The 72,089-nt window shown below is 41.2% G+C and overlaps 1 protein-coding gene across 1 annotated transcript; it reads left to right on the plus strand.

The window, feature by feature from the left end:
* Nucleotides 1–9,267: 9,267 nt before the first annotated feature.
* Nucleotides 9,268–40,342, plus strand: TNFSF11 (TNF superfamily member 11). The gene is made up of 5 exons (XM_032402485.1): nucleotides 9,268–9,498; nucleotides 15,797–15,964; nucleotides 34,611–34,656; nucleotides 34,737–34,835; nucleotides 38,782–40,342. Exons 1-5 carry the CDS (start codon nucleotides 9,268–9,270, stop codon nucleotides 39,201–39,203), a joined length of 966 nt encoding a protein of 321 aa, XP_032258376.1. The 3' UTR covers nucleotides 39,204–40,342.
* Nucleotides 40,343–72,089: the final 31,747 nt, after the last annotated feature.

The following is a 72,089-nucleotide window of genomic DNA, read 5'->3' on the forward strand; positions in this document are numbered from 1 at the left end:
TTATTTTTCTAGGCTCATCTTTACCCATCCCTTCCTCACACTCTGATCAAGCTATACTGAACTTCTTGCAGTTCCTTGAATGCATCCTGTTTTGCTTCTGGGCCTTTCTATGTGTGTTTTCACTAGTTTGGGATAACTATTACTTATCCCACAAGTCTCATCTTAAATATGGCTTCTCCAAAAAAAGTCTTTCCTGAACTCCCTAGTCTAAGTTAAGAACTTCTCTTCTGTGCTCCCAGAGCACATTTTACTAATTACACTATATGGTAAAGTGGCTATTTCCTTGAGTAACAGCATGTTAAAGTGGGGACCAAAATACTAGGTGGCAAAACCTCCCGTAGTTCAGAGAAGATACTTGTAGAGAAGGAGTCTGGAAACCAGATTAAGGATATAAATGATTGAGGATGAAGTAATCAAGGGATGGTTTGTTTAGAGAATTGATGAGAAAGGCTTTGAGAGGGACCAGTTGGAGAGCTTGATATTTGTTCTGAAGTTTGACATGACAGAGACTGGGATTTCTCTGATGTCTAAGAAGACTAAAAGTAAATGGTTGTGGCTGGAGCTGCCTGTCTGGTGGCAGAGTTAAGATGAAGCTGTCCTGGGAGCAAAATATGTTTTCATTGACAACAAGGCAGAAGTGTGTGCTGGGGACAAGATGTGGGCAGCCAAGGAGGAGACAGTCTGAGGATAATATTTAAAGAGATTTCATCCAAGAGGGCTTCCAGCCAGAGACAGGCTGTGGCCAGAAGAAAGAAAAGGGCATATACTATTAGCTGCAGAAACTGAGGGGATAGTTATCTAAGGGAGAGGGAACTTCAGTCAGATGTTTTTGGTGGGAATTTTTTCAAGGAAACATCAAAGTGCCCCGTGAAATAATTAGCTCTGAATATTCATTCACCAAGCCCAAAGAGCACCAGCCCTGGTTATAACAGTCAAATAAGACCTTTCCTATCCTTTGCTACTCCCCACTCCACCCCACCCACACAGCAGCCCCTTTAGCCTATGGTCATTTTTCCAGACTAGTTGTTCTAAACTGTGGTAGGGAAGAAGATTCAACTTTAAATGGAATCAAAAATTTTATTATTAAACTAATCCCTTCATGTAATTAGCAAACTGAGTGTGTTCTTAGGACTAAAGTGATCAGAGAACTTTTTATTACATGTTAACAAAGAAATTATGAGACTCACCTGAGACTTCCAGGGAAAAGGAAAAGAAAAATATAGATTACTGACTGGTTTTAAGGTTTCTTCTTTATCTTTTGGTTTCAGCAGTTTGATTGTGGTGTGCCTAAATGAGGATTTCTTTGTATATATCCTGTTCAGGATTTTCTGACTTTTTCAATCCATGAGTTGCTGTCTTTATTCAGTTTGGAAAATTCTCAACATAATCTCCTCATATGTTGCTTCTTCCCTATTCTTTCCTTGTCTTCCAGAACTCCAATTACACATATGTTAGACCATTTGATGATGTTCTGCATATTCCTAATGATATATTGTTTTATTTTCTAATTATTTTTCTTTTATGTGCCTCAGTTTGGAAATCTTCTATTGAAGAGCCTTTGAATTCATGGGCCCTTTTTTTCCCTTTTTGTATCTAGTCTGCTGTTAAGCTCATACAACAAATTTTTAATTTCAGATGTCTTATTTTTATTTTCTAGAATATTCATTTGATTATTTTTAAACCATTCCATTTCTCTGCTGAAATTCCCTATCTTTTTATGTATTTTCTTTACCCTTTCCTCCATTTTCTTTACCATAATTATTATAGTTATTTAAAAATCCTTGCCTACTATTTCCAATATTTGGGTCATCTCTTGGTCCGCTTCTGTTGGATGTTTTTCCCCCCTCTTGATTACGAACCACACATTCCAGCTTCCTATCATGTCATGTAATTTTTAAAATTGCATAATAGGTATTATGTATAAAAGAGCTAATGTAGATACTAACATGTTGCTAAAGTGAAGAGGACTTCCAACCAATCAAAAATCGACCTGGGTTGTAGCTTTAATTTCAGTGCTCAAATCTTGATGGCTATATTTGCTTTGTGCTTATTGTAAATCACTCTCTCCAGCAATATTTAAAAAAACTCCTAACTGCCACTGTGAACTTAATGGCTTCCCAATACTAAAAACTGTCCTGGTAACATCACTGGTGATATTAGTTGAATGTGAGTTTGGGGTATTATATGATGAAATATGTAAACATTGGGAAGATCTGTGGAATTCAGTGAATGAATATTTTCCAAATGACCATGCCTGATATTACAAAGTCATCCCTGGGGAAAAGATGCATTCAAAGAAAAAGATAGACCAATGGATATTATTGTAATGGAGGAGGAAAACTTCACTGAAGGTTTTAGATGCCACAGTGCAAATAATCGCTAAAAAATGACCACTTGTTGAGTTTTAGTATAGTAGAAAAGGAGAACTCTGCAATTATCAGGAAAGGCAATGAAAATACTCCTCCCTTTTCTAATTATATATTTGTGTGAGGCTATATTTTCTTCATACACTTCAAGAAAAACAATGTATCACATCAGAGTGAATACAAGAGCAGACAAAATAAGGTTGTCTTCCATTAAAGAAATTTGTAAACACAAAGAATGCAACTCTATTCGCCAATACTTTTATTTTTAAAATGATAGTTATTTTTCTTAAAATATGTTACATATTGTTACCACAAAGAGTAAAAAAGGTCTCTGTTTGAATATCTAATATGGTAAATATTAATAGCTATAACCCATATTAAAATATGCAGCTCTTGGGGGCACCTGGGTGGCTTTGTTGGTTAAGCATCTGACTCTTGATTTCAGCTCAGGTCATGATCTCAGGGTTGTGAGATTGAGCCCCCCGTGGGGCTCAGGGTTGAGCACTACGTGTGGAGCCTGCTTAAGATTTTCCCTTTCCTTCTCCCCTCTGCCCCTCCCACCCGCCCACCCCATCCCAACCCCATCATGCATGCATTCTCTCTCTAAAAAAAATAAATAAATTCAGCTTTTGGGGGTCTCTGCTTTTTAGGAGAGTAAAAAGTTTCTGAGACTAAAATGTTTGAGAACTGCTGCTATATAATTACATAAAATCTGAAAGTCACTCAAGGTAAAATTTGTTAAGTTCTAAAGCTTGATATTAAAATTTTACAAAATTAGCATAAAAAATATGGTATAGACATATTATGTCTGTAAGTTTGCTATATAAGTTTCCCTAATCTAATTAAGCTATCAAAGTATTAAAGAGATTTAGAGAGTGACATTATTTGGGTACTTCCCTCTTTAACACTCAATCTTCTCCCTAGTTCAGCCCTTTGTTATTAGAATGCCAGAATCATTTGCATATTCTTTCCTTCTTTTTAATTTATTTTATTTTTTTATTATGATTTTAAAATTTCAGTATAATTAACATACAGAGTTTTATTAGTTTCAGGTGTACAATATAGTGATTCAACAATTCTGTACATTACTCAGTACTCATCATCACCTTCACCTATTTCACCCATCCCCTACCCACCTCCCCTTAGGCAACCACCAGTTTGTTCTCTATAGTTAAGAGTCTGGTTTTTTTTTTGTTTGTCTCTTTGTTTTGTTCATTTGTTTTGTTTCTTAAATTCCACATACGAGTAAAATCATAAGGTATTTGTCTTGCATATTCTTTTCTTTATTTCTTCATTCATTTTACAAACATTCTTTAAGCACTGGGTTAAGGCAGTAGGAATACAAAGGTAACTTCCCTCAGGAGCTAACGGCCTAGTAGGTTAGACAGAGAAGTAAATTAAAGATTATAAAAAACATTTCAGAGATATGACAACATATAGACATAGTGTAACAAAGAATCCTAGAGAAGTGATGGCCAGCCTCTGGAAAAGTATCAAGAAAAGCTTCATAAAGACAGGGGGGCCTTAACTGTGTGTTTGAAGATAAGCTGGTAATCAGATGAAAAATCTGGGGAAGGTCAATCGTGGCAGACTGAACTACCCAAATATAGAAGTAAAAAATGGGAGGGCGCAAGCAATTCTGTGTTGCTGGGGCATAAAGCTGAAAAGCTAGAGGGTGAAAAGAGGCAATGAGGGAAGTAGGAACCAGAAGATGCTAGAAACATGGGAAGGAGTTTGAGAGTCATCTGATCAACCAGCGGAGTTTAAGAACGAAGCCACAAAGCCCTGGCAAGGACTAAAAGCCGCAAGTCTGTGGGAATGCTTTGTATGGCTAGCACACTGCCTTATAATGGATAGGAACGCTTTTCTCCAGTTTGCCAGTCTTCCGTGTTCTCCAGGGTCTGGTGTCTTGTCCCTCCTTATCCTGTTCCGTCAGTCTCTGTATGTTCCCCTGCCTGCTGACCTTTGTACTGACACTTAGGCCATTTGTGTTGTATGGACCATTTGTGTCCTACAGGTGTCTCTCATCAAATTTTTACCAAATCCTGTTCATTAAACCCTTGATATATGAGGCTCCCCACCCCACCCCATCCTCCTCCTCCCCACAAACTAGAAAATTTGAAAATCAATGAATATCAAATCCCTTTTCTGGAGATTTACAATATGCTTTTGTACATTACTGCCACTGATAAGATCTGCATTAAACAAACACCACCCAATTTTATTTCCAAGATAATCTGACCATGGGACCTCCTCCTTTATTTAAGTGAATGTCAAATATCATCTAAAGCAGCTATTTTCAGAGTGTAGTTGGGGAATGCCTAAGAGTCTCTGAGATTCTCTCAGGGGTTCTGTGAAGTCAGAAGTATTTCCTAGTGGGGTGCCTGGGTGGCTCAGTTGGTTAAGCGTCTGCTTTTGGCTCAGGTCATGATCCCAGGGTCCAGGATTGAGCCCCATGTTGGGCTCCCTGCTCAGCGGGGAGTCTGCTTCTCCCTCTCCCCCTTGCTCATGCTCTCTCTCCCAAATAAATAAATAAAATCTTAAAAAAAAAAAGAAGTATTTTCTAATAAAACTACAGCATTATGGTCCTTTTTCCTTCTCATTCTCCCAAGAGTATACAGTAGAATTTTCTAGAGGCTGTATGATGTTCAGTAATATAACAGATTAAATACAGAAATGGATATGAGGATATATTAAGCCAGATAGTAAGGTGATTTAAAAAAATGTAAAACAGTGTCACTTTTCTCCCTACTTAAAAAAATATAAATGGTTATTTTTTATAAAACTTTACAGTATTAACATGCTAATAGGTTAAAAAAATATCTCCGTTTAGGGGCACCTGGGTGGCTTGGTCAGTTAAGCCACTGCCTTCGGGTCCTGGAATCAAGCCCCGCATTGGGTTCCCTGCTCCGCTGGAGGTCTGCTTCTCCCTCTCCCACTCCCCCTGCTTGTGTTCCCTCTCTTGCTGTGTCTCTTTCTGTCAATTAAATAAATAAATAAAATCTTAAAAAAAAAATCTCTCAGCTCAGATTTCTACTATGCCAAATATTCACAAATATAACTCACATGAACAAAAGTCCTTTGGGGTCCTCATTAACTCTTAAGAATAGAAAGCGGTCCTGAAACCAAAGAGCGTGAACACCGCTGACCCAGCAGAGTCACTGGTCGTGAGTAACTGGTATTTTTGCCTGCCCAGCAACACAGCATCAATTCCTTGTCTTTGATCGCTGTACTTTAATTTTCCTTTGGGAGTTATCTCTCCTCTCCTCTCCTCTCAGTCCACAGGTTCCGATTGGGTTAACTCAATCCCCTGGCTCAAGGGAAAGGCATTTGATGAAGGCCTGTGTCCAACCATGCCTGAATCTAGACCTAGTGCTACATTTTTCAACTACATGCACCAAAAAATTGTCCCTTGACTCCAAAGGATTTTCATCTTAATACACTAGGGTACCAGGAAATGCAGCATGAGAAATGTTGATCTAATCATCATGTTGTTTGTAGCTGAGTATTGATATAAACTTGAATCTTCAACTGTGTTTTGGTCTTGACATCTCTTAATACCTTAGTTCACTAGGGCTCTGACTTAATTATTTTGCAATTTTAGTAACAAAGTAACTGGTTAATTGATATATTAAGGTATATTATATTAAGGTAATAATAGATCTATTTATGAATTCACAGTAAGTAAGACAGGCATGTTCAATTGGGAAGACGTATTAAACAAAGAATTATAATAACATAATGATTCTCTGCCTAAGATAGACCCCTGGTCACTCTCTCCCTTGGTAGCTATTATTCAAGTATTAGTTTTAATCATTATCTTTGCCTCTCGAGAATAGGTTAGTCCCCCTCCCCATTACTAAAATGTTCTCATCATTCTAGCACTTTGGTTTTGGAGCACTCATCACAGTTTTAGTTAATTATTTGATGATTTGTTTGATATGTTTCTTTCCCACCAGACTGTAAGCTGCATGTTTATCTTGATCACTCCGTCATTGGGATCCAGCCTGGTGCATGGTATATGGTAGGTTTCCAGTAATGTATCTGTGAGTGAGTGAGTGCATGAGTGTCATGATAGGAGGAGTTAGGGTGTTGTGGGGGCATAAAACAGAAGGAGCCCACCCAGGTCGGGGAAGAGAGGAGGACTACTGGAGAAATGATACTGGAGCAGAAAGAGGAAGGATGAGTAGGAGAGTCATCCCACTGTGGAGAGAAGGGAGAAAAGCACACTACAGTGAAGGATAATATTCAGAACTGATGTAGAACAGGAGTCTTGAGCCAGATTGTGAAGGACCATTGGAGGTTTTTATCTCAAGAGTTTAGACTTTATACCAATGACACTTGGAAGCCATTAGAGGGTTGGAAGTAGGGAAATGGATACATCTTTTTGCTTTAAAAGGAAATCCCAGTCAGTGTGTGCAGAACTGTTCAGGGGCAAGCAAGTCTGGAGGAAGTGGGACCAGTTAGGTGACATGATTAATTAGGTAAAAAAACAATGTGACTTGGACTGGGATTGTGGCAGTCTCCTTCAATCATATTTTTATTCAACACATATTTACTGTGCACCTACTATATACCAGGCAATATTCTAGGATATGGGGATACAGAGATGAATGGTACAGATAAAGTTCTTGAACATGTGGAGTTTATATATCAAGGGGTGGAATGCTGATGAATGAATAAGCAAATAAAGAGGCTGGAAAGGTTCATTACATTCAAAGAAGCAACAAATGGACTGACAGTGGTTTCCAATTCAGCCGATGCATGCCAGAATACAACGAGATGGAATCTTTAGGGTACTAAAGGAACACGAGTGCCAAGCAGTAGGAAAGTCACATGAAAAATTCTGTACGAATATAACATGTGGTCTAATATATGAAGCTACTGGGTCAAACATACCTGAACATGATTCAGAGATTTGAAGGACCCTCTTGTAATCTGAGGATCATGATGGCAAGGAACTAAAATGTGTGTAAAACACTGGAAAAAATGGAAGGGATTACAGAGAGGTCATTGTGGGTTTAGTTGTTGTTGTTATTATTTTAGAGAGAGAGAGTGCCCGAGGTGGAGGGAGGGGCAGAGAGAGTGGGAGAGAGAGAGAATCCCAAGCAGGCTCCTCTCTGAATGCAGAGCCTGACACAGGGCTCAATCGCAGGACCCTGAGATCATGACCTGAGCTGAAATCAAGGAGCCACCCATGCGCCCCAGGGTTTAGATGTTAAAATGCATTTTAAACTTCTTTGATCTTAATAAAGATCTACAAAAAAGATGAAATATGGAATTGTTTTCCAAAAGAAGACTAAAGAGGAAAATAACATCTTATCCTCAAAGTTAACAAACAAAAAGTAGGGAGAGGCCCAGGTCTGCATGGAGTAGAAAATTAATGTTAATTACTTCTATACTGGAGTCTGAATTTTTTTTTCCTCTCTTTTCCTATCAAACTTGTTATACATACACACATAAATGCTAAAAGGATTTTTTTTATTTGAACAGACCATTTCATTTGTACAGATGCTTTTTTAAATCCAACCTGGTTGCTCTTCCTCAACATGTGCTATGTTCTAAGTGCTCACCTGAGTGCACTAGCTTTACTAACTTAGAGATGTGTCATTTGTGAGAAATCTTGCCTAGAGAAGAACACATTAGAGAACTATGCAGAAAGAGAACACAAAGTTAAAAAGGATTCATGAAATGTAGAACACCACGAAGGTGGAATTTTCATAGGTGTCTCAATTGTCCAGCACCCACTTCCCTTACTTCCTGCTGAAGATGTATCAGAATTTGTGAGCCTAGTCCATATTTTCATTTTCTCACCGAGGGGCACAATTCCGAATAGGGGCTTTTTAAAAACCCTTCAAAGTTTTCTTTAGCAATGAAACTAACATTTAACTTACACCTTCAACCTTGTGTAACATTCATCTTTCTCCATTCACAGTCATGAGCTCTCCCGGGGCTCCCTATATCTTAGTGTATACCCCTCTTATCTTTAGGATACTGAAGGAAAATAACCGTCAAGCAGTCGGAATGCCTCGTGACGAACCCTGTCGGAATGTAACATATGGTCCTATATATGAAGCTACTGGAGCCTCCCCTTCTCTCTGTACTGTTTTCTTTTCCTAGCTCAGAGTTGATGCCTATAGGCTCTCTGCTCCCACATTCAAAACCTGCCCTACTCAAAGCCACTCTGGGGGTGCAGAAACAGGGATTTGGGACCTGGGCTCTGGTTTTCTAAGGCTGCCAAAATTATTCGGAACCTACATTTGGAACCATGATAGAGGCCGCGCCCTCAGGATCCCCAAGGATATTCCTTGTTGAATTTCTTTCGGGGTGATGGAAAGGAGGACAGGATCACCAAGAGATCACAGATCACCAAGTCCAACTTCCTAAATCCTATAGGAGAAACTGAAGCTCAGGGATGCTAACTGCCCGTCTGTGATGTCACCTTTATCCTTATCCTTAACCGGGGCACCATCTGCCTCTCCCCCGGCCCATCTCTTGGCGGCTGAGGATGAGCAAGTGGCGTCTGGCTCCGCTGGAACAACCCACGGCCCTTACCCTCTGAGAGCGCTGATGGGGAGGAGGCCGTTCAGAGAGAGTAAGAAAGCGAGGGAGGAGAAAGGAAGGAAGGGGAGCCAGAGGTGGGAGTGGAAGAGGCAGCCTCGCCCGGGGCTGATTGGCTCCGGAGGCCAGCCCTCGCCAGCGGTTTATAAGAGTTGGGGTAGCGGGGCGCCCTGCCCGCTCGCCCGCGCGCCCCCCGAGCAGCGCCCGGCTCTGAGCGCCCCACGTCGAGGCCCGCCTGGCCCCGCGCCGGCTCCGCGCCGTCTTTAGAGGTGGTCGCGGGCAGAGGCGAGGGAGGGAGCGAGCGAGGGAGGCGAGCGCCGCAGCCAGCCGGCCGAGCGCCATGCGCCGCGCCAGCCGAGACTACACCAAGTACCTGCGCGGCTCGGAGGAGATGGGCAGCGGCGGCTCGGGCGCCCCGCACGAGGGCCCCCTGCACGTCCCCCCGCCGCCCGCGCCGCCCGCGCCGCACCAGCCCGCCGCCGCCTCCCGCTCCATGTTCGTGGCCTTCCTGGGACTGGGGCTGGGCCAGGTGGTCTGCAGCGTCGCCCTGTTCCTCTACTTCAGAGCTCAGGTGAGTGCCCGCCTCCCCGGGGGTCCGCCCACCTCGTCCCTTCCGCACTCGTGGGAAACTGAGTCCGGCCGCCCGGCTCGGCTCCCCAGATCTTGCATATTCGGGAGGGGAGAGTGACTCTAAAGAGGGTGCGTCCGGCTCGGCCCGGGGACAGCCCGGCGCGGGGCCCGGCGCGCTCGCCTCTGCTCTCCGCTCCCGCCCCTGCCCCGCAGCGGGCCGAGGCTGGGCTCGCCGGGCCTGTTGCGTTTGAATTTCCCCCGCGACGCAGCATTGGCCGCTCACCTCTAATGGATGATTGCACACTCCCCCTACAACCCCTTCCATTTCTAATCTGGAGCTAAGAATGAACTTAACGTCTACTTAGGGGAAAAATTGAGCGCTTAGGCGGCAACCCTGTCCCTGCGCGCCCACCACCTGCAGAGGGTTTGGTTCGTGGGGCTGGCTGCTTTGCAGCTGGGCTCCGGGCCGCCGTGCTGGAGGGGAGCGCAGAGCCGAAGGTCGCGCGCGGTGCTTGCACTGCAGGCAGCCGCTGGAGCACCCAGTGGAGATGCCCAAGGCGCCTGATGGGCCAAGTGACAGTGCGAGACAGGTTGCGGGACAGGGGCTCCGCTCGCGCGGGGTGCAAGAGGAGGGAAGGACCCCGTGCCTTCCCACTGAGGTGGGCGGAAGAAGGAAGCAAGGTGTGTGATGGTGGTGAAGTTCTCACCCCTGACACAGCCTCGCTACAATCTAGCAAATAACTAAACTTCTAAACGATGAGAAAGAGGGCTGGGAACTGCAGGGAAAGATAGTAGAAAGGAAGGGGTAAATCTGTAATATTATGCTTTCTGGTGGTTTATGCTCTTGCGTTTTCTTGGAAATTGCAGTGCAGTTGGTTAGATTCATTCAAATGTTCTTGTCTGGTGCTGTGAACTCTTTCTCAGAGGAAGTGGAGGGCTGACTGTGCAATTTTTTTTTTTTTTTTATGGGAAAAGAGAGTTGGGTTTGGACTTCATTGGTTTTCAGATTCAAAGGTGATTACTAAACCAAATTGAATGCATCCAAACACGGCATTGCTTGGATTGTATGGGTTTTTGACATGGGCCAGAGTCTTGAACTCCGTTACTTGTAATCATAGGTTTTCTGTTAAATATTCATTATCCACTGTTTTGTGTTTTATAGAGCAAGTTTGATTATCTACTTAAAAAAAAAGGTAGAAATACTATAAGCAATACTTTAGGACACTTGTATTTGCATCTTAATAAAAATAATCTTTGCCTATTGATATATTTTTTCTTAACAAAGCAACTTTTGCAACAAAGATTACACACATCTATATCAAAGTGATGAAATGTTTTTTGTTCTTCAGAGTGTGATGCAGTCAAGAATGAGTGGTTCACCCATTTTCCCACCCAGTGTTCTCCTTCCATGTAAAGTCTGTATCTGTTGAGTGTCTACACTGCAGATGAGACTATTAAGTGCTATGGAATGGGAGTTAAGGATCATTAATTCAATTCATAAAATATCCACCTACTATGTGCATTGCATGGTGCCAGATTGGTACCTATAACAAAAGACTTAAAATTCTTAGTCAAACAAGAGAGCAGCATTCAGAAAAAGGAAAAAAGATGCAATCATTCTCTACTACTTTTTATCTTTTCTAACACCTTAGGAATATGGCATTTTCGTAGCAGTAATTGTGAAGTGAGTGTTCAGCATCGAAAGAGCAGTGGGGAATGAATGAGCTCTAGGGAAGATGAGCAGGTTAGATTGATGGGAACCATGGAAACGGGTGTGGCCATGTAGAAAAGAGTGGCATGTTGGGCTCTTAGGAGAGACGTTCTGCATCTCCACAGCAATATTAATGGTCTGGTAGGCTCGGGGGTCTGTCTGATGATCACTTATTGTAATTTAGCAGTCTCAACGTTACATGAGTAATAGTGAAGCTCTCAACACCCTTTTCCAAAGTAAAAGACCAATTAGTAAGCCTACCTAGAAAATTTTCATTTGTAGATTTAATGTCATCAGATTTTATAGGTAGAGTTTTCCTAAATGCCATGAAGAATGGGTTTCTCTAAAACTTATGCCAAATATATTAGCCATTACTCCCGAACCCCATTTTTGTACTGCACTTTTAAAGGGGCATCTTCTTTAGAAAGAAGTTATACCAGGAGCAATGTGTTCATAGGAAGACACCACTAGATTTGGTTGTGTTTTATTGAGTATATAGTATCTACCTTTGATACCTAAAGGAGTCCTAATCATTTGGAGATACTTTCTGAAGGAACGTACAAGTGAAATGCTGTGATGTCTGGCATTTGTTTCAAAATAATAGGTGGGGAGGGTTCGGGGTACGGAAGTGGTTGCTTATAGATGAAACAAGATTGGCCATGGGTTGATAATTGTTGAAGCTTGGTGATAGGTTTGTGGGAGTTCATTCTACAATTCTTTGCACTTTTACGTATGCCAGAGGCCCTCTTTCAAATTTCTACTAGCTAAGAGAGTAGACTCGATTTGACCCATCACTAATATAACATTTTTACTCATGTCAACTCCTTCAGATTAGAAGTTGGTAGCAAATAAGAGATACCTTTTTTAGTTCCACTAAAGTCGTAAGTGTCAACTACTTGGGGTTTCTGAATGCATCCGAATTAGAATGAAATCATTTAGGATCAAGTAACATGTTTGCAGTTTATAGTAAACAAAAGAGAAAAAGGAGCCAGTTCTATTGTTTCTGTTTGGGGGGGGGTTTGCTATGTAATTCTTCAAGAAAAAACCCCACTTAATTTAGTTTTATATGCATTTAGAAGAATGCCCAGAATAGTGTAAAAATTACAGTGACTTTAAAAAATGTTTCCCCTTCTCAACTCATGTTTGAATAGTTAAAAATGAATCAGGCTCCCAAATGTTTGCAGATTGCCTGTGCCCAGATTGAAAAGAAAAAAAAAAAGTACTAGATCTAAAGTAGATTGGCTTTTCCTCCACCAACCTTGCCAAAGAAAAAATAACATGTGGTTTGTGCTATATATTTACCACATAGTATTCATACTTTGGTTTGCAAAGAAGAACAAGAAAAAAAAACTTCCAAAAAGTTGCTTGAAAAATTGATGCGCGTGCTTTCTTTCTTTCTTCTTTCTTTCTTTCTTTCTTTCTTCTTTTTCTCTCTTTCTTTTTCTTTCTTTTAACATCCATATAACCATATTCAAAGTTTGGATTTTAGCTACAAGGTAAGCTTTTCAGAAAACTCAATCTCCATTGCCCTTTGAACTCCTTCCCCCAAACGCCCAGTATGCACACCAACCTCCCTGGGTGTTTGTTCCCCAAACTAGAGAGCAGTCACTACTGCGACTCTGATGTGGAGGTGTGACTCTCATGTGGAGGTGTGCGGGCTGCCTGTTTGAAAAAACAGATAACGAAGTAGCACAAATGTCAAGCATCCTGCCTCATTTAACCCTACACATGATCACATTTCAAGGAAGTGTGTTTTTTTTAAAGACTTTCATTTCAGATGAACTACATCATCTGATAAATGCATTTTAAAGTCTTTTAAATCAGATATTCAAGGTTTATAGAATACGTTCAGACATTTCTAGGTACAATGAAGTCATTTGTAACTCAGTTCACAGTAATTTTTTTTGATGAGCTTCTGCGTTCCTCTGTTGTGTACAGTATGTTCAAGAAGGGAAGGACTGCCTGTTCTGCTCACTACATCACTGGCAGCATCGAACCCAGTGCCTGGTATGTTCAATTGACTGAAGAAGCTTTTCAAATGATTCACAACACTAGAAACTTGCAGTATGGAAGTTATCTAATGAGTAGCTAAACTAGACTAAAAAGTAGCATTTTCTTCAGTCATGCAAATTCTCTCTCCAGACTAGAGAGAGAGGGTGTGGGATAGGAAAGTCCTCTGTTCAGTCACTGGACCAGCACCGTGGGGTGCCCCACACCTTGCCCTAGGGTCTTCCCCGCATGGAGACTACCAGAGCAGAGGCCCCCACTGGTGTGTGTGTTCTGCCAGCCCCCACTCCTCAACTCCTCTCTTTTCTCCTGGTCTCCATTTTGGACAAGGGAGAGCTACAAGACACTGGAACAAGAAAGACGTCTGGTTGCAGGTTAACAAGACATTTCTAAAGTATGGCCTTTAAATAAACAAAATAAATGACTATCGAAATTAACTATGCCACGCTTTCTTTTGGGAAAACAATTGATGACTTTTATATATGTTTTAGTTCTCGTGTTGCCTTCCTAAACAGTGGTTCTCCAGCGCACATTTGAAGCCCTTGGGGAGAGAGATTTAGTTGGCCCCTACCTTCAGGGATGTGGGTTCAGTTGGCTGGGGGTGGCATCTGGGCCACCAAAAAGTGGAGACTTTTTAAGAGACAGGGGACAAAATCTTTGTGTTACATTTCTTTGCATCAGATCACTAGCCATTATTATTGTCACAAGAGTTTTGTACTAACTGCTATTGCTTGTGAAAAAAAAAAATTAAAATTGGTGTCCAAGGAAATTTCGAGAGTTTTTAAGAGCAGAAAATCTATATTTGTACATTTCATATTTGAAAGCATTTCTTCTCCAACTTTCATGTACTTAGGGAGGACCTGGGATCTAGTTAGGATGCAGATTCTCAGGCGGCGCACCAGGGACCTGAGAGTCTGCATTTCTAAAGAGCTCCGGGTGAGCCCGTGAAGCTACAGGTGCTCGGACTCTACTTCCAGGAGTGACAACATGGCGGACAACACTGCTTCCAGTTGATGGCGCTTAGTCTGTAAGCAGGCCTGGAGCTCAACCAATTTTAGGGTCCCCAGGCATTTCCCCGCGAACACCACATTGTTCCTGTAGCTCAGCAGTTCCCTGGTGGTGAGCCAACTGAGGCCTTGTTATGATTCTTCCTTCTTGACGTCTGAACCCAATGACCCTTCATATCAGCTGCCCAGGCTTCTCTGATTTTGTGGGAAACTTAGTGGCATAAGTGAGCTTTTTAAAAAAAAGTGTGATTGAAAAGCTTTCCTTATATAAAAACTCAAATATTCTGATTTATACTGATTATTGTAAAGAAAATATGAAAAATAAATATGGATTACAAATAGTTTTGCTTTGTTAAGGACACCTCTCCCATATGCAAGACTGAAATAATAAAATCTGTATTAGTGGGTGCACGTGTGTTGAAAGGTTATCATTCATTTTGAGAACCTCAGATATGGATAGAGTACTTTCCAGTTTATTTCTGATGATTGGTTAATAAACCTACCCATCTTTTTTGATTACTTTTAAGAAGATAAATCAGGCACTGAGAGAGCTGGTATTAATTCACTGAGCTTATATTATAAACTTCTATAATTTTTCCTTTCTTCATCCAGTCTGTACCTACTAATGAGCAAATGCACGCAAGGTCCCTTGAATTTTTGAAAGAAGAGGACAATAAGTTAAACAATTATTATTAAAACAATTGATAGCTAATTATCTCTACCCTCTGCTTGGCAGTTGAAACTCCTACAAGGGCTTATCAGAACCTCAGGAGGAAGGGTTAGACAATTGCAAGAAAAGAGTACTACTTAAAGAGATGTGTATGCAGACAACCAGCTAACAACTCGATGGGGATATTTTGGGTGGGACAATCCCTTACGTTGTAGGAATTTTCGCATCTCCCCCTGCAAGTATCCATACAACCTGCTCACCCCATACAGCCTTCTTCATCCCATGTGACATTAACTTTTGCCCCCTGACAGACATACCACTCCAGGTTAAGAAACACTGATGAGAGTTTCAACACAAAGGGAAATTATGCTTCTGGCTTTACGTTTTTTGGGGGACCTAGGAACTGGATTTCTCCCTCCCTTCTTTGGCTGATTAAAATATACATTGATTAAGGGAGAAAGGCCAGACAAACATGGTGGCTAAAGATGGTGTTTATTTCACCTGATTTTTGTAGGCTTCATGCTTTGAATATCCAAGTGAGTTTCATCATCCTACCTAGCATGCTGGGTATGACTTAAAGAGAAAAAGCTTTCTCTACCTGCACTGACCACACATGATTTTCCTCGACGGTCCTCCCCCCATGAGGACTTTCACGTTGGCAGACAATTTTGATCATTTCCCCACGATTCACACATGTATACTTGTGTTGTGAATCATAGCTGCTCATAAAAATGAATTAGAAGTCAATGTTTCACCAATTTGAGGGGAACTGTACTCACTATTAATTGTTGGGGACATAAAGACTCTTGTAAGAATGAATTTTTTTGTCCTTAAGTCAGTCACACTTTATTAAATAGCAGAATGATCAATGATAATTACTCCACGTCCTTTTTTTTTTCCTCAGATGGATCCTAATAGAATATCAGAAGATGACACTCACTGCATTAATAGAATTTTCAAACTCCACGGAAACGCAGATTTGCAAGATACAACTCTGGAGAGTCAAGAAACAAAATTAATACCTGATTCGTGTAAGAGCATTAAACAGGCCTTCCGAGCAGCTGTACAAAAGGTGAGTCCACATGAGGATATAAGTCAAGGGTCCGCACTGACCCTGCTAATACCGAAAATTAATACTGGCTGAGTGCTTTTGACTTTGTTCTTTTTCATTTTTATAATTTGTAAAAGAGCTAAAGAGAATTTTTAGAAGAGATTAGTAGAATTCTTTTGAAGTTGGTAGTGGCTTCTTAGGATGACTAGAGACATTCATGCACATATTCTTTCCTTTCCTTTCTCTTTTTCTTTCTTTTTTTTTAAGAGGAGTCATTTAAATTCATACATTGAAGGAGGACAAAGATAGTTTGTGGTAGTTAATGGGTCAGTTTGCTGGTGTGAATTCCCTGCCCTAGAAACCATTCCCTCAATTTATAGGACACCCTGCTATTTCCTTTACATTTGGTTTTGTAAAGGTAGGATCTCCTATTCCACATCTGTTGGTCCAGGACTCTGTTAAAAATAACAGTTCTGTACCTCTGAAACAAATAATACATTATATGTTAAAAAAAAAAGAAGAAGAAGAAGATAGCAGGAGGGGAAGGATGAAGGGGGGAAATCAGAGGGGGAGATGAACCATGAGAGATGATGGACTCTGAAAAACTGAGGGTTCTAGTGGGAAGATGGGTTAGCCTGGTGATGGGTATTAAAGAGGGCACGTACTGCATGGAGCACTGGGTGTTATATGCAAACAATGAATCATGGAACACTACATCAAAAACTAATGATGTGATGTATGGTGATTAACCTAACATAATAATAAAAAAAAACCAAGCTCATGCAAAAAAAAAATAATAATTGTAAGTGGTCCGTTGTTGTCATCTGTGGTGAGGAGGTAAGCAGGCAGAGCAGGAAGTGACGTGGTGGGCAAGGTGGAAATTCTGTGTCCATCTTCTCATCTTCCAGGAGAGCTGAGTGAGAAGGGAGGAGATGGGGATGGGAGAGACCAGTGACTTCTCTTACACCGACAGCTCCAAGTGAGAAACATTGCAATTAATAACTGCGTGTTCTACTTTTCTGAATAAAGTCACTTGAGAATTTTGCGGCTGTGGAATTATTTTACTTACTGACTCCACCAAAAACTGGGTAGAACCCAGTGACTCCAGTGCATGCCTGCCTGCGCACATTGCATACTAACATGCGCATCTGTGTGGATTCTTGCATCGATCCATTTATCCCAGCCTCTAGTATGCAACTCCCTGGGCTATCTCTGATCATCTTAGGGTAAATCCTAAAGTTGTCAAACTCCTTATATCTAAATTGCATTTTAATTTAGTCTATTTTTAAAAGATTCACAGATAATAATAGCATTTTAAGAAAAGAGGATATGTACTGGAGGTAGGGAGATGAAGCTGTTTTGTATCTAAAGTTGATATTTGCTGTATTTTGTCAAATCTAAGATACCACCAATTTTTAACTTATGTCATTATTTCATGCATCACAAAGAAAGAAAGAAATGTCGACAAAAATATTAAACACAGTGGCACCGGGGTGGCTCAGTCGGTTAAGCATCTGCCTTCGGCTCAGGTCATGATCCCAGAGTCCTGGGATCGAGTCCAGCATCGGGCTCCCTGCTCCACGGGAAGCCTGCTTCTCCCTCTCCCTCTGCCTCTCTCTCTGTCTCTAATGAATAAATAAATAAAATCTCAAAAAATATGTTAAACATGATCATCATAGATTCTGTTTACATCTTAATTTCAGAGTTACTAAAATGTAAAACAAATGCATCAGAGAATCGATGAGATACATATTGCTTTAATATCTATAAGAGCATACCAGTTATACATATTACATTTTTGTTATAATTTAGTGTATAGGTGTTTAGCTTTATGCAGTAGATATATATTTTAAAGCGTGGGCTTAATTTGATCTTTTTGTCTTATATTGTAATTGTTGGGCTATAGAAACAGCAACTCTGCTAGTCTGTTCATTTTTATTGTTTGTTTTATGTTTCATTTTCATTGGTCTGCTTTTTTATCCCGTCTCCCAAATGTTGGGTAATCTATCTATAAACAATGATTTACATGTACTAGAGGTAATCTATTACTTAAAAACAGAACCCCTAATTAAGGTTATTCTGGTTAGGTAAATTACTATCTCCTAATTTACTGTGTGAATTGACCCATATTGTACCTCCTTACAATGAAGAGATAAGTTTTAATTTCATGGGTGTCCTGGTTCTTAAGAATTATCCTTCGGGGTTTTTTTCTGGAAGAATAGGATCAGCCAAGATAATTTTGAAAATAAAAAATATTAAAAACGGATACCATTAACATTTATTTAAGAGAATGCAAAAGTGGTTCATCTTAATGGGTCAAGAGAGAAAAACATTAGCATCTCGTAGATACTAAAAAAGTGATTGACAAAATTTCATATTTATTTCTGATGTTTAAAATCCATTAGAAAACAGAACCAGATGGATTCTTGATGTTTTCCTAAATACCTCAAACTAAAAGTTAGCTTAATGGGATGAAAAACAGAAACATTTTCTTAAAGTCAGGGACACCACAAAGATGCCTAGCGTCCCCCACATTATTTAACATTGTTCAGAATACACGAGCTAATGTAATCATATGAGAGAATAAAATAAGAAAATATATGAATATATACATATACATATATGAAAGCAAAATTTGCATGTGATATGATTGTATACTAGGGTAAATTCGAAAGAACTAAAAGGCTGCAAGCAAAGTCAATCAGTTTGTAAAAATTAGTAAGTAATAATCACTAGCTGTCCCCATTTCAAACAACAATTAGGAAACACAAATGAAAAATTCCATTCATATTGTTTAAACAGCCCTAAAAATGAACTTAACAAGGCACAGATAAAGCTTATGGAGATTAAGCTAGAAAACTCTACAGAGGCATTTACAAGGGAAAGATGTAACTATGCAAAGTCCTGATCCGTGGGAGACCAAACCCCTTAGAGTAGACTTTACTGGATGTGTGTGAGTGTGTGTGTGTGTATGTAATTTAGTACTATATAACATTATTTTAAATAAGTGGGCATAGTTTGAATGGTTCGAACATGGCACTGGGAGGATTTGTTTACAATCTTTAAAAAGTAATCGCCTTACCTCATGTCCTAAGTGGAGACAAATCCTGCTGGAGAGAGTGTTGGTGGCCCAATCACTTCTCCAATCTTACACCTTCTGTTGCCTCAGTTTCTGCCCCCACCTGCCCAATCAGAACTTAATACCTGTTTGTTGTCCCATTTCCTTTGAGCTTTCTAAGTGAACTCTCTAGATAGAACAACAAACCGGTTTGTACTTAAAATGAGCAATAATGGCAGAATTTTCAGTATTTTAAGAGTGCCCTGGGGCCTTGGTGCCTCGTTCCAAATAAGCAACACTCATTATAAGAGATTCAGTACCTGGCCAGCCAAAGGAGAAAGATTGGTGGGCAGACAAGAATAATCAACTCTTCTCATTAAAGGCACACGGTTTTAATTATATTTACAGATTAGTATGACTCACAGGATGAGGAGAACTTTATTTTGCTAATAGCACATTTTTTTATAAGATCTTACCCTTATTCATGGGTAATAACATTATACACAGGCAATCCTTTTTCAAGAGTAAGGAGCTGTCATAATATACCCATGGGTGTTTGGAGGTAGAACATGCCATTTCTTCCCCCAGACAAGAGGATCTTTAGGAAGGAGACGAGCGTTATCCATACCTTATCATTAGAATCAAGCCATGTTTATTAAGCGCACATACCGTGCTAGGCACGTTGCCATAATTTTTCCTATACCCAAGGACTTACTCTTCTCTTACCCTCGCCAAAGAGTGATTTGCCAGCTGTGTTATCCTTTGATGAGAATTATTGGTTAATATGACATTCTTTACATCTTGCCAAAATAATCCGATTTCTCATTTCTCTTGCCAATGCTGAAAATAGAATGGAAGTATCAGGCATTCATAAAGTAGGTTTGTATCTTAGTTTTAGTTCTAATATAGATATTGACTGAACCCATAAAACAAAATGACATGTGAGGTTGCAATCATTATTGAAAGATCAAACCCATCCAGTGGTAACAAATGCCAGACATAAGCACAATATTCCATTATATGTGTGCAAAAAGTGCTGTTTACCCAGCCCGTCTTTGGTCAGACAAGTAATGCTGTTTTTCCCCCTTTTTTGTTTGTGGCTGGGCTTTCTTGGCTTTTTTTCCCCTTTAGCACAGAACTCTGAAAGCCTCTTAGTGATCCAGATCTACCAACCACAATTTACAAAGTCTATCATAACAGTCTATGACAATAAAGAAAACACTAGTACAAATATGGTGTCCAATTTATAAAGCAATTCTTGTTTCCAGCTTTGGCAGCCTCTCTGGCCTCTGCTAGCCTGAGGAGTGGAGTGGAGAGCTCAGGCCCTGAGCAGGGGCACTTGGCCCTTAGCTCTCTCGGCCAGTCTCAGTGGAAAACCATGTGTTTAGGCACTAAATATACATCCTGAGCACTCTGGGCTGTGACTCGGCAGGATTTTAGTATGCCCAGTTGTTGATTTCACACGAAGTACCTCTTTGTGAAAAACTTCCTGAAACTTACTATGAAAAGTATTTGAAAGAATGATGTGGAGGAGAGAGATCAATGCGGGATGTTTAGTGCGTTCAAGATGACCCCCTCGCCCAGGATGTGGGAAGGCAGCATGAAGATTTACATGTACATGGATTTTTTAATATTAGCTTTTAAAACATCTTAGTGACTATTCTATAATGTACTTAGTATACAAGAATATTTTATTCAATACTTAAATTAATAAATATGTATGTTTGGGAGCATTAAAACTTTTTCCCTGAAAGAGCTGTACGATTAGAAGTGTTTAGAGGTCACAGAACAAACCTGCAAACTCCCATCAGGATGAGAACTACAGCTGTTTTGCTCACATTTGAATATGTCACACATAATGTAGTCTCAAGAATGAAGGAAAAGAACAAATAAATGATTGATGACTTATGGAACTCTGTGAACTAATATTTTTAAATAAACATGGGTCATTGACCAACTCATAAAGCCAGAGTGTTAGTACCCTGCTTCCCATTTATCTGGTGTCTTAACCAATGTTATGGTGGATAATTATTAATATTGTCACCTGAGGCAGTAAGACCTCAATACAGATACAAAAGTACCGATAATTTTTGTTGAAAGTTATCTCCATCCAGACTTTTTCCTTTAGGCATGTTTTCCTCTGGTCTCTGCAATTTCACTACAGAATACGAAAAGCCAAGGATGATAATGACTACCAATAACTATCTTTTGTTGGCATGTTCTTGACTAACCATTTCCTGGAGTCAGGAAACCTCTGAGCCTCCAAAGGCTTACTGGAAAATGGGGAGTAAAACCAGAGCCAACATTATTGAACAATTAATTCTTACCTGGAATTCTTGTTTTATTCCCTGGGGATCAGTACATATTTGGTCTCATCTCCTACAGGATTCACAGTGTAAATTAAAACTATCTCCTTATATTAAGAATGGTGTACCCAAAGATATTCAATGCTTTGATCCCTCAGGAAATAGTCACTGTTATTTGGCACAGTCCAGGCTGCTGTAACGAAGAGAACCGTCGTTCATGAACTAAGTAAGATGGAGTTTTTCCCTCTCCTGTGCAATAATCCGGGGGTGAGCAGTCCAGGGCTAGGAGGGAGGCTCCTCCATCTTCATCTGGTACCTTCTGTACTTTCCATCTCTTGGTCCAAGTTGGCTTTTCCATTTGTTGCCATTTCCAGACATAGGAAAGGGAGAGAAAAGGCCAAGAGTGGTACCTGGGAGCTGAGATACCATTGATTCTAGTAGCATCCTCTTGGCTGGAAGTTACTCATAAGACCACGCCTGGCTGTAAGGGAAGCAGCACAATATTATCTCTAGCTGAGCAGACATTTGCACCAAGGCTTGAGGAAGGGGGTTGCCCATAACTCACTGGGAAGAGAAGAGGCTGCATTCTAGGGGACAGTGACCAGTCTCCAATACTCACTAAACCCTGTCTAGGCAGGAAGATAGGCTCACTATATGAGCAGAGTTAACTCTGTGAATACAATACAGTAAGTCTATGAAAAATTGGAATGGCTAAGATTTTGTTTTCCTAAAATTGAAGTGCCTTAAGATTATTTGGATTCCAGGAGACAGAGAAATTTAAAAGTGGATTTAACAGCATGCATTTTTTGAAGGAACTTTCGAAGATTTGTTTAGACATACACATCTCCACATCTGTGATCTCTGAATGAACCTTGATTGTCACCTACACAGTTTTTAGTAGGTTTTATGGATTCAAGAACATTAATTTAAAGCCAAAAAGTTTATCAGATTAAGTGGTTGTGTTCTCCATAGAGGGAGCTGATCCTTTAGAATTCTGATGTCAGTTATTACAAGAAGACTATTCCCATTTTTAAAACTAAAGTACATAAGAAATCAACTAAAATTTGAGTAGATCTTAACTACTTATGAAATTGTAATCATTAGAATCATTTCTCTAGAGTTGTTATATACCATTATTTCTCACTTGCTTTTTAGTTAAATACACACATAACAAACACAAGGAGAAAAATTAAACCCCATTCATTATCACTTTGCTGTTGTATGTGCATATGTATCCCAAGAAAGCTGCTTGTAAACCCACAAAGAAACTTGGGGTTTGGGGGCACTGGTGTTCCCAAATGAAGATGTTAGTCATGTAGTGGTTTTCCAATGGGATTTCATCTGCGCCGTAACAGTTTTGGGAACTGCAATTCAATCAACCCCAATCATATTTAGCATTTATGAAAACTGTCTTTATGGGAAAGCTGAAGTAAGACCCACAGAATTTTCCTACAAAACCAAGGCCAGCTACTGCCCTTGACCCAACAATAGGCCACTGGCTGTGATGTGCTCAGTCTCAGGGAGACCCAGGGCAAAAGGTAGGAGGGTTTGCAAGAGGGAAATAACAGTGAGTGGCATCATCAGAGGTGGGCTTATCTGTGTGCTAGAAGTATCCCAGGGTGGAAGAAAAGATATTTTGGAACAACATTCTTAAAGAAACAAGAGATAAGGAAAGACATACCTGGAAGAGAGCATCTAACTATGTGGCTTGGGATCTTGACCTACAATTTTAGGAGTGAATAAAACTCGGGGTCCTTGGTTAGAAGGGAAGGTGGCAAAGGATAGATTGTATTGCTCCCCACAGAGTGGCTCATCTTAGGGGAAATAGAGCCTGTGGAACTGGAGAGTGATGTTCCCTAGAACGGTGTTTCCCAAGCCTGCTTAAGAATCCCTTGGGGACCTTACTTAAAAAATAAATAAATAAACCAGATTGGTCACAAAGATTTGGTAATTCAGTAGCAGACTTTGTGATTTCAGAAATCCTCTCCGAGAAAGACTGGCCTGTCTTTAAAGGAAGGCTTCAGGGTGGGAACAGAGATAGCACCTGGGACCAAGAAGGTGTACTAAGCATCCTAAGAAGATGTGAGAGCCAGCAGAGTCAGGGAAGCCTTTGGTGAATTTAAGTGGTGGATGTGAAGAGAAGGAGCCAGCCTATGGTATGGAAATGTGGGTTTTGAAAGTTGCAGAGAGCGGTCTGCAGCTAAGATGATGAGACAGATGTTTGCTTGAACCTTTTGAGATTCAGGGTCTGAGAGGGTTCTGTTCTCACATCACTTTCTCATCACTGGGTGCTGCCCTAGCCTCCAATCTTTGCCCTTCGAGAACACTAGGTGGTGTTGGTGGTGGTGGTGGTAAATATGATAATGATAACTATAAATCAGGTGGCTCATATTCATCAGAAAGTTTTGGTGAGCTCAGAACCTCTTCCTCCCAGTGCCTATGCCTGCTTCCTATCTTCTTGAACCCTTTCATGGTGAAGGACCATATTATCGTCTCCATCCCCCCAGCCAGAAGCCAGAAGATCGTCTCACACTCTCCATCACTAACTCTTTACTTGGCCCCCATCCTGTGAGTTCTACCTCTTCACAAAACCTTCAACTACTTCTCTCTACCTAGTTCCTACTGTTGTCACCTTAATGCAGGTGTCACCAACATCGTTTCTTGCCTGGATCACTGCAGGTGGCCACCCCATCTATAGTCCCACTGCCTCTAGTCCATCCTCTCCACAGCTGAGTGACTTCTAAAATGCAAATCTGAACATGTCCCTTACTTTCCTGCTTAAATAATCTTTCAGTGGACCCCCGTAACCAACAGGATAAAGTCTGAGCTGCTGAACATATAACACAGAATCTTTTGTGCTCTGGAAACCCTCATTCCAACCCCTGCCTCTCCAGGCTCATTACCTTGTGTGCCATTCCATCACCCACCAAGCTTGTGCTCAGTGGGGCCCTACCACAGTAAAATGCTAGAAGTTCCTTAACCTGGCTGTGCCCTTCCCCTTCTGCTTCCCTGCTGTGATCCAAAGCACAGTGAGGGCAAAGATGCTATCTCTCCCAGAAACACAGCACCTTCAACACACCATAGGATGCCTGCCCCCCCCTTCCCCTGCCCCAGCAGCCTTCATTAAACTTTGTGGAATGGATGGATGGGTGAATGAAAGATGGGCGTTTCTGTGTGGTCCTTTATATGTTATTCCAGGCCTTTCCTGTGTAGTCGGTTCTCTGTCTTTCAAAATTCAGCTCAGGCATTACTTCTCGAAGGAGGCCCCCACTGATGCCTGCCTGCCCACCGTTGGGTTAGAAGCTGTTCCTGTGTGTGTGCCCAGAGCTTCTTTGTTCACTCCTGTCATTCAGGGCATCCATTGTAGGAGCTTGGTGTGGGGCTGACTCACTCAAGTGTGAGCCTTCCAGGACAGGGACTGTGTGATGCTTAGTTTCTCTCTCCAGTGACAGGCACACAGCAGGTGCTCAGTGGAAGTTTGAAGAACTGGCTTAATGAGTGAGTGAGCTCTGCTCATCCCTGCTCTTGGTGTCATCAGATGGCTGTTGGTTTGCTCTTGCCAGCAGCTAGCCACATTATGTATGCTCAGAAAGATTCACAAAGGGCTGGAGGTCACTCCCAAGTGTGATGCTTGTCCTGTTTCTTGGAGGGGGCCGTTTCTGCCTTTGGGGCATGAACACATTAAAGGACCTTGAGGCTGGAGGACCCTGATTAGCCACCCTGCCCCTTCCTTCCTGGCCTCATTTGTCCTCAGTGGCTGGTCTGGTACCTCTGTTCCCCTTGGCATCATATTCCTAGTAGTCCGATACTTTGGTGAGGGTCTGTGAGGGTAAGCCTCCTTTGGAGGCCACAGGGTTCTGTGGATGTCAAAGCTCTGTCAGTGCAAGGGGGCATCAGTATTTCAAGTGGCAGAAGACAGCAGAGACAGGATAGATAGCACGCCTGGCCCAAGATGCCGCACTGCAGTCACTCCTCCAGGCCCTTAGATTAAACTTCTTAACCGAGGACTATAGTGCAAGACATTTTGAGATTGGGCTCTTTATGAAGACTAATATTGCTGTCATAAGGCTACTTTAGGAAAACTCTAGGGCACCCTTAACTGTGGCAGAAGGTTCCTCATTTAAACCATGAAGGTTAAACAATAAAAACTAATCTTCTCTTCCCAGCATAGTCAGCACACTGCCAGGAAAGCATCACTCTGTTCTAGGAAAACAAGGGCACGCTCTTCCTCAGCCTTTTGGTGGCGAGAGTACATTTTCTGTTTGCAAAGACGTATCTTTTCCAATCAGCAGACTTCTTTTGGGAGAAATGAGCCCCCGGTGACTATGCTTGGGTGGGAGGAGGAGACCAACGCACATCTTGGTAAAGTTCTTCACTGAGAAATTTCCAGAAGTGGTCATGGGGTGGTGGTGGCTGATTTAGTTAGGAGACAAACAAATTAGGAGGTTAAGAGGTAGGGTGCTGGGGTGTGGGCTGTGGATAGAATCTGTGTTGAGAAAACTTTGCTCTGGGTGAATTCTGTAAATCAGTAACTTATATTAAGAAATAAAGAATTTTAGGGATCAAAATGTAGAGTTGCAAATGAGTCAGAGATGGCTCTTCCTTTCGGGTTTAGTGGGCCCAGTGCCCCATCCGCCGGCTCCCCTTCCTGCTGCTAGCTGGGCCACTGGACCCACTGGACCCAGTCCTCCTCCCCTTGCGCCCCTCCCACCATGGGGATGGTCAGGAGCTGCCCTTCCCCCTCGCTAGTGCTCCTCTCTTGTCCTGGTGCCCTGGAAGACTACAATTCAGGGCACGTGGCCTGAGAAGCACAAACTCTGCTATACCCTTCATAACATGTATTTAAGTGACAGCACGCTCAATGGATCCTGCTCTTAAAGTTCTTTGCTTTGAGGTTATTTTGAACTGTTACCACAGACAGTTCATTAGGAACTATGGGGCCCCCCCTTCATCCAGGTGCCTATAAAGTGTTCCCCCATGTCCTGTGGATTAGAAGGTCAGTGTGAGCTTTAGGGGAGGGAGGAAAGCAAGAGGCTGAGACATCTATATTAATGCTGTCTCTTTAGTTGTTGCACGACACCTGGGTATTCTCTCTGGGGCTGGGCATGCTTTCTGTGCCTTGTAAGGCAAGAATACCAGGCAAATAAAATCTTTCCAAATAAAGACGAGCTACTGATAAGACAGTAAGACGTCTCTCTGAGAGAGCACTTGGAGACCATGTCGGTATGAACCGGAGGGCAAGATACTGACTATAAGTAGCTTGTGTGGCTGGTAGACCTGTGGTGTCCCACAGTGGCCTCAGTGGTGGGTTTGGGGGCTCAGGGCGGGGAATAGCAAGGGAGCCTGAAGCAGTAACCAGGACATCTCGCAGGGCCTTCTAAGCCCAGGTGAGGAATGTGGACTTCCTCCTGAAGCCTGTGGGTGACTCCTGGAGGATTTTCAGAGAAGGACCAAGCTCCTCTGTGTATTTTCGGATGCTCCAGCAGCAATGGGTCAGTTTGAGGACAGCAAGAGACTGGGAGAGGAGGTAGGAGGCGATTATCATAATCCTAACGAGAAATGATGAGAGCTTGAAGGAAGGCAGTTGTACTTGGCGGAGAGAGGAGGGGATGGCTCTTTGAGCTGTTTATGTGGTGGAAGTCTCCAGGACTTCTCTGCAGGAATGGGAAACTGGCTATTCATTTTCAGAAACAACCCATGTGTGGCATTCATGTGCTAACTCGGCTGATGAATACCCTATTCTTGTAACTTGGTTGGAGAAGAATTACGTGAAGGGTATCATTAAGATGTTAAAATGAATGCATTACATATGTTAACAAGTGTGTGAACCCTGTATTATATCTGGCAAACGGGGTGTTAAATCCTCCTTCAACCAGCCAGATGTCCCTGCAGCTGCTGTGGGTGCTGCAGAGGGAGGCAGCCACCTGAGACCCCAGCTATGAGCTGGTGCCAGTGGTTTCCAAAGCATCTGGCTGTACAAATTCCTTCTTCTATGCTCTGCCTGACAGGCACCGCATGGATCACACAATTCACGTCCCAATGCACAGGTGGCATTTTCAGTCTCAGAAGCTCAACCTCCAGTAACTTGACCTTTTCGGGGAATTTTTACAGCTAAGAATGTCCTCCGTGGGAGCTTCAATCAACTTCTGTCATTTCGTAAGATAATAAAACACTGCCATCGAGCAAATAAGACATTTTAATAACATGCTATCATGGAATAGCATGGAATAGCATGGAATGCTATCAAAGTCTTGTTTGGGGCAGTGGTCCAACTGAGTTTGCAAAAGCTTAACATTTGCTGTAAATGTTGAAATTACCTGGAGCAAAATTTTCATAACTCCACAAAGGAGCTGAAAATACTCCTAGGTGTTTGTATTTATTCTTATAGAGTACAATCTCTCCTAAGTGGCTTTGATTAATCAAGATTGAGCCAGTTCTGAGAGGTCTCCCACCTCCCTATGTTTGGCGAAAGACCCTAAAATATTTTAGAAGATGTTTGAAAGAGCCTGCGCCCACAGACTGAAGACCCGGTCTGCACTCTTCAAATTTACCCTACCACACTCTGGGTATTGTTCTTCTTGGATGTTGAGTTCGGGAGAAGTCGAAAAGAAGCAATCCTAGAGACCACAGTTACACAATCACAAAATCGATCTTTTGTGTGCTTTCTTTCCTGGTGGAGGAATTGTGAAATCACAACATTCTTCTATGAGTGAAATAAAAGTCGAAATTAAAAAAAAAAATTGTATCGGTTGTTTTCTTGACTGTTCAGATGTACTCTGACAGCAAAGATGAAACATTAGTGCAGTCTCAAAAGGAAAATACCACAATGAGAAGATTAAAAAATGTTGTGAAATTTCCTCAGCGGTATTGTTTTGAGACTTTGGAGTGGGGGCGATTGCACGATCAGGTCTGCAAAGCCTGGCTGTGGCGTCCCGGGCTTGTCAGTGTTGGACAGCGTTCACTAGGTGGCAGTATGTCAGAGGGTTTCTTTTTTTCTTGAATTGGCAGCAATTTCTTTGGCTGCCTACCAGTAGTTCGCTTTTTCTGTTTGTTTTGAAGGGTTAAATGAAGCTATCATAATCGAGGCCCAAATTACGCTTATCTAAAAATGCATAATTCTGCTGAAAAGCCTACTTGTTACAGTGTGACCATAAAATCAATTCATTCATTCATGTGAGTTTTCTTAGTCACTTATAGGTAATGATCCTAGTTGTCATGGGTAGTTTGTAGAAACCAGGGGGCAATTCTTTTTGTCCCCTGCAAGTAACAGATGCTAAGCATACTGTATTCTGAGAAGGCAGATCGCTGGTCTTCCTGAGGAGCAGACATCAGGTTCTCTTTTGTGGCTCTTAGTGAAGACCTTAGAGAAAATTGCAGGGAGGACTTTCTGCCCAGATTTTTCACCTTGGAAAATGTTTCTGGCTCCTGCTAAAGGCTGTTTGCTGGGAGGTGTGTCAAAGCTACCTATCCTTCTTTATGATCGTGTAGACCACATATGCACAGGATGTTTATCCAGAGACTCAACTTTTTTTTTTTTTTTTTTAACTTACAGCTGGATTTAAAATAAGATAAACACACATAATATTCTAAAAAAGATCTCTTTCATCTGAATAATTTGTTCATAGGAAAGGAGCTGGGATATTCTTTGTAGTGTTTCCCCAAATTAGATGATCAGAACTTTTTGAATTCAAAGAAACCAGAAGCAATGTCTGAATGATAAGATCTGAGAATAAAGAACTGTACATTTTAAGACACTCTAATTAGTGTGACAGAGGTAGAGGACTAGAGTGGATGAAAATAAATGTAAATGCGCTGCTTAGAAAATAAATGGAATTGTCAGTTGGGGTGAAGTTTCAGTACTCATTTAGAAGGGTTTCCTATAATCTTGAAAATTAAAAATATTAGGGGGGCATTCAAGAAAGATCCATGCTTAGCATATACATAGCCAAGTATCTGTTGTTTGAGAAAAATGACAAAACAGATTTGCTCCTGCAAATGGAGTGGACTCGGCAGAGTCACATTTGGAGATGTGATGCCCCTCATGCCCAGGGTCTGCAGGCCCTGGTTCGGGCACTTCACCAGCCAAGCCCTGAACATGACTCAGCCAGTTCTGAGCCTGTTTGCTGAAGACCCTGGAAATTCGGAGACCGTATTTCCTGATGTCAAACTCTTTTTTTGTCAGATTTTCCAAGCAACCTGCAGGGACTCAGCAGTCAGATCCCCAGTGAAGATAAGCCTCCTTTCAGACTTTCTACTTCAGGGAGGAAAAAAACCCCTAAGGATTTCTTGACAGGCATAGAGGAAGAAAAAAAAAAGATCTTTTTTTTTTTTTTAAGATTTTATTTCTTTATTTGAGAGAGAGAGAGCATGAGAGAGATCATGAGCAGGGGAGAGGGGCAGAGGGAGAAGCAGACTCCCCACTGAGCAGGGAGCCTGATGTGGGGCTCAGTCCCAGGACTCTGGGATCATGATCTGAGCCGAAGGCAGACGCTTAACTTACTGAACTACCCTGGCCCCAGGGAAAAAAGATCTTTTCCCCTCTCCCCACTTAGGTTCTCCGGTTGGGGCTTTGTAAATTAGACTGATAAAAGCAAGATTAATGAAAGAAAAACATATGCATGTATTGAATGTATGTTTCCTAAAGAAATGAAGACCTGAAGAAATGGTTAGCCTGACTGGTTTTTTTTTTTTTTGTTTTGTTTTTTTTTTTTTTTTAAAGATTTTATTTATTTATGACAGAGAGAGACACAGCGAGAGAGGGAACATAAGCAGGGGGAGAGGGAGAGGGAGAGGGAGAAGCAGGCTTCCCGCTGAGCAGGGAGCCCGATGCAGGGCTCGATCCCAGGACCCTGGGATCATGACCTGAGCCGAAGGTAGACGCTTAACGACTGAGCCACCCAGGCGCCCCCTGACTGGTTTTTATACTAGGTTTGATGGAGAGTGGAAAGGTGTGGGAAAATGTGACAGGACAAAAGGGCCTGTTGCTTCAGGTTCTTCTTAGCATCCTTACATCTTAGAGATAAGGATGCTCTTTTCTGCCAGTTAGGAGGAGAGCAACTCTCACATGAGGGTCTTATGACCGCTTCAGAGGAGAAGGACGAGGGTCCTTCCTGCACCTGCCACTTCTCAAATTCCTTCAGCTTAAATTATTCAATATGCTGAGGCCTTATATTTTGGAGTAGCATATTCTGAACCCCATGAAGGACCATTGAAACTTTTCTGCCAGCTTTCAGGCATGTATTTGATGGCCACCTCTTATAAAGGGAGAGTCAGAGACAGAAGTTCAAGTCCCAGCTTTAATTAGGAGAGTCCTTATTCTCTCAGCCTCCATTTACCAGTCCAAAAAATGAGGTTAGTGATAGTTACCCAGCCTCTGATTCTAATAAGAATCAAATACGATAGTCCAAGGGAAAATACTCTGTTAGCTACACATGTAAGGGATTATTTAATTTTCAGCATGAATATGTGGAATATATGTAAGTTATGAGAATATAATAAATCTATGGCCAAATACAGACCACCAAATAGCCATTCATGGGAGCACTCAATCAGTAATAACGTTTGTCAATGCCTGCCTTATGTTAGAATCACCTGGAGAGATTCCTTTAAAAAAAAAAACCAAATTAATATCAGACTAATTGCATTAGTTTGGGTGGAGTTGGGGCCTGGGCACCCAAGATGTAGTCTTAGAAGAATGTTCTGTTTATGGTTGGCATCTATGCACATCAACTAGAGTTCAAAAAATTGGGGGTGAGGTAGGGATACAAGAAGAGATAATAAGAATACATTTTTTGTGGCCTCAGGTCGTAGAGACATCATGCACTGCCTCTTCACATGGAAACTTCTCTATAGGATTTCTGAGAAGAATTGCAATTTTGGGTACCTAAGAACAGGTATAACATGAAAGCAGCATTACGTGAGGGGTCTCTAGCTAGAGTTCTAATTCATCCTGGGTCAGGACACATTAGGGTTTCTTTGTTTGTTGTTGTTGTTGTTGTTGTTTGGCGGTTTTTTTGTTTTGTTTTGTTTTGTTTTTTAGCAGTCATTGAAAGTGCTTCTGAATGGTGCTGGTTATTGAATTTTCTTGTAATGAAAAGTTTCCGTGACAGCTCTGACCTAGAAGCCCCAGGAGAATTTTATTCCCAGGTGGGAAAGAACAAACTTTCCCTGCCCATTTCATCAGTGACTTTAGTCTGCTGCTTCTTTTGCCCGAGTCTCAACCTTCAAACAAATGTCAGATTGGCCCATCTCTGAAATCTTTTGGGATTTCAGGGGGATTGCTGTTCTCGAATTGAGGCCCTAGGCCAGCAGTACTAGCTCACCTGCTAGAAATGCAAATTCTCAGGCCCTACCCAAGACCTACTAAGTCAGAAACTCTGTTTCAGTGCGCCCTCTGGGAGACTGTGATGCATGCTCAAGTCTGAGAACTGCTGAGCTAGCACATAAGCTCTTCCCTTGTTTTTCTCAATAAAAGGTGTGTTTTTCTCCATAGAAAAGCACGAAGCAGACATTTGTAGACATATGCCATACTTAGCTTTGCTTCATTCCCCCTCTTCCCTCTCCCCTCTGAGGATGAGGCAAATCAGGGCTCGAGGGAAAATGAAGGGTAGCTTTAAATTCCCGAATTACTCTGTCATCAAGGATCCTGCTCCAATCTTTTAAGAGATAGTAATCAGGTAAAGAAACATTGTACATATAAGTGTATAAAGATATTCACTATGTATAAAGATATTATATTGTAAATGTATAAATATATATACAATGTATATCTCTATTATAAATGTATATATAATGAATAAAGATACATTGTATATGTGTGTGTATATATATATATATATATATACACACATATATAACACTGTAAAGATATACACATGTAAAAGATATACTATATATACAAATGTGTAAAGATACACACAATGTATAAAGACACACTGTGCCTCTATAAATCTCTGTTATAAATACAGGGGAGACTAAACCAGGAAATTCCAGAAATCAGAGTACCATTGGGAATCCAGAAGTTATAAGAAGAGAGTTGGGATATTAGAGGTCAGCAAGGGAGAAAAATAAATCTTGGATGGAGAGGGAAGGATAAGGCCTGGGAAGGGCCATTGCCTTGCGCCACTTGCCACAATTTGCCTAGAATTTCCTACAAACAGTGCTCCAGAGTTCTGCAGGGCAGTGCCCTGGGTCAAGGCAAGGGCAGAAGTTAGCCCTGGATGAGCGCCCAAGGTTTCTTTGTAAAAGTCAGTCACACTGTGACTTCTTTAGGTAACAGAAAACAGTTGTGCTATCTCCTCCAAGGGTTTTTAAAAATAGAATAGATTCTTATCTCTCTTGAGAGTCCTGAAGACAGAGAGAAAAATCAATGTTATCGTCTCTAGAATCCTTCCAACTGTTAACAGTTGAAGTTGTGTTTGCCTCTATCTATCTCTATCTATCTATCTATCTATCTATCTATCTATCTATCTATCCATCATCTACCTATCCATCTATTATATATCTATCATCTATCATCTATCTATCTATCTATCTATCTATCTATCTATCTATCTATCATCTACCTATCCATCTATCATCTATCCATTATCTATCTATCCATCTATTATCTATCTATCCATTATCTATCTATCATCTATCTATCCATCTATTATCTATCTCTCTATCCATTATCTATCATCTATCTATTATCTATCTATCATCTCTCTATCCATCTATTATCTATCTCTCTATCCATTTTCTATCATCTATCTATTTATCTATTATCTATCTATCATCTCTTTATCTATCTATCCATTATCTATCATCTATCATCTATCTATCTATCTATCATCCATCTCAAAGCCCTTATCTCCAGACACTCAAAGAACTTAGGTTATGTGGCTAATTTTTTAAATATCACGGGATGGAGCTGGGGGTGGGTGGGAAACGGTTAGCATGGATGGTCATCCCAATAATAGAGAAATTAGGAATCTCTCCAAGAGTGTTTCTAGTATCTAGGTATTTGAATTACCAGACACTCTGCTAAGTGCCTACATGCATTACCTCATTTAATCTTAATCCCCACCTTATGATAGAGGTGCTATTAATATGGTTAGTACAGGTAGGTGGCTGATAAGGGATTTGAACTGAAGTTAAACCTGACATTTCACCCACTCTATCTTAATATTTAATGGTAGCTAAAGTCTTGATTCAGATGGGCATGCAGTTACTTACCTATTGGATCTTTCATTTCAGGGCTCAAGTCGAGATATGCAATTACCTGTGCTCTTTACATACTTGTGTTCTTTCTTTTTCTGGTTTGAGTTTCTTTTTTTTAAGCTTTTATTTATTTATTTGAGAGAGAGAGCAGGAGCGGGGGGTGGGGAGGGGCAGAGGGAGAGGGAGGAGCAGACTTCCCGCTGGGCAGGGTGCCCAGTGTGGGGCTTGATCTCAGGATCCTGGGATCATGACCTGAGCCAAAGGCAGATGCTTAACCGACTGAGCCACCCAGGTGCCCCATTCTGGTTTGAGTTTCTAAACCTCTATTTGTGGCTGTATTTTAACTTAATTATTGATACTCTAAAAGCTCTTAGACTTCCATATAGTACTTTAAATGCACTGTGATTTTTTTTAAATAAAAAATTAACCATTGGGAGCTAAGCATTATTCACTTTCCTGTGAGCTGAACTTCAGTGTGGTAACAGGAATTCACTAAAAAATAGACATAAAAAGAGCCTCCTTAAAGATTTAAGAGGGTCATATATTTTGTGGTAATTTTTATTTTCCTAGTTAACTTCATCTTCATTTGTGTATCTGCTACAAATTCTTAATTATGCTTAATTATTCCAGGTTTTATAATTTACATTGTCTTTTATTTCCTCTTATTGTCCAAAGTATTTTGTTAGATAGTATGTGTGTGATCTACTTTTTAAGCATATCAACATAATTCTTTGGGATGAGCTTCTCTTTTTTTTTTTTTTTTAAGATTTTTTTATTTTGGAGAAAGTGAGCATGCAAGTGGGGGGAGGGGCAGAGGGAGAGAATCTCAGTCAGGCTCCCCACTGAGCACAGAGCCTGATGCAGGGCTTCTCACAACCCTGAGACCATGACTTGAGCCAAGACCAAGAGTTGGACACCCAGGCACCCCAGGTTGAACTTCTCTTGATATCTACCTAGAACACCAAAGAATTTCACGCTTATGTACGTCTGGCATATTTTGAAGGAAAGAAGATTAATTTATCATACGTCCAACAATCCTAAATTCTTATGGCTTGACTGGAAGAGTGAATATATAAATAAGATTTTTGTCTTTTTATTTCAGGAATTGCAACATATTGTTAGATCACAACACATCAGAGCAGAAAAAGGTAAGCATGGATCTGCATAAATATTTGAAATCATATAGGGTCAGTACTCTTGGGGCTAACATTGTTTCTCTCATCTCCAGCTATGATGGAAGGTTCATGGTTAGACCTGGCCAGGAGGGGCAAGCCTCATACTCAGCCTTTTGCTCATCTCACTATTAATGCCACTGACATCCCATCAGGTAAGTTCCATTTGCATCCAGCCTGAAAAAGATTTCAAGAGTCCTTTATCAGTCCATTTGAATACTCCAAACTATTATTAGCCGGTTACTAAAATTTTGAGAGCCCTTAACTTCTAGACCAGAAGAAAGATCATTTGGTATTCAGTTGATAATCTATATTGTGGAAACAGTTATTCTCAACTCTGCCAGAATGGACGTCATCACTCTTCATTTTCAGATCATCAAAATGGGTGCTTATTTTTAATGACTGCCAGTTGAGGTTGCAGAACTGGGAAGGACAATCCCTTGTTCTGTTCATCTGTATTTCCCCAAACCAAAGTTGGTACATCCCCATTGCCAACCTATAAAGTGCATGGATTTATCTCTTGCAGAGTTCCAGGTAGGGCCTTAACAGAGTAATGTTTAAGAGGTGGTAGCCCTCTAGAATAGAAGACATACTCCTCCTTCTCCAAGGGCTTATCACTTTCTCTGGATCAGAATTTAGCTCAATGCCCTGGAGAGCTGATTATGTTTTAGAAATGAGGAAACCCAGAGCTCTGTGCCTACATCTAACCAGGGCCCCAGCTATTTCACCATGTAATCCCCACTGGGACTCTACCTTGGGATAGGTGAACATCCAAAGGTTAAAAGAACATTACAATAGAGTGTCAATTGACATTATTATTATTATCATGCCATTTGTTCAACATACAATGTACCAGGCATTTCACTGTATTCATTATCTCCACTCCTTACCACAACCTTGCAAGGTAAGTGATTATCATTCAGATTTGCAGACAAGGAAACTGAGGTCCACATAGTTTATCTGCTCAAGGTCATAGGGGTGGTAGGATTAGAAGTTGAGTTCCACTCCGGTTGATTTCCAAGTCCATGGTTTTTACACTATAGGCCATCATATTAGTACCCTGTGGCCAGTTGGCTTTGTCAGAGGGGAAAACAATTCGGGGCTCTTATGTTCTTATTTTCCCATAAGAAGTAGATTAATGTAGTTTTAATAGCAGGGGCTCATATTCTGACTGCCTGGGTATGAAGCCCCACTGTACTACGTACTGGCTGTGTGACCTCAGGCAAATTATTGGAATCATTAGTGTGTCAGTTTCTTTACGGGGATGGAGATCGTATTTACCTCATGGGGTGGCCATGGAGACTCAACGAGGCAATGTCAGAGCATGCTGACATGGAAGCTGGCATCTAGTAAGCACTCCGTAAACGCAACTTGTTACTACTATTTGAGTTTTATTAAATGATTATACATATTCCACTTTGTTCTAAAAATGATTGAAGGCTAGTTTTTCTTGGAGTTAAAAAAAAAAACAAAAAACCACAACAACAACCCAAGTTTTAGTAATGATTTTGCAGCCACTCTCATAGCATGGGTTCCCAGAGAGATATTTCCGACTGCAGACATGGGAACTGAGAAACCAGCGCTTTGGTCGCACGTTCTCCTAAACCATCTATCCTGCCCCAGATGTCTGCTTCATAAACAAATTTTCTCTCCACACATGTGTATGTGTGCCTTATATTGAAGCTACACTAATTTTCTGAGTGAAAACTATTTTGCATATTAGCAAATGCAATCAAATTAATACTGATATATCAGCTGTTTGTACTATGAATGTACTCTGCGTTTATCTTTTCAGTTCATTTTAAATGACATATGATAAATATTACATTACACCGTGTGCCAAAGTCTGTTTGGCAATAGCAAGTGTGTTTTAGTTATAAAGCTCTCTCTTCAGGCACCTAGCAGCAAATTGTTGCCAAAAAACAAGGCAAAACTCCTAGTTATTTTCCGACGGTTATTGAGTTTGTGACTGAGTGAAATGAAGTAGTGTATGCTTCTGTTTAAGAAAATAGCATTTGCGTCTCTGGCTGAGCCAACAACTCCTTGAGTCCATTTATCTCCCAGTTTTGGCCAGTACTGCGTTCTTCAGAGGAAGATGGCTTTAATTACCATGTTCATTTTTGGCCTCTGTTTTATATTGATTTACACATAAGAAAAAAATCAAAATCTGCCTTATATTGACTGTTCGCTTCCTGAATAAAATGCATCGAGAAGTATTTTGTGAGGCCAGACTACATGGCTTTCTTAAGGGGGTGGCTCAGGCTAAATATTTGGAGACGCCTCTTCCCTAGCGCTTAACGGCACCACAGGGGATGAGGGGCTGGGGTAAAAGGTCATCAGCGTGCCTTGTTAGTCATGGAAACCTAGGATTGCCATGTGAGGTCCCTCAACTTGATAGCAGTGTATTTTTCTCTCCCTGTCTCCCGCTCTTCTCTATTCTTGAGTCTTCACATTCATTCACACTCCCTTTCTCCTCTGCATGCTGTGTGCATTCCATTATTTGCTCCAACAGTTTCCCTCGCTGACACTATGCTCTCCCCTTTCTCAGCCCATCCACATTTGATTGAAGTCCTCCCTGTCCCCTGGCTCCTGTGTCCCCCTCATTGGGCTGAGTGCTCCTGATCGCCATTCACTTCTGCAGCATTCACTTGGCAGTTGCTTAACTGAACTTCAACCAAGTGCTGTGTGACATGCAGCAATGAAAATATTATGTTTTCCATTTTATATGCCTACTTCTTATTTTCTTCACTATTAATGCTAAGTGCCTCGAGAGGATACTGCTTCATAACATTCTTAATTATGGGCAGAGTGAATCTCCAAAGAAACCCCCGCACAGTTATTTATTGAATGATTGATCAACTAAATGAATTGATGAATGGATGAATGGATGAATAAAAATAGAGATATGTTTAGTAGGGAACATGGACACTCCTTCCAATTCACTAGCTAACGGTGGAAGTGGCATGTGGTCAAGGTTTCTGTCTTTTCTCCCCTCCCTGTTTCCTATTCCTTTCTCACCTCTCCAGGCTATACCTATGAGCCCTTGGTCTAATACTAACTGATCCATCCCACTGAGAGAGTAGACTTTACCTTAGTCATTCTGCTTCTCTCTATTAAGAGTCATCATAGGAGATAAACTCTAAGACAAGTTATTAATTGAGAGAAGGACTGAATACAGGAGAAGGGCAAGAAGAGAGAAACATGTGATAACTTTAGATGGGAAACATCTTGAATTTTGTTTGCTCTGTCAATGGATTAGGTGGCTGTTTACCAGCCTGGAGGAATTACTTTACTAGTGTTTGTGGGGCTCTGATGAATAATCTTGCAGTCTCATCTTGATTCACTTGGGACCCTGGGATGATATTTATATTTGGAATGATATTTACATTTGGGGTGATATTTACGCTCTGGATGCTTTAATCTGGTATGACCTGAGGTAGGACCTCCAATGAAAAAGAAAGAAGTGTGCAAAGAGGATGCAGTGCCTGAAATGGCTTCTCAGGCTCACTCTAGCGCCCTCCTTTGGAGTTCAGGAAATAAACTGTCCTTGGAAGGGATCGGAACCATTGGAATCAAGCAGTCTGGAAGTTCTCTTCTTATACTTGTCTCTTGCTTTTCTGTATCAACTGCCTTTGGCTTATTCTGTCTTCAACCTTAAGTGATCTTTCTGATTCTGTTGACTGAATCTTGTACCTATTTTAAGTTCTCAGGTTCAGTAAGAATTCAACAAAGTCATTCTTGATTCTTCTGGGAAGAATTAAACTCTCTTTCCTTTGAATTCCCATAGCAATTATCTGCACCTTGGCTCTCAGGGTTCATTTCTTGCTTCTTAACTGAACACATACCATACCTAACAGTCATGTACTGTATGCTCCTGAGGGAAGGAAAACTGAGTTTTTGTCTTTGTACTCTCTCAGGTACCTCGCAGAGAGTACTAAGCACATCTTAATGCATTTCTGCCCTTTTAGAAAATAAATTCTGAGGAAGTATTCTCCCTTTGGAACAATAACTGTTATGTTTTTCTCCAACCTCATGGAATTGTGAGGATGTCCTTCTCATTGAAGGGGTGGATTTTAAATCATGTGCCTTTCCTGTCCTCAGGTTCCCACAAAGTGAGTCTGTCCTCCTGGTACCATGACCGAGGTTGGGCCAAGATCTCCAACATGACTTTCAGCAATGGAAAACTAATAGTTAACCAAGATGGCTTTTATTTCCTGTATGCCAACATTTGCTTTCGGCATCATGAAACTTCGGGAGACCTCGCCACAGAGTATCTTCAGCTGATGGTGTATGTTACTAAAACCAGCATCAAAATCCCGAGTTCTCATACCCTGATGAAAGGAGGTAGCACCAAATACTGGTCAGGGAATTCCGAATTCCATTTTTATTCCATAAACGTTGGGGGATTTTTTAAGCTACGATCTGGTGAGGAAATAAGCATCGAGGTATCCAACCCGTCACTACTGGATCCAGATCAAGATGCAACATACTTTGGGGCTTTTAAAGTTCTAGATATAGATTGAGTCCCATTTTGTGGAGCATTATTCTGTACTTCCTAGGATGTATGGGAAAAAAATGTTAAACAAGCCAAGAAAGATGTATATAGATGTGAGACTACTAAGGGGCATGACCCACAATGGTACAAGAAGACTCTTTCCATGCTTTTGACTCTGTAGTGAGCATGTGTATTTATAGCCAATGGGAGATGTTGGAGTAAAGTGTGTTACAGTCTGAAGGCTTTCTTACATAACGGCTTTTAAATTTTGTAATGGATTCCTAAAATTATACCAGATTAGAGCAATTATGATTGCCTTTATATGAAACTGCATTTGGGCTATGGGAGGGGTTAATTCTCTGGATCTAGCCTGTAGTTATGTACCACTTTGCAGCTCACGTGGGGAGGGTGTCATCTAATTGACAGTGGATGATCATCAGAAGGGTTAAGTTCCTTTGAATTGTTACATCATGCTGGAACCTGCAAATAAATACTTTTTCTAATGAGGAGAGAAAATATATGTATTTTTATATAATATCTAAAGTTATATTTCAGATGTAATGTTTTCTGTGCAAAGTATTGTAAATTATATTTGTGCCATAGTATTTGATTCAAATATTTAAAAATGTCTTGCTGTTGACATATTTAATGTTTTAAATGTACAGACATATTTAACTGGTGCACTTTGTAAATCCCCTGGGGAAAACTTGCAGCTAAGGGAAAAAAAAAATGTTGTTTGCTAATATCAACTGTATTATACTTCTTTACTCTTTTTAACTTAATAGATTTTTCAGACTTGTCAAGTCTGTGCAAAAAATTAAAATGGCTGCCTTGAATAATAAGCAGGATGTTGGCCACCAGGTGCCTTTCAAATTTAGAAGCTAATTGACTTTAGAAAGCTGACATTGCCAAAAAGTATACGTAATGGGCTACTGGAATCTGTCAAGAGTATTTATATAATTATTGAACAGGTGTTTTTTTCTACAAGTGTTGCAAATTGTAAATTTTGTGTTTTGTTTTGTTTTTTTTTTTTATGGAAAAGTTATCAGTGGCTTACCAGCAAAAAAAAAAAATCCCATTTTTAATATAGTTGATGATATTTTCTACTGTACAGTAAAAACATTGCCTTTGAATGTTAATTTTTTTTGGTACAAAAATAAATTTATAAGAAGACCTGCCTTGTGATATTGTGCTTCTCTTTCATGTCTGTCTTACTCTGTGATCCCATTCTCTCCAACATGCTGTTGTGGCTTCCATCTTTCCGAAGGTTACCGGGAGAAATGCAGGTTTAATTAAAAATTAGGAACAGATTCAATTAAATTAATGAACCTCCGAATTTGAAAAATAATATACAAGGGATATGTATGCAAGAATGGAGCCAGATAGGAAAGAGAGGCTTCTTCACTCAAAAAAGAAAAGTTTGTGTTATGCATCTGTCGTAAGAAAAAAAATGGTGTTGTTCACTAGTTCCTAATGCCCTGAGGTACAACTGACCTGGAGGAGCCCCTGAACATTTTATAGCTTACCATGGTGAGGAAGCATCAGCAATGCACTAGATGCTCCACCTCATGGAAATTTCTGTCGGGGAACTGTCTCAACCCATCCTGGTTACTCACGTGAGGGAGACAGCAGAAAACAAGCAACTTGGGAAGGCACAGGAAGCCATAATTTAAGGCACTAGACATTCATGGATAAATGTTTCTTGATGGTTGTGAAGAATGGAAGAAGGAAAGAAATAGCAGATGTTAAAGAAGAAATTATACATTTTAAGCAGCAAAGCTATGATTGTAGGACTCAATCATTGTCCAAAATACACCTCTTGTTTTAAAACTATCAGTAAATCTGAGGTAGATTGGCACAAAATATGATTGCATATCCCAATTGCTGAGACTTGGCTTAAGGAAAAATGAATTTTGATATGCAATCAGAATTTCTCCACTCTCCGTTGACACAAAATCTTGTTATATAAAGAACCTTATTAGCTGCCCTGGCTCCTGCAATGTGATTCTGTCTTTCCATAGGTGAATGATATTCATTCATTTGTTCCACATTATTCCCTGCGCACCAACTATGTGCTAGGCACTGTATCAGGCACTGGGGATCCTACGGTGTTCTTGACCTTAAAGAGTTTCCATTCTAGTGGGGAGGAGCCTCCTAAGAGTGTGGTAGGTCAGCTCCAGGGTATGTAGAGCATGCTGTGGCATCAGAGAGGGCCACTGAACCCAACCTTGGGAATCACAGATGTTCTAGAAATTAAACTGGACTGAATACGAGGTGGGCTGAAAGGCTCCCATAGTGGATATAGAGTAGAATATCCATTACTATTTTTTAACTTAGAGGCAACTAACTTGCAATCTCTCAAAGATGAGCTAAAATCCAAAGTCTAGGGATGAAAAGAACCTAGGATCTTGTGAGACTACACATGGTGGCACCAGCCAGACTAGGGAACTAACATGGCGGATGGTCTGCCGGGCTAAGGGCGACCTCTATAGAAAAGCTTGAAAATTCAGCCTGACTGTAATGTGAATTTGCATATGTTAACAACCTGGTAGGTCAGGGATTTTTAGAGCTTTGTTGGAATGAATCTATGACTTAATGAAATGTTAGTGGGAACTGGCCTGTGCCTTGAAGGAGTCAACTATAACAAGTGGATGTACCAAGAGTATGGAGGTATGGGAAAGGCTTTTTCTTTTCTAGTGATGCTCAAGGCTTTCCAGGATTTGAGTAGAAGGATCTAAAATGCAGGATTCAATACCCAACTTTTCCATTCACCCACTACTTTTACTCCTGCTTTTTCTTCTCACTCACCCCTTTTCCCACTTCCACTCTTCTTGTTTTAATGTTTTTCTTTTTTCTTTTCCTTTTTCCCCCTCATCCCTGGCCCTTGCCTCAGAGGACCATTTGATTTCTCCAGTGCCCTGTGAGGAAGAAGGAGGCTGCTGTATCTGATTGAGATGGAACCAGATCATGTCAACACTCAGCAACAACTAAGTGAATGTCCTGACAAGGTCATGTCAGGAAACCAACACATACTGGATGCTCTGGCAAATGGAATTGTCTGCTCATTGTAAACATCCCCTTTCCATCTTCTTCCCACCGCATGCCAAATCCGAAGGAAGGAAAGCATGCAAAATTTGAAGTCCTCTGTCTTCATGAGTCAGCTTCTACAAATACACCAGATTCACGCACACTTGCATCTTTCCAAAACACGACATGTGCAGCAATTCCTGTTCAGTGGAGTCGCTTTCCTCCCTCTCTTTCTGCTTTCTTTTGTTTCATTTGTTTCCATCAGGCCATCTTAGAAAAGTTCCCAGGGAAGATGACCTGTTTCCCCAATGACTCCAGTGGAAACCTGAACACCTCGTGTCTCATCCTGTCTCTCTGTGTCTACTTGTTGATTTGGTTTGGGACAGCGGCATGGGGTTCCACTTATACATTTTGGGGACACACCTCTGACTCAGCGTGCAGTTGCACATTTAGCCCGTGGAGTCATTCGGGGCACGCCAAGCATGTGCTGGCTTCACTTTGGCTTTGTTAATCGATTCTCTAGCTTCCTCGCTGTGAAATTGAAATATGTTTCCCAGAAGCTGCATTTATAAATGCTAATTAGTTATTGATTCACATTATTATGATTTAGGCTTGTGTCGCTTTTTACAATAAAAAATTTGTACACAGTGAGTGTTAGATTTTAGCTATAAAACAGAAATCTATCCTTTTGATTAGTAACACTTTTATGATACCTCTACTCTTCTACTCTCATAATTGAAAAATTCTATTTCCTAATCATTTACCCTCACCTCCCCTCTCCTTTGTTGACTGATTATTTTCTTTTCAGAAGCTTGTTGTTACCACATCTTGACCAGTACTCCAGCTATTTGTAGTGACAATCTCTTTGATATTATCAGATGTGGACCAGTTATAACATTATTTATATTGCTACTGGCTTTCAATGTTTATAGAGAAATCTTGTAGAATCTTCTGTTTTGAAAATTTGGAGGTGTCTCTTCCTTTTGGCAAAGGAATGAGCTAGATGTTACTTACTCCATTAGTAGCACGCAGAACTAAGAACCTGGGGATCAGGGCTGGCTTCAGAGACAGTAATTTCTCCTAAAAAACAAAAGAAACAAACAAAAAAAACCTAATAGATATTTTAAGCTCTCTCTTTTTTTTTTTTTTTTTTAACATTTTGTTTATTTATTTGACAGAGAGAGACACAGCAAGAGAGGGAACACAAGCAGGGGGAGTGGGAGAGGGAGAAGCAGACTTCCCGTGGAGCAGGGAGCCCAATGCGGGGCTCGATCCCACGACCCTGGGATCATGACCTGAGCCAAAGGCAGACGCTCAACGACTGAGCCACCCAGGCACCACCTATTTTCAGCTCTCTTATGAGGGTCCTAAAATCATGGTATGTCACTGTCTTGGGCAAAACCCATTTTTTTCCTTCTGTATGGATTCTGCACAAGCTTCATTTTCTCAAAGGTCTGATCTTAATAATCTTATGTTGGTGGGGGGCGCCTGGGTGGCTCACTTGGTTAAGCAGCCAACTCTTGATCTCAGCTCAGGTCTTGACCTCATGGTTGTGAGTTCAAGCCCCACATTGGGCTCCACTTAAAAAAAAAAAATCTTATGTTGGTGGAATGAAAGCTCCTCATGAAATGTACATATCTTTTAGAAGACAGATTACAAACGTGGGTGTCAGCTAGACCCAGGATTGGAGTCTGAGCTCTGCTGCCTGGTAACCTCAGGCAGGTGGCCACCATTTGGATTTTGGTTTCCTGCCTTGTGAAGAAGGAGTCAACCTATGTGCATTGAGAGGTTGTAAGGATTGGCACATGGGAGGGGTTCAACAAATCGGGGCCACTATTATTATCTTCCCATCCCATTTGCTACACCCTTAGCCCCAGAGTCAAGCACATATTTTATCTTTTTTTCCATAGCTGCCACGCATGGCCATATTGAGCAAGGCACTGTGCTATGCATTATAAGAGACACTAAGATAGATATTAAAATTAATTTTCTAGGGCTGCATTATGTAACAATTACACAAACTGAGTGGCTTTAAACAACAGAAGTTTGTTCTCTCACAGTTCTGGAGGCCAGATATCTGAAATCAAGGTGTTGGTAAGGCCATGCTCTCCCTGAAGGTTTTAGGGAAGAATCCTTCCCTGGGATTCTTTTTTTTTTTTTTTTTTTTTTTAAGATTTCATTTATTTATTTGAGAGAGAGAGAGAGAGCAAGAGAGCACAAGCAGGGGGAGCAGCAGAGGGAGAGGGAGAAGCAGACTTCTTGCTGAGCAGGGAGCCCGACGTGGGGCTCAATCCCAGGACCCTGAGATCATGACCTGGGCCAAAGGCAGACGCTTAACTGACTGAGCCACCCAGGTGCCCCCTTCCTTGGGATTCTGATGGGTTCAGCAGTCTTGTTCCCTGACTTGTAGATGCATTCCTCCAATTTCTGCCTCTACTGTCATATGGACCTTCTTCCCCATGTGCCTGTGTGTCTCCAAATCATCCTCTCTTCATAAAAACACCAGTTATTGGATTTAGATCCTACCCTAATACAGTAGGACCTCATTTTACGTTGATGACATTTGCAAATACTTTATTTCCATATAAGGTCACATTCACAGGTTCTGGGTGGACATGAATTTTTAGGCAAAACTATTCAACCCAGTACCGTTAGTGGGGGACACAGAGTTCAAGAATGAAGTAATATCTGAAAACCAAGTCATAACTAAACTAGAACAAATTAATGCCATAATAGAAGCATGCGCAATGGTGCTGCTGAATGTATCTAACCCACTGAGGGTTTGTTTCATTGAAGTATGAAGGAAATCACATTTGGGTTTAAGTATGAAGTGTTTGTGTTGGCTCTTGATTTTCACGAGACTATGCCGGGATTAGAACAGGCTGCTATGTGCCCTCTTACACCTCCCCTCCCTGTGACGTCTCTCCCTCTCTGCTCCTGACCTGCACCAGGGCAGCCTGGCTCTGCCGATGGCCAGGACAGGATTTGCGTTTGCTTCTTCCTTCCGGTGGGAAATGTGGTTTTGCTCAAGGATTAGGAGTTAAAAGGAACATGGAACCAGATGGAGAAAATGTTACATTCCCAAAGCTTCAGAGCTCAGAGGGAGGCGCCCCAGCTTCACGGAGCTTTGCTCAGGGAGGCCTGCAGGGCTGGTGTTTAGCAAGGAGCTCTGCCTGCATGCTAGGGGGCTGTGGGCAGTCACATGGGTGATGGCAGGAAGGGCAGGGGGTGAGAGATCAGAACCATACCCGGGACCCTGAAATCTTTGCTAAAGTGACCAGCATCCTTAGGAATTTGTTTTTATTGCCTTTCTGGTGGGAGCCAGTGAGATGTAGAATGGAGCGGCCTGCCAAAGCAGGAGCAGAGGGAGGTATGGGGCTTCAGCCATGATCTCAGGGTGAAGGTGCTGCTACTTCGAGGTGGGGTCTTCAAACCTTCTCTGGGCAGGGAAGTCTGCACTGAGGACACAGAGGTCAGGTATAAAGTAGTATATTATTCAAAAAAAAAGCAGAATCAGACCTATAAAGACAGAGAACAAACTGATGGTTGCCAGAGGGGAGGGGGATGGGGGATAAGCAAAATGGATGAAGGGGGGTAGGAGACACAGGCTTCCAGCTATGGAATGAGTAAGTTACTAGAACAAAAGGCACAGTATAGGGAATATAGCCAATGATACTGTAATAGTGCTGTATGGGGACAGATGGTAGCTACACTTGTGAGCAGAGCAGAACTTTATAGACTATCTTGTACACCTGAAACTAATGTAACATTGTGACATTGTGTGTCAACTATATTTTTTAAAAAGGGGGAAAAAGATTTGTTTAAAAAAAAGATAAATAACTTGCGGAGCGCCTGGCTGGCTCAGTCGGTTAAGCGTGTGACTCCTGATTTCTGCTCAGGTCATGATCTCAGGGGTGTGAGATGGAGCCCTGCATTGGGCTTTGCGCTGGGCGGGGAGTCTGCTTGAGATTCTCTGCCTCTCTCTCTGTCTCTCCCTCTCTAAAAAAATAAAACATAACTTGGAATCTTCAAAAAAAAGTAGTGTGTTCAAATTTAGAAGGAAAACATCTTAGACCCTAATAGGTAAAAAAGACAAGTTTACACATAACTCTAGGGGAAACACAAATAATAAGTAAGACTTATCAAAAATGCCTAAATGAGGAAATAAGTCATGAAATAGGGGAGGGTTCTCTAGAGGAGTTTACCTAAATCCCGAAGTTCAGACAGACATTATCTATAACAGCAGGAGAAAAAAAAGATAACCACAGAGCATCAGCTACACACCAGGGAGAGAGGTAGCACCTCCCACCCCCTTCTCTCCTACAAAATCACCAACACAAGTGTCCCATGATCCAAAAGGCAAATTCCATCCAAGTTCAGGCACAGGTCAGTGATGCATGAGGGGTGAGGAGTATCTGGCCCATGGGAATGAAATGATACAAATACTGGATGATACAAATTCCCTCGATCTGCAACTTTCTTAAAATGTGAATGCATGAGACAGATCCCAGAGGGGATACACATGTATGAGAATGTTGCTGTGGTAGGGAAATCAAATCATAGATGTTTTTCTTCTTTTCAAAATGTCCCTATTGTTATACTGCCATTGAATTCAATGATAAACAGCATTAAAACTAATCTTTGCAAAAGAGAAACGATATTGCAGCTTTTGGTGCTAAATGAATCTAGAGCCCCATATGCAAAGTCTGTTTGCTTTTGAAATAGGAAGCCCTGGAGGCTTGCGGAAAGTGCATCAGCTGGAAAAGCTGGCTTTTTAGAATGGGAAGAAGTGACTTCTCCCCTGAGTGTTGCCTTTCACTGTTCACAGCCTTGAACTTAGACTGCGTTCAGAATTAGGGGCTATAACCCTGCAGGAAATTTTTTAAAAATCCAACATTCCCCCCTAACACTTGTCTTTTTACCATTCTCCCTGCTTTTAGAAGACAAGATGAGGAAGCAGGACAGTTTCAAAGAAGAGTGTTTTCCTGAACACCTTAAACCCAAGAGGTTCAGAGTTAATTTTTTAAAGATGACTTGACAACTTGTTCACCTTGTTTTCTGCCCTCAACAAGGGAGTTAGTAAGCTTGACAGACAGAGACAAGTTAATTGAAATGTTCCCTTAGCATGCAAGCTGCTTGGACAAAGATGGTATCCTTATGGCAGGGCTGTTTAATAAGGTTTTTTGTTGCTTTTTTTCCTCAAATGTCAAAAGGAACTCAAAGTTGAGTATTTTTGTTTGTGATATAAGGTTTGGTGATAAAGGCTTTCCTTTAGAATAGAAACTTTATTATTTCAAAACCTAGAAATTCTTTTTTTTAAGATTTATTTATTTAAGAAAGAGGATGAGCCGGGGGAGGGGCAGAGGGAGAGGGAAACAGGCAGACTCCTGGCTGAGCAGGGATGCGGGGCTCGGTTTCAGGACTCTGAGATCATGACCTGAGCTGAAATCAAGAGTCAGACACTTAACCAATTGAGCCACCCAGGCGCCCCTAGGAATTCTTATTTAAGCCTCAGATATTGGCCCGTAGAAATCCAACTATGCGAGTTATAATGTCAACATCATCTCCTGGACTGAAAAGAGGGGTAGGCTTCTGGCCCAACACCATGGCTAAAGGGAGAAAAACAAGCAAACATGGCTAGAAAATAGTTCTTGTTTGTGCCTTACAGTCAAATCCTCAGAATTTGTTGTGTACTGTTAATATTAATGTCTATAGCCTTTAACTTATTTTTTAAATTTTATTTTGTTATGTTAGTCACCATACAATACATCATTAGTTTTTGATGTAGTGATCCACGATTCATTGTTTTCATATAACACCCAGTGCTCCATGCAGTACGTGCCCTCCTTAATACCCATCACTGGGCTAACCCATCCCCCCACCCCCCTCCCCCTCTAAAACCCTCAGTTTGTTTCTCAGAGTCCACAGTCTCTCATGGTTCATCTCTCCCTCCGATTTCCCCCTCTTCATTTATCCCTTCCTTCTCCTAATAGCCTTTAAATTATTTTTTAAAAGTCCTATATGAGAGACGCCTGGGTGGCTTGATCAGTTAAGTGTCTACCTTTGGGTCTGCCCAGGGTCTTGGGATCAAGTCCCGCATCGGGCTCCTTGCTCAGCGGGGAGCCTGCTTCTCCCTCAGCCTGCCGTTCCCCCTGCTTGTGCTCTCTCTCTTTCTCTGACAAATAAATAAAATCTTAAAAAAAAAAATAAAAGTCCTATATGACATAATCTTGTTTATATGTGGGACTTAGATCTGTGGGGTCCTTGGTGCACCTGAAGGAACGAGTCGTCCTATACCTACTATACTGTAGGTCCCACACCGCAAGGGGTAGACCAATTTATCCCACTTTAAATGAATATTTAAAAATATCTGTTCAAGTTTTGTTTAAAAGAGGAGAGTGATTGATGTGAATGGGCAGAGGATGGGCTGCTGGTGGCAGCATTAAGCCTCCTCTGGGCCATCCTGAACAGTTCCGATCTGGCCCAAACTTGCATATCACACTCAGTAAAAGGATTCTTCAAGTTCATCACAATCCCCCCAAAAAGCTGATCATCTCCCTTTTGTTAGAAGAACCTGCCCCTCGGGGCCAAAAAGAGTTCCTTCCTGGCATACAGAGAAGTAAATATATTCTCTCCATCTCTATCTTCTTACATTTCAACTTTCCCAGGCATCTGCCCCTCCAGCCCACACAATATGGCTCTGTAAAACATAGCACTGTAGTCTTCAGTCTTTTCACGAAAAATAATGATAGACTGTATTACATCAAATTGTCAAAGATTATCAATAGTCAATAATGCATTTTCATGCATTTTTCTTTGCCTGGATTTATGGTTAAGAAATATCTAGATTTGTTTCTTCTCTTCTAGGAAATCAATGCCAGCATTCAACTCATGGTTAAAAATCACGTAGCAAGACAAGCTTCTTTTCAGGTTTAGCCAAAAGGTATTGAGAACTTCCTATATACTGAGCATTATGCTAGTGCTGTTCTCACACATAGTCTCTTTAACCCTCATTACAATTCTAGGTAGTGACAGCTATTATCCCATTTTATGGACTCATAAATAATAAGTGACATCTGGAGTGTGTGTGTGTGTGTGTGTACACGTGTATGTTTGGGATTTGAATGTAAGACCACCAGACTTTCTTCTGCACTCCTGATGCTGCAGACAATGTGACAATGTAGTTCTTTCTGCCTGAATATCCTCCCTATTTTTCATCTGGCCAGATTCTCACCATCTTCAAGTCCTTGTGAGCCCCACCTTCCCACTAATCCACCAGGCATATTTTCTTTGGGAGCTCCTATTGTTCTTTGTATTTTAACCACAGAACCTAAGATCCAATTTCTCTTATCTCCTATCACCTTTTGATTGCTTCCTAGGTCTTGGTCTTGCCTTCTAAGAGGAGTGTGTGCTGTTCAATATAGGGATAGTGTGTTCTGTGTGCTTCTCTTCTATTCCCAAAAGGGCCTAGCAGATGACAGGGGAAAAGAAGAACTCAATACAAGTTTATTGAACACGTGACTAATGAATTCACCTGTGTCTTCTGTCAGTTGTGAGCATCCACAGCCCAGTATTTGTCATATAGCTCTTAATTTTATTCCCCTAGAATTTTTGCCCCCATTTCTTGCTGGAGCTACATAGAATTGGGTGAGGGATGGAAGGGGAAATGGAGCCAAAGAGGCCACTTATCATGATGAGCTTTTTCAGGTGTAGCACCTTTTTACATAGAATCCCAAGGCAGGGAAGTTTGACAGAGTGGAAAGATGAGAAAATTTGATGTTGGGAGAATAAAGATCTAGACTTGCCTCTTCAACAATTGTTTCATAACTTAGCCTTTCTCCACCTCTTTATTCACAAAATTCAAATAATCATAGTACCTCACCTGTCTTGTGTTCTTGAGACCTCAAGTAAAAATAATGTGCAAACATGTCAGAAAGAATAAATTGTAATATGGATTGGATAGGGTCCTTGTTCTTGAAGTTACACAGAACAATTACACAATTTGACCTGATTGGCATCTAGTATCTTCCCCGAAGCTGCTTTCCTCCTCCAGCTCAAGCATACCCCTTCTGGTGCCATCCCCCATACCCACAAGCATTTCCGGGCAAGATTTTAGTGGTCATGGGCTCAATGCATGCCCTGCTCTCAATGGTGACACATTAGTCTTTAAATTAATTCTACTTGGACTTGACATTTCAAAATTTTTTCCTCCTGTTGAACTCTGGTTTCACATTCTAGAGATTGAGTTTATCTCTTCCAACCTTTCCCTTTTCTAAAGTGGAAGAGAAAGGGGAAAGGCAAAAGCAGTACAGCTTAATCACGGTGGTGATGGATCATTTTCTCTTTCCTGCAGGCAAGTAGCAATGAATTAGAGTCTCAGGGCCAAACCCACCTCGCTCTCCCTCTCCACTGGGCACTTCTCTGCTTTCTTCTCTCTGGCTGGTGGAGCCCATCAGCCTGTGGTGAGCCTAGTCATGAAAGTGAGGGGAGTCCAAGAAGACAGTGGCCTAGATAATTTTCCTTCATTTATTGTAAGCAAGTCTTTAAAGACCACCCCCATCTGTTAGCACCTTCCTTTAACCTCAAATCCTCACAACCCCAAGGGTCTAGCATTTGGTAAGGACTCAATAAAATAGTAAGCAACATTTAAACCAATTTTTAGAAAAACGAAAAGATTTAAAGAGGATCTTCCAGAGATATGTGGATATTGTAAAGAGAAAATTCCCCAGTGAAAAGAATGGCTCACTAAGGAGAAGGATTTCAGACAGCAAGGGTTGGTTAGGGAAGAGATATTTTGTGTGCGTGTGTGCCTGTGTGTATTTGGTGGGTGTGACTTCGGATGCTTGTAGCTCTAAATAACAAACAAGCCGAACTCAAAGTGGCTTGAACAATCAGGAGATTAGGAAATTTGTTTCCTTGCATAATAAGAAATCTAGCGGTGAATCAGGCTTCAGGTGTAGTACACCAGGGCTCTAAATTTGCTTTTTATGGTTCCCTTTGATCTGTCCTCCTTCGTGTGTTGACCTCTCGCTAGCAAAACAGTCACAGCAGGTCCAGGCGTCAAATTCCAATACAACAATGTTAAGGGAAGAAATAATAAGCATAACTGGCCCAGGCTCCGCCGGTGCCCTTGGGGGGCTCCCAGGGGCACAGAGAATAAGTTTTACAATTCCCACAAACCAGCTTCTAGACAGAAGTCAGACGAGAGCAGAGGGAGCTATATGCTTAGCTTATGGAAAACCATATTGTTAAGGATTTTTATGCCACATTTGTGTGCAGAACTCAAACTGGAAGATTTCTCTGCAGCAAACTCCACTGGGCACTCTCCACTCACAGCTTTGTGACCTTCACCTGAACCTTTGCTACTCTGCTTACTTGGCTTATAAGTACCACTTTGGGGCTGGATTTCTAACATGCACACGTTTCTGAAATCTGAAATCCTCCTTAAATTTTCTGCTCGAGCAAATACACTGAGGATCCAGTATAAAAGCTTTCTGTTCTTTTAACATCAGCCCTATTCAGGACTTGTTCTTCCAAACTTGTTTGGCTACTTATAACATGAGATCGATAGCCATGTTGCGTTCCTAGATGACTTAACAACCGCTTTGGATCAGCTGCACAACTGGCCTCAATGACTGCAAAAACTGGTCATTAAAATGGCTAAGAAACAAGTTTCAATGGTACAACAGTCAATTTCGGGTCAGCAGGTGGATGTGGCCAAGCCCTAGTCTGATCTTCCTACGCAATCTCCACCTCCGTGCTGCCTCCAATCCTCCTCCATGGTGCCGGGCAGGACAATTTAAAATAAATAAATAAATAAATAAATAAATAAAACACAGTTATGGTCATGTTGTTCACTCGTCCCAAAGCCTTCCTTACATCATTTCTCTGAGCCAACAGATTAAGTGCAAAATAGCTACTGGCATCAACCTCTTTTTCCTAGTTTTTCTCCTGGAATCTCTACCCTGGGCCTCTCCACACTATGCCTGAGGGGCACCTGAGTGGCTCAGTCAGTTAAGGGTCTGAGTCTTGGTTTCGGCTCGGGTCATGATCTCAGGGTCACGAGATTGAGCCCCTTGTAGGGCTCTGCACTCACTATGGAGTCTGCTTTAGGACTCTCTCTCTCCCTCTCCCTCTGCTCCTTCCCCTGCTCATGCTCTCTCTCAAATAAATAAATAAATAAACAAATAAATAAATAAAATCAATCTTGAAAAAAGAAGTCTAAAGGTAATGAGAGGACCCAAAACGTAGCATCTGGAGGGTGTCCAGCTGCCCCAGGCAGCTCTTCACTAGCCAGCCTCAAGACAAGCAACAACCTTCTCTTCTCTGTGGAACAGATGCTTCTCACTCAGTAAATGTTTTAGCGAGAATCTCTTCTCAGGTGCCAAGTGTCACTGATATTTTTAAAAAGATGAATTAGGCCCAGCCCTCGGTAGTTCCAGTCTACAATTTAGTTATCTCAGTCTTCTCCTCTGGATACCTCAGATGCCAGATTCTTTTCTCACATCATAAACTCCCCCTCCTTGTTAGTTCTTGGTTGTTTCTGAACTCTGGGCGTCACTGCTCAACACTAGAGAACGCCCCTGTTTTCACACCACACTGAACCTGAAAGCAGAAGTCAGATGATCAGCCTATTGTTAGTGTTCTTTTTTTTTTTTTTTTTTCCCCGAATCCGCTTCTTAACGTATTCTTTCTCTCCTCCCTTTCTCAGATGCCAGTTATAGACATATTAGACCTTTTTACTGGTCCCAAATGCACCCCCTATGCTCTTCTGTACTTTCCATCCTTTTTGGTCCCCACACGTCAGTCTGGGTATCTCCTACTCATCTGTCACCTAGCTCCCTAACCCTAGCTTCTACAGCATCTTACCTGCTGCTCACCCCATTTAACACACACATTTCAGTGATTTATTTTTTAGTTCCAGAATTCTTATGTGATTCTTTTTTAGAAGTTCTAGCTTTTCTGCTGAACTTCTCCCCCCCGCCATCTATTTTTTACACTGCTTAATCTGTGTTTGATGTGTTTGATAACTTCAGTATCTGCACCACTGTTCTGGTTATTACTGCTGCGTAACAAACCACCCAAAACGTAGTTGCATAAAGCACCCTCTTGGCTGGAATCATTTAGAAATACCTTCACTTGTGGCTGGCCACGGACGCTGGCTGTTGGCTAGAGCATCTTCAAATACCTTCTCAAAACGGCCTAGGCTTCTTGACAGTATGCCGTCCCAGGGTGGCTACACTTCTTACACGGTATCGCTTTAGAGGCTAAGTAAGTAGAGATACAGGGTGGGTGAGGGGGAAGAGTGTGGGGAGAGCAAGCAGAAGGTTATTGCGGCAAGGTCAGATTTCAGCATCTGAAATACCGATGTTCAAATGTGGTAAGGACGTATGGGAACTTACCCATCCCCGCCAAGCTATGAAATAGCAAAAGACTGTATTATAATGATAATTATTTATTATTATATAATGATAATTAACATCTTTGAGAGATTTGTTGAGTGTCATCAAGTCTAACGTTTCTGCAAAATGACTACTATCATTACCCTCACCTTATAGATGGGGAAACTGAGGCCAGAGAGGTTCAGCAATTTGGCCAAGGGCACCCAGTAAGTGGCAGAGCCTGAATTCAAACCCAGGCAGTTACACGCCAGAGGCCAACTACTAAACACTCTGTTATGTACAACACAATGGCCAGATACACACTTCTCCCATTTTCTGTGCATAGCCTGGCTAAATGCCAGCAGCAGAAGTTAATGAGAGCAAAATGCAGTCACTATGTTTAGACAGGAGAGGTCAGGCAGAAGCCAGGCTTCAACATCATTTATCAACATCAAGGGCCTCAGCAGATGTTGGAGTGGGAAGAGGGCTGGATTTGGAATTTGGATGACTCACGAGATCTAGTCTAGGTCTAGGCTCTGCCATCGCTCCTCTGTGACCCTGAACACGTCATTTAATCTCCAGGATAAATTCTAAAATGAAGATCCTAGGACTTTAACTGAATGACTTATCTTCAGGGCTGTGGGGTTGTAGGGATAGAGAGTGAGTGAAGAGACAGGCGCATCACTGCTGGGACAGACCGGGAGAGGTGGCAGTGACCCCGCAGAGGAAGACAATATTCAGACCAGACCCCTCTGACCACTGATGATACCAAATTAGGAAATTTAGTGACAGCGCGGTGAGGAGAGGATGCGAGAGCCACAGGAACCCCCCACACAGGGGCCAAGGACAAAATGACAATGGGGCAAGCTAACCTCCTCTTCCCCCTCCAGGTGCTCGCTCGGGGTGGAGGCCAAGGGCCAGAAGTGGGCTTCCCTTCCCTCCCAATCCACCCCCTCCACGACCTGGTCCTCAGGGTGGGGGCTGCAGCAGTCCCCCTTGGGGAGCGGGAGAGGATGAGGCAGGCAGAAGGGACAGGAGAGGCGAGACAGTGGCAGACGGGACCCTGGGTCAGCTGACACTCCGAGCCCCCAGCGCATGCTCCATTGATCCATCAACCGTCCCCTGTAAAGCAATGCAATTAAAAGATACAATTACTAAGAACCTAAAGTCTGCGCGGGCAGAGCCTTGATCCCCAAGCGCAGGCGGGCTGGATGCAGGGCCCGGTGAGAGAGACCTCGCTGCTCTCGTGCACCCTGCTCCCTGCCACGGCGGAGCTTGGCGCTCTACAGCAAAGCAAGGCCGGCTTGGCTGCTGGGGTGGGCTTGGTGCAGCCCCCGCCCTGTTCTTTTTTTTTTTTTTTTTTTAAGATTTTATTTATTTATTTGACAGAGAGGGGGGAATATAAGCAGGGGGAGTGGGAGAAGCAGGCTTCCTGCAGAGCGGGGAGTCCGATGCGGGGCTCGATGGGACCCTGGGATCATGACCTGAGCTGAAGGCAGACGCTTAACGACTGAGCCACCCAGGCGCCCCAGCCCCCGCCCTGTTCTAAAAGCAACATTCAAGCCCGAGTTTCAGAACGCCAAGTCCCAGGGTCAAAAGAACGTTGATTAGGTTCCCAGCCTCCGAGCTTCTGATTCAGCCTCCTCATCCCTCCCTTTGTAGGGAGACCTGGATAGTCTTTGCATTGCTTTTTGCTGACCACTACCCTTTGGGAGGAAGGGTTTGGCATTGATGTTCTAGGGTTGAAGTCGTTATGCTAAGTGAAAATAAACACTAATAAATCCTGCCTTCAGCACTGGGATCACACGCTGGCTTTAGGGAGCCATTTACAACTATCTATATTTTTTACCGAGGGTTGCAGTGGCAAAGTAACATTATTCAGGTGCCACTGTGTTTGACGTGTGTTTTATTAGACACATGATCGCTGAAAAACATCAGCCTCTAGTCAGCTTTAACTCCTGTGCTGGCATCCAGCTGCGCTAACTTCACCTTCAGGGAGTGCCTTGTTTGGACAGGTCCATTTGTAAAAAAAATTTTTAGTCCTGATTCATTGTTAAAAATAGTTCCTCTAAATAAATTTCCATAGAAGTGGGTTGCGTTTTTCCCAGTTATAAGAAGAAACTTAGGGGCACCTGGATGGCTCAGTCGGCTGAGCGTCTGCCTTCGGCTCAGGTACCGGGGTCCTGGGATCGAGTCCCACATCGGGCTCCCTGCACAGTGGGGAGCCTGCTTCTCCCTCTGCCTCTGCCTCTCTATCTCTCATGAATAAATAAATAAAATCTTTAAAAAAAAAGGAGAAGAAACTTATATTTGACTATAGGTGCAGCAAATGATGCATAATATAGTTTAGAAGCACAGATATATTGCATCTTGCATGAAACTGCATGGTTATCTTTAAGAGAACTGTAAGCTTCCAGTTTAAATTTTATAAATATTGCCTAAGAGTAATTTCTTATACATTGTATATTTTATCTAAAATTATAATGTTGGCTATGAGCTATATTATTTAAATTCTAAGTAATAGAACTGGGGGTTCATTTAATTTTTTCTAATCTTGTTGCAATATTATTGACATAGAACATATGTAAGCTTAAGGTGTACAATATGATGATTTCATACAGATATATATTGTGATTTGATTATTAAGATTTTTTTAAATTAATAAAATTATTTGGATGATTCAAATGTTTTAAAAATTACACAGTCAAGGGGCACCTGGATGGCTCAGTCAGTTGAGTGACCAACTCTTGGTTTCAGCTCAGGTCATGATCTCAGTGTCCTGGGATTGAGCCCCGCCTTGAGTTCTGTGCTCAGTGCAGAGTCTGCTGGAGATTATCTCCCTCTCTCTCTCTGCTCCTTCCTTGCTCTCTTTCTCTCTACTTTCTCTAAAATAAAAATAAATGAAATCATTTAAAAAATATTATAAAAAATTACGCAGTCAAAATGCATCAAGTTCCTCATCAAAGTCCATATCCTTTGACAGAGAAATTCTAGCCTGGAGAAATCAAAGGGAAGATAAACATACATGTAAAAAAATGGTTACCAAAGAATCGTTATTTACAACTGCAAAACACAGAAAATAACTTATTTATCCAACAGAAGAATGATTACATAAATGATGGTATTAGAAAAACAATATACTCTCAAGGTTTAAGACTAGGCTTTGGAGTCAACTAGATCTGAATTTGAAATGGGGCTGGCTTGCTAATTTTGTGACCTGAAGCAATTAGTTTTATCATCTAATGTATTATTTAGCTATTGCTAAATAAAAAACTGCCCCAAAACTCAGTGGCTTAAAACAGCACTCACTAATTATCATAGCTCCCATGAGCACAGGTTGGCTGGGGTTGGCCCTGTGTAGGCAGGGCTGGGCTGGGCGCCTCCACTCCTCCCTGCAGGTCCGTGTGCTTGGTGGTGGCCCTGCTCCATGAGTCTCTCATCCTTCTTGCTTATCCTAGTGGGATAGACAAGCATGTACTTCATGTGGTGATAGAAGAGCCACAAGAGGGAAATGTGAAAACTCATAAGACAAGGTTGCATTGAAATTTCCACCTCATTCTTTTGGCTAAAGCAAGTTGCATTGACCAAACCTCAAGTCAAGATGTAAAAAAATATCACACAATTAAGGTTAGGATTCCACAGCAGGGATTCTCAACCTTTGCACTATTGACCTTTTGGACCCGATAGTTCTTTCTTGTGAGGGGCTATCCTATGACTTGTTAGCGTCCCTGGCCTCTACAACCTAGATATTAGTAGCACCTCCATAATTGTGACAACCAAAAATGTCACCCGACTTTGCCAAATGTTCCCTAGGGGGCAAAATTGGTCCCTGCTTGAGAACCACTACTCTGTAGGGAGGGATGAAGAATTGGGTACAGTAATGAAGTCTGCCACTGGGAAGGTTATAATATTGTTGACCTTATATTGTTTTTCAAATGATGAGGTTCAATTGCCTCTATTTTAATAAGTACTTAATAAATACTAGTTTCTGTTAATTTATAGCCATATAATGTGGTCATTGAAAGATTTTTGAAGGATTTCTATTATCATGAAAAAAATGTATAAATGTTTTCAAGTGAACAAGAAAGCATCTAAAATGATATAGGCATCAATAAAATAAGTGTGTAAATAATATGAATATGAATGTAAGTATAAATACTCAGGAAGAAGAATAGTTGGGCAATAAACTATTAAAAGGTGATTTTCTATTGTGGTGTAATTAGGAGTGATTTCTCATTTTCTTTATATTTTTCTGGTTTTTTTCCCTAAATTTCTCACAGTGAGATTGTATTTATTTTTTAAATCAGAGAACAAGTTTCACACACGAACACACACAACATAAAATTTAAGATTCTCCAACCTGACTCTTCTCTCCTCCCAAAACATTTCCTTTGAAGACGAAGAGCCCTTCAAAAATCACCCTATTTGACTTGGTCCTTCAGAGAAAGTATTATAGGTGGTCAGTAAACATGTGTAGTTCAGGATTTCATTTCTTGCAGTAAAAATCTCTTCTAAAGGCAAGAATGTATTAAATTGGGGAAGATTTCTAAAATATAAAAATATTAGGTATTGGAGATTATGTGGGGAGGCAGATTTACATACTGCAGCTGCAATTACAAACTCCTGCAATCTTTCTAGAAGGCAATTAGTCAGTCCTTTAAAGTGTTCACACATAACATTTCCATTTCTAAGTATATCTCTCTTAAATAAATCATCCAGAGATGTATCTAAAAACTGTTCAATAAAGATGTTCTTGATCTGTTTTGCAATACTACATTTTGGGGTCTTTTGTAACAGTAGCTTAGTCTGAATCATAACAAAACATAAACTACTTCTGGTATCAGAAGTAGTATCCTGCAGGAGTAAAAAAATGTAAACTCTATCACTTTAATAAGTATGTGATCTTTTAACAATTGTGTTAAAATTGATTGTGTTTAAAACTAATCCTTTAACAATAGGCAGCAAGGAAACAGATATTGCTGGCTGAGAAGCTGGAGACCTTTATCAAATCACAGCACAGAGTTTGGCAAAACTGGTCCCTGTGAGGGACGCCTGGGTGGCTCAGTCGGTTAAGCATCTGCCTTCGGCTCAGATCATGATCTCAGGGTCCTGGGATAGAGCCCCACGCTGGGCTCTCTGCTCAGTGAGGAGACTGCTTCTCCCTCTCGAGACCTCTGCCCCTCTCCCTGCTCATTCTCAATCTCTCTCTAATAAATTAAAAAAAAAAAAGTCTTAAAAAAACCAAAACTGGTCCGTATGATAACTTTGAAGGCAGTTTACACACTTACCAGGCCTGGAGCTCTGGGGGAAACAGTGAGACAAAATCAGAATGTTGATTTCTGTTGGCCGTTCCTTGCAGCGTTTAGTAGGCAATGAGAAAGAGAGGTGAAGTTTGGCAAGAATTCATCAGCATCTCAGCGGAGACGAAAGGAAATAGAGCTCAGATGGGGATGTCCCCTGTGCGGGGGACCGCAGTCTGAACTGACTAGCAGTCCAGTACTTCAGACCTCGTGGAGCTGGGAAATTGAACAGCAGCTTCAGTACCATGAACAGAAAGTGATAATACTCGGTCTATGACCTTTCTCCGGGGCCTGCTGTTATCAGAACCCTAGGAGGCAGTCCACTGGCAAATACAGAATTAGGCATAGTGTCTACTCATCCAAGCCTGTTATTTCCAATGGCCTCAGAGTTGCTACTGAGTTAGAGAGGAAATAGTCCAAGTAGAGAGATGAGTAAACAAATGAGTGCTCATACACTTAAGATTTATGCAGAAAAGATCTTTGGTTATCCTGACATGTTTATGGAAATGACTGGTAGCAAGTAGTCCAGAAAACAGCTAAGAATTTTGCAAGTACTATGTGATCAAAGAAACCACAAACCTGGCCCGCAGAAGCTTGTAATTTTCTGATCCCTAAAGCAACCCCCAGGAAAGCTGTGCATCCCCAAGGAAGGCATGCTCTCCCACACTCACTGTAGCTGTGGCCACAGAGCTGAATGGACAAGCAGAGTCTCTGAGAGGTCAGTGGACAAAGGACCTTCTCCCAGAGAGGGGAGGGAACCAGTGTCTGTTGGCCAAGGAATTTTTGTTATTCGCTATGGCAGACTTGTCACAGTTCCTGCCCAGCGAGATGTCATCATTCTTAAGGACCGTAACGATTCTGCCTCATTCACCCTTTTTCCAAAAGAGGAGTTTTTATTGCAGCTATGCTGTTTGACTTCACTATCGAACAGTAAGTACGCAGAAGCTGCCAGAAAACATGCCTGTTAGTTTAAATGTCTCCAGATCAGGGCACCTTCAACTCTGATGGGAAAGACTTGATGTCGCCCAGAACTCTTAAACTTTAAGTTGGATTTAGTAACTGGATGGCTCTTTAGGCTGTCTCCTCGGGGCAGGAGTATGTTCTATGTATGGTTAGGAGGGCACAGATGAGTAACTGGGGGACTTGAGACAGAGGCTGGAACTGTTCTCAGTATTCAGTCCTCCTGGCATTTAGTAAAAGCTCTCCCATGCTGTGGTTTTGCAAGCTTGCGGCTGGGCAATGGGTGACCAGCTTTTCCCAGCCTCCCTTATAACTAAGTGTAGCCATGTGGTTGAATTTTGGCAAATGACAAGTGGGCAGAAAAGAAGTGAGCCATTCCTCGGTCACATCCTTAAAAGAGGAAGCTGTTTGCCTTCCATCCGCTCTGTTTCTCCTTCCCTTTGGCTGAAATGTGATGCGGGGCTGTCAGGCCTGCCTCACCCACCTGGACTACAGCAGTGTCCCCAAGGATGTGCACAGACTGGGTCCCCAGGCAGCCATAGGAGCAGAGCTACCTGGGGACCTGAGGAACTCCTGTCCACCTCTGCATTTACCCATGAGAGAGAAGAAAGCTTTTATCTTGATGGAACCACTATAGTTCGGGGTCTTTTTGTACAGTACTTTCAATCTACCCTAAAAACTCAGTTGTTCAGGTAAAAACAAAACAAAATAATAAGTGCATTACAAACTCAAAAAAATTTTTTAAAAGTCATGTGTGCATAGAAAAAACTTGAAATACTGAGTGTTGAAACATGTATTTCTGAATAGTGTTATTACAAATAGTTGTATTTTCTTCCTTGTGTTTTTCCATATTTTTTACTTTTTTACTTTGCATATATATTATTTTTATAATTAAGGCACCAATATGTGCTATTTTCTTTTGAAGATGAATAAGCATGGATCCCTCATTTCCCTTCCTCACATTTAACTATTAGTATTTTGTCCAATAGCCACAATTTTTTCAAAGCCAGGAGCATTAGACCAAATAAATGCCTGGAGGAAGCTCTAAGTGCTTTTTCTTATCTTTTAATGCCGTAAGACCTGTTCAACACTTGGTGGACGTCTATCAGAATACTTCACATTTCATGGAAAACTAGAAGAATAATTACCAGGGAAGGCCTTCAGACAGCTGCTGAAGCACACCAAGACCAACTGAGTGGGCAGTTACAGGGAAGAGAAATGGCCTCTTGAAGAACTTGCCTACATTTTCTCCCCCTCTAGAAGCCTCTTTGGCAAGCATGCTTTTTACACTTTATATGAGGTTGTTATGATTGATTTTAAAAACAGTTATCACAATCTGCTCAAAATCCTCTTCCTCCCTCCCTATATCCAACCATCCAGTGGATAAGTCTTGCTTTCTAGGTCAAGTCTAATGACTCACAGGCGCTTCGTGATCTGAAAAGTGCCTATATTCCCAATCTCCTCTCCTGACATGAGTCCCTACCCCCTCCACCCCAGCAAACACACCCTACCTGGCACTCAGTAATTCAGCTACACTGAATGTCTTTTTCATGAATAGACCTTAATTTTTTTATTAGTAACATATAATGTATTATTTGTTTCAGGGTACAGGCCTGTGATTCATCAGTCTTACACAATTCACAGTGCTCACCATGGCACATACCCTCCCCAATGTTTTTTTGGGGGGGGTATTACCCAGCCACCCCATCCCTCCCACCCCCCTCCACTCCAGCAACCCTCAGTTTGTTTCCTGAGATTAAGAGTCTTTTATGGTTTGTCTCCCTCTCTGGTTTCGTCTTGTTTCATTTTTCCCTCCCTTCCCCTATGATCCTCTCTCTTATTTCTCAAATTCCTCATATCAGTGAGATCATATGATAATTGTCTATGAATAGACTTTAATTTTTAGAGCAATTTTAGGTTTACAGAAAAATTGAGCCGAGTTCCCTTATGCCCTTAACTGCTACCTCCAACACACAGTTTCTCCTATTATTAACATTTTGCGTTAGTGTGGTTCATTTTTGTAACTGATGAACCAATTTTGATACGTTGTTATTAATTAAAGTCTACAGTTTACATTAGGGTTCGCTGTTTGTGTTGTATATTCTATGGGTTTTGGCAAATGTACAAAGACATGTATCCACAGTTAAATTTATTATACGAAATAGATTCACTGACCTAAGAATCCTCCCATTCATCCTTCCCTTCTCTTGAGCTCCTGGCAACAAATGCCCTTTTGCTATCTCCATATTTTGGCCTTTTTCAGAATGTCACATAGTTAGAACATATGCTATGTGGCTTCTTTGGCTTAGTATTATGAATTTAAGGTTCCTCCAGGTCTTTTCATGACTTGTTAGTGCATTTCTATTTATTTATTTATTTATTTATTTATTTATTTATTTACTTACTTACTTACTTACTTATATACCAGTGTATGGATGTACCAGAGTGTGTTTATCTATTCTCCTATTGAAAGACATTTGATTCCTTTTTAGTTTTGGTGATTATGAATAAAGCTATTATAAACATTCATGTGTAGGTTTACTGCAGCAATATTTTCACCTACTGAACATCTTTGATCTTCTCAAATGTCCTTTGGTTGGATCCCTTATCTCCGGTCCTCCAAATATGCTGTTCCGATATCCTAGAACACACTTCCATCTTTTGCAGCCTGGGTAACTCTTATTCACTCACTAGGTTGCAACCTAGAGATCACTTCAACCAAGAAGTCTGTCCTAACCCCTCCACCTTCCCACCTTCCAGTGGGTTACACATGTCTCCTCTGCGCTTCTGCAATATTCTACTCTACCCCTAGCCTAGCATCATGTATTGTCCTAGACAGAAAATCTCTGTTTATTTCTATCTTGTATTAGACTCTGGGCTCAGGGAGGTCAGTAACCAGATATGCCTTGCTCATCATCAAATCTCAGCCATGTAACACAGCCCTTGACACATAGTAGGTGCTCAGTAAATATTTGTCAAATAAATAGCCACTTGGCTTGCACTGCCTAATCTCATAGGAATATTATACATATGTAATATACAGTAATATAGTAATATATGTAGCAATATATATAATGTATATATTACAGTATTATAGTATGGTATATTTTTCGTATATATGAGAATTACATATATATATTATGCATAGGAGTAACATATATTATAAAATACATGAAATACATAATATATATATAAAATACTATGTATTATAAAATAAGGGTATTTTATGTTGTTTGATAACCGTTCTGAAGTCATCATGATCCTTATTTCTTTTATATTTCTTCCACCCTAAATCCAGAGGCTTGGTACACATAAGGGATTAAGTACTGTTACTAACTAACCAAGAGTCATTGGTACTTTCTAATTTTTTTATACAAAAATAATCCTGAATATTTGCTCCTCAGAATTATTTCAACCACTGAACATTTTTATTGTCTTTGATCACTACCCTAAACCCAGAGACGTTCTCAGCTAGCTTCAGTCTGTGATTATAATAGGATTACTATCACTTACCACACTAGTTACCTTCAAAGGAACTCAATATGTGTTACTAGTAATCCACTGTGTTCATAAAGATCCCTGAAGAGCCAGGGAAACAGGATGGTCCTTATTCCTACATGTAGAGAAGAAAAATCCTAAAATTTTAAAAATTCAAGTTAAACAAGAACAGTTCACCCTGTTGTCAGGGATTTGTCTGGACTCCCCTAGTTGGGAAGGGATGATCACAGAGAATGATGCAGGACATGAAAGCTTTGGCTGGTGGAACCCATCACACTTCATTCATTCTCTCACTTGCTCAGTAATGGATCCTTTTGGAGAACTACTCTACTGACAGACATCACACTTGACTCTAATTCCTATTACAATTCTACCAGGTAGACATTATTTCTTCTATTTTTTTCAGATAAAGAAATGGCAACTTAGAGACATGAAATAATTTTAATGTCACAAAACCGTCCAGGTCTCAAGAATTTCAAGGTTCTATAATTTAAAGGGCTATATTGTCTTTAAGTCTTCGCCATCCCACTATGCTGTGCTGCCTTAAAAGACATTATTCAAGGGGTGCCTGGGTGGCTCAGTCGCTTAAGCGACTCTTGATTTCGGCTCAAGTCTTGATCTCAGGATCGTGGGATCAGGCTCCGCACTCAGCAGGGAATCTGCTTGAGATTCTCTCTCTCTCTCCCTCTTCCTTTGCCCCTCTCCCTGCTCTCGCTCTCTCTCTCTACAATAAATAATAAATAAATCTTTTAAAAAAGACGTTCAATCTTCAATAACATCCTGAATCTCATACGGATTCCTGAATTGTAAATCATGGCTAGGATGAAGGGTGAAAGGGGGATGCCAAAGCAATGGAGGTACCTCTTACTCTCTTCATGAGTTGACAAAAGGGTTCTACAGCTAGAAGTCACATGTAAAGAACACACTACGATACATGGCAGCATGGCGTATAAACAACATGAACATAGCCATGCATACTCATGGTATAAACCCATATACATATATGGAGAGGCAAAGTTAGGCCTACATAGAAACGCCTCGCCTCTCCACTAAGCAAACTCAGCTATTAAACTTGGGGTTTTTGCATTTGGTTGGTAAGACCATTGCTTTGACAAGGGCCACTTTCACAGAGTTGTTTGCCCTACAACACAAGGAGCAGGGCTCACCTGGCTGACTTCCAGCTGAACCTCAGACCAGTGGTTTTTATCTGGTCTGCAGGAGCACACGCCTACATTCTTAGGTAGGCAGCCAAATGGCATCAACCTTTGTTATAATAAAAATGTTTTGTTACAACTAAGAACATATCCAGTCGCAATGATGACCATCAGTGGGAGCGTTGTGCTGTATTTGTGGTGTGGCTACACATCGGGCAGAGCGTAATTTACTCCGGGATATAAGGGACAGCAGAACAAGGCAACATCAGAGAGAGCCCGGTGCTTCTGGGAGTACGTGTGAATTTGTTCTCTTGGTCAGGGCAACAGCGGTTCTGTTTAAACGCTGACTGACCCAAGGCTGAGGGTCTGCCGGGGGAATGGTATGGTAACTGTGGGTACTCTCTTTGGAATCTGTGACACGTGGAAATAATCTAATATTGATATCTAAGTGACTTCTGACTTAATTTGTGCAGTTTTAAATCTTAAAATCCCTTAAAGGTACCTCCAAAAATTCTGTTATTTGAGAAAATATGTCACCAACCCAAGAGAAGTGGGAAGTTATTGTTTCAGCCTGACAAAACAGGCAGTGCCCTATGCTAGTTTGGAATATGGATTTTGGAGTCAAATAGCTCAAATCTGCCTCTCTTGCAACTACTTTCCACACTGAGCATTGGTGTCATCATCACCCTCCTTGTTGCTGTGCGGATTGAATGACACAATGCATGTAAAGCATGTCGCAACACAGCAGGCAAATAGGAAATGGCAGTTCTCAAACAGCATGGATTACTGAGCGAGTGCAGGAATGAGCGAAATGGGACGGGGTTATGCCAAAGCTCAAAAGCACTGGGAAGTTCTCTTTAGGCCTTGAAAACTCTGGTCTAGTTTGTGATCATCTCTTCCCAACAAAATGAGTTCAAGCAAATCACTGAACGCTTTAGGATTCTTCTTTTCGACATTTAGAGACAAGGACCATGCTGTTTCCCTGGCTCTTCCAGAATCTTTATGAGCAGAGTGGACCACTAGTACCACAGATCGAATTCCTGTGAAGGTATCTTATAAGAATGAAAATGTCTACAAGATTTCTCTTTAATGGCAGCAAAGAAAACTGGGAATTCTTTGTACTGCACTCCACACGCCAGCCCAAAGTGCTTGTGTCTTTGATGAGAGAAACCTGCAGGGTGTAAATGTTCTGTGTGAGCCACTTGCATGCACATCCAGAAATCACAGCAAAAGAATAAACTTCTCACGTGTGGTTCTTAGTCTTTCATCAATAATTTTAGCTTTGGCCCTGTCAGACTCAATGGCCTGGCAATAAGTATAGCTTTGCAGGCAAGCTAGTTCTGGTTCAAGTAGCAATAAATCACTGATAAGCATAAGGGAACTCAGTTTTCTTCCCAGAGCCTGGTCTCAAATCATGTCTTAGCACACACCCCCAAACTGGCATCTTTTAGCTGACTGCCAAAAAAAGGAATATACCAGAAAGTCAATTGGCCTCTGACCTAACCCAGTGATGAAATCCCTGCCTCTAATGACTTTCATTTGAAGCTTGAAGAAGAAAATAAATGTGAACAAAAAATACAATAACATAAAGATTGGCCATGCAAGAAGATTCCTTCTCGACTATCTTCAATAGTTCATTTATCTCTCGCCGCATGCCCACCATTCATAGCAAGAAAACTTCTTCAGCTTCAGTGCTTCCAGCTTCTTACCTCTTGTTTACAGGGGCCGAAGAGAACTTAAGAGGCTGAGCAACCGCCTCTGTTAGACAAATGTTTATATAGACTATAGAAAAATTATTCACATTATGAGTCTTTCACTGGTAGATTCCAGACCCCAAAAAGGTTTTTTCCCTGCTCTTGCCAGCTTCCTTTTCTTCCCATTAATAGTGATGAGCTTAAAAAAGAGAAAGACAACTTCTAATATAACTCCACTATATTAGAAAAAAGTCCTCAAGACAAATTTGCTCAAATGATAAGGCAATTCAACTGGTAGATAAGATTTGGGTGACAGTTCTCTCTCCTTTCCCTGGTCAGTTGTCACTGGAATTGAGAGCTGACAGTACGAAGCCTGTGCAAGCCTCCGAGCTGGGGAGAGGGTGAGGCCAGACACCTTCCGCGAGCTTGCCCAGTGTGGGAGGAGCCAAAGAACATACGTACCTTGGAGGGCAGTGTCTCCTGTTCCAAGAACTGTCCCCTGCAGGACATGACCATCTTCTACTTGTAGAACAGGGGCTGCTCGTCTGACAATCCTTGAGCCCATTCCTGCTTATCCCAGTCCCCTGCCAAACATATCATGTCCCTCTGGCTAAACACAAGTTCCCCCTGTCCAGTGACTTCTCACTGGCTGGGCAGTTGACTGCAGTAGAAAGAACTCTTAAGGTGGCATAAAACTCAGATTTGGTTCTGACTTCTGTTCCTCACTACCTGGATGACCTAAAGGAATCCAGTTGTTTGCAATTTATTTCTTAATCTGGGAGACAATCCTTGCTCTGCCCAGCTCACGAGGTTGTGAGAAATAAGTGGAACAATGGTTTTTATGTGCTTTGTGGATGCCAAGAGCTGTAGAATCGAAAGGATGGTGGGGATGCTGAGTTACTGAGAATATATGCTCTATCAATTTTCAGGGCAACTCAGACTATAGATGTGGAACACTTCTGTGCCTTTGCTTACTCATTTCTGCAGTAGAGAATGACTGGTTTTTCATCAGATTGTTTTCCTTTTTCTCCTGGGTACATGGCTAGACTACATTTTCCATTCTGGCCAGTGGAATACAGATGGAAGTGATGTATACTACTTCTAGCTTGACCTTTAAATATTTCTTAGCACAAGCCTCCACTCTCAGTTCATGGTGCTCTTAGAATCTTAGTAAATTTTTTATGCTACTTCTTGGTCGAAGAAATATTTAACAGTTCCAGTTATAAAGTGGCTAGGCCCAAGCAACTTAATAAGTATTTATATCTTAATAACTTCATGATGTTGAAAAAAATAGTACACATGAATTCAAAGCCAAATAATATTTTTGTTTAATTCTTAAATAACCATAATTACTTACTAATGGAATGTGCATGTCTGTTTGGTCACTGCATATCTTCTTAAACCTGAGCATCAGAGTAGACACAGCGACCCTCCTGTCCTGATGCATATTGATTTTCATATGGTATTTGGTTTTTTTAATAGCAATGGCTGAAAACCCAGATTCAAAAAGGAGTAACATTGTCAGTGACATCAGCATCATGGTGTCATAAGACGTTCCTCCTTTTTATCCCCCCCCCCCCCCCCCCGCTTTTAACAACAGAACAGACATCCATCTACAGACAAAAGTGCCTTTGTGGGTGTTGTGGGACCTAGCACCATATGCCCAGGAATGTGGGAGGAGTCTCACCCACCTGTGCATTCAAGCACAAGCAGACAGACCTTGGGATAGGCTGCAGAATCAGGGGAGCCACCAAAACTACCCAGATCCCTCTTGCTGCAGTCAGGAAAAAACCAGAAGGGTACTGACCTGGGCAGATACACAAGCAGGAGAGAGAATTAGCAGAAATCCAGCCATCCAAAGGAACAGCAAGACATTCAAGCAAAACAATATATGAATTTCGTCACAGCAAACGTTTTGGTAAAAGAGAGTTTACCAGCCCCCATCACCCCAAGGCAACACTGCACACGGTCGATTTATCTGGTAATGGTGACTTCTCCTCCAAGGGAGAAGGTTAGTTGTAAGTGGCTAGTTACCCCAGCTGTGCTGGTCATGGCTGGAGAAACCCATTTCTCTCCAGCAGCACTCAGAGTCCTGAGACAGGAACTCTGGGGATGGGTGGGGTGGTGACTGGGAATGAGGCAGGTAAGGACCTGGTTCCAGCTGACTGTGTTGGGCAGAAAGTCCACCCATGAGCCCCTGCTAGTACCATGCTGGTGGATCTCCCAGTGGGGTCTGCAGGCACTCCAATACCTCAAATGCTAAACCCACACCTCCCCCCACTCTGTGGTTGACTCCTTGTGCCTGCTCCCATGCGGGATGGTAAGAGTTCGGTGGGGAGAGCGTGCTTAGAAAACAGACAATGGAGAAACCACAAATTTGAGTTATAGTGCCACCTTCTGGAAAGCAAAGGGAGGATTCCAGTAACCAGCCTGGTGACTTGTGAGAACCAGAGACCTAAATGCTTAAGAATCCTGCTACAAGAGGAAGAAGCAAGAGAAGTGGGGCAGGAATACCCATACAAAGATAAAACCCCAGATAATAACAACATCATGGAATAGAATACTTGGTCTGAAGGTAACTAGCAAAGATTTAAGGAGGTGTCTGCTACTTCAAATGCAAAAGCAACAAGGCAAAACTGTAAGGAACATGAAAAACCAAGGAAATATGCCATCACAAAAAGAAAATAACAATTCTCCAATAGCTGAGCTCAAAGCCACAGAATTTTATGATCGAGCTCATAAAGAATTCAAAATATTTATTTTGAAGGAATTCAACAAGCTACAAGAAAACTCAGAATGATAATTCAATGAAATCTTGAAACAAATACATGATCAAAATGGGATTTTTTCCAAAGAGATAGAAATCATAAAAAAGAACCAAACAGAGATTCTGGAGCTGAAGAACTCAATGAATGAAATAAAAATATGCAATACAGAGTATCTGCAGAGAGTAGAGCAAATGGAAGAGAGAATTAATCAATTAGAAGATAAGAATTTTGAAATAACCCAGTTAGACGAGAAAAAAGAAAAAAGAATGAAAAGGAGCAAAGAAAGCCTACATGATCTACGAGATTCCATCAAAAGAACAAATATTTGAATAATTGGTATTATAAAGGGAGAAGGGAGGAGACCATTTATTTAAAGAAATAATAGCTGAGAACTTCCCAAACCTGGGGAAAGAATTGGATATCAGGGTTTACAAAGCTAATAGATCGTCCTATTATCTCAATGCAAAAAGACCTTCTCCAAGACATATGACAATGAAACTGTCAAAAATCAAAAATAAAGAATTTTAGAAGCAGCCAGGCATCACACTTCCTAATTTCAAACAATGCTACAAAATTATAGTAATTAAAATTATAGTAATTAAAATAGTACGGCATAAAAATAGACACATAGACCAATGAAACAGACTTGAGAGCCCAGAAATCAATCCCTGCATATACGACCAACTAATATTTGACAAGGGAACAAAAAACAATGAGGAAAGGATAGTCTCTTCAATAAATTGTGTTGAAAAAACTGGACAGCCACATGCAGGAAAATGAAATTGGACCCCTATGTTACACCACTCATGAAAATTAACTAGGGATGGATTAAAGACTTAAACATAAGACCTGATATTGTAAAACTCCTAGAAGAAATCATAGGGAAGAAACTCCTTAACATTGGACTGGGCAATGACTTTTTGGATATGATGCCAAAAGTCCAAGCAACCAATGCAAAAATCAACAAATAAAACTACATCAAACTAAAAAGCTTCTGCACAGCAAAAGAAACAGTTTTTATTTATTTATTTATTTTTTTGTTATTATGTTATGTTAATCACCATACATTACATCATTAGTTTTTGATGTAGTGTTCCATGATTCATTGTTTGCGTATAACACCCAGTGCTCCATGCAGAACATGCCCTCTTTAATACCCAACACCAGGCTAATCCATACCCCCACCCCCCTCCCCTCTAGAACCCTCAGTTTGTTTTTCTGAGTCCATAGTCTCTCATGGTTCGTCTCCCCCTCCGATATCCCCCCCTTCATTCTTCCCCTCCTGCTATCTTCTTCTTCTTCTTCTTTTTTTTTTAACATATAATGTATTATTTGTTTCAGAGGTACAGGTCTATGATTCAACAGTCTTACACAATTCACAGCGCTCACCATAGCACATACCCTCCCCAATGTTTATTACCCAGCCACCCCCTCCCTCCCCCCCCCCACCACTCCAGCAACCCTCAGTTTGTTTCCTGAGATTAAGAATTCCTCATATCAGTGAGGTCATATGATACATGTCTTTCTCTGATTGACTTATTTCGTTCAGCATAATACCCTCCAGTTCCATCCATGTCGTTGCAAATGGCAAGATCTCATTCCTTTTGATGGCTGCATAATATTCCATTGTATATATACACCACATCTTCTTTATCCATTCATCTGTCGATGGACATCTTGGCTCTTTCCACAGTTTGGCTATTGTGGACATTGCTGCTATAAACATCGGGGTGCACATACCCCTTCAGATCCCTACATTTGTATCTTTGGGGTAAATACCCAGTAGTGCAATTGCTGGATCGTACGGTAGCTCTATTTTCAACTTTTTGAGGAACCTCCATACTGTTTTCCAGAGTGGCTGCACCAGCTTGCATTCCCACCAACAGTGTAGGAGGGTTCCCCTTTCTCTGCATCCCCGCCAACATCTGTCAAGAAACAATTTTTAAAATATAAAACCCAATCTATAGAATAGAGAAAGTATTTGCAAACCATATATCAGATAAGGGGATAATATCCAAAACCATTAAGAACTCATACAGCTCAATAACAACAATAACAACAAACAAAAAAATCCAATAAAAAAATGGGCAGAGGAACTAAATAGATATTTTTTCCAAAGATGACATCCAAACGACCAACAGGTAGATGAAAACATGCTAACCTTCACTAATCAGGGAAATGCAAGTCAAGACCACAATGAAATGTCATCTCACACTTGTTAAAATGGCTATCATCAAGAAGAAAAGAGATAAGTGTTGGCGAGGATGTGGGGAAAAGAGAACCCTTGTACGCTGTTGATGGGAATGTAAATTGGTTCAGCAACTATGAAAAACAACATGAAAGTTGCTTTAAAAAATTAAAAATAGAACTACCATATGGTCCAACAATTCCAGTTCTGAATATATAACCAAGAAATGAAAACAGAAGTCTAAAAGAGATATATGCACTCCCTTGTTTATCACAGCATTATTCACAATAGCCAAATTATGGAAAGAACCTAAGTGACTGCCAATAGATGAATGGATAAAGAAGTTGTAATATATATAGAGATACCAATATAGATATCAATATCTATACACACACACATGAACATGCGCGTGCACGCACGCGCACACACACACACACTGGAATATTAATCAGCCGCAAGAAAGAAGGAAATCTCGTCATTTGCAGCAACATGGATGGACTTTGGGGGCATTATGCTAAGTGAGATAAGTCAGAGAAAAATACTGTATGATATCACTTGTTTGTGGAATCTAAAAAAGCTGAACTTGCAAAAGCAGATAAGAATGGTGGGTACCAGGGACTGGGGCTGGGGGTGGAGGGATTGGGGATATGATATTTAAGGGTACAAACTGGGGAATCAGTAGATAAATAAGTCCTAGAGAATTAATGCATAGCATAGTGATTACAGTGAACAATACTCTACTATAAACTGCAATGTTGCTAAGAGACTAGATCTTAAGTATTCCCACAACAAAAAATAATTATGTGACATAAAGGTATTAGTTAATGCTACAGTGGTAATCAGATTGCAATATATAAATGTATCAAGTCAATATGTTGTACACCTAAAACTTACACAAAGTTCTATGTCAATTATATTCAATAAAATAATGTAGCATTGTATAA

Source organism: Phoca vitulina, unplaced genomic scaffold, assembly GCF_004348235.1.
Source record: "Phoca vitulina isolate PV1807 unplaced genomic scaffold, GSC_HSeal_1.0 scaffold5, whole genome shotgun sequence".
Taxonomy (NCBI): domain Eukaryota; kingdom Metazoa; phylum Chordata; class Mammalia; order Carnivora; family Phocidae; genus Phoca; species Phoca vitulina.

Excerpts from the sequence above, each read along its gene's own strand:
- TNFSF11 (XM_032402485.1), top strand. The coding sequence starts at position 9,268 with ATGCGCCGCGCCAGCCGAGACTACACCAAGTACCTGCGCGGCTCGGAG. Across the intron at positions 9,499-15,796 it reads TCCTCTACTTCAGAGCTCAG|ATGGATCCTAATAGAATATC; the intron begins GTGAGTGCCCGC and ends TTTTTTCCTCAG. Across the intron at positions 15,965-34,610 it reads TCCGAGCAGCTGTACAAAAG|GAATTGCAACATATTGTTAG; the intron begins GTGAGTCCACAT and ends TTTTTATTTCAG.